The sequence below is a fragment of the Acomys russatus genome, chromosome 11, assembly GCF_903995435.1.
Source record: "Acomys russatus chromosome 11, mAcoRus1.1, whole genome shotgun sequence".
NCBI lineage: Eukaryota > Metazoa > Chordata > Mammalia > Rodentia > Muridae > Acomys > Acomys russatus.
Window position 1 is genome coordinate 48,451,475 of NC_067147.1, and position 72,089 is coordinate 48,523,563.

General features: G+C 41.7%; 1 pseudogene; it reads right to left on the bottom strand.

Annotated features, from left to right (window-relative positions):
* Window positions 1-6,156: 6,156 nt before the first annotated feature.
* Window positions 6,157-58,720, bottom strand: LOC127195051 (WD40 repeat-containing protein SMU1-like; annotated as a pseudogene).
* Between the last annotated feature and the right edge of the window lie 13,369 nt (window positions 58,721-72,089).

Below are 72,089 nucleotides of genomic sequence, written 5' to 3' on the forward strand. Positions count from 1 at the left end.
ATTCTCCTGCCCCTGGCTAGAAACTTTGAAAATAAGGGTTTTCAACACTTGTGTCTTAGAGAGACAAGTAAGTCTAGCTAGACAAGTGAAGTTTCACTGCAGAGAGTGAAAACGTGAGACAGAGGCTGTAGGAGTGATTCAGCTGTAGCTGTGAACTTGGTGTCATAAAGTCTCTTGATGTTTGGTACAGCTGAGAACTGAAGTGAGCCAAGGACATGACATGGTCCCTCGAATCCAGACCCAACCCCAGCACTGTGGATGCACTTATGTGAGCTGTACCACTGTAGGTGAACTTAAGAACAAGAATAGATCATGACTAAGCAATTGTGACTCAAGCCTGTGGGTCTAAAATATAAACTGTTAACCAGGAACATGACGTCATGAACCAAGAAAAGCAGAGACAAAACAAGGGAGCAAGGTGGGGCAAGGTTTTCTGGAGTCTGTGCAGTGAAGAATTTTAGGAGGTCACTAAGGCCCAGACAAAATGAAGCTCTTGGGGTCCAGCTGTGGCCCCCTTCATTGTTTGTTGGGATTATGATTGGGTGGCCAGTTTGGCTTGTGTGTGTGTGTGTGTGTGTGTGTGTGTGTGTGTGTGTGTGTGTGTGTGTATGTGTCAGACTGTTCTTTAAGCTTGAATTTTCTTTTCTCTCACCAACCATCTTCACCTAATACAGCCTGTACTCTCGCTCCACACCAACATTTTATTTCTCTATATTGCCTCTTGGCTCTATTTTTAAAATACAAATATCTCCTAGGAACTGCCTCGCCCAGTAGTTAAGCATTATATTAACGTTAAAAATATTCAATTACCCTTAATTTCTAGAATGTATCACCCCCTGGACCCCACAGTTTGGGCATTAGTTCTTTGTAATGTCAACCCCCTAAGTCTGGATATGTTCTTTTAAAAGACATTTATTTTTAAGGCCCTTCCAAATGTTCTATAATCACTGTTTTGGTGTGTGAATTTTCTTATTTATTGCACAGTTTGACTTTCTTCCCATTTTCTTGTTAATTTTGTGTGTGGGCTCATCTTCTGGGGGGATTTTTTTCCTTTGATAGCGTGGTAGGAGAAGTGTCTACACTAAGGTCTCCACTTGGGTTTTCCTTCCTTCGAGTGCGTAGAGAAAAGATGGTGATAATCTGGGGCTGCACTTGTGCTTTGTCTTCTCAGGGTTGGCTTCTCATCCCAAACCTTAGGAAGAGGTACTTTATGCTTCATATTTCGAGCAGTAGCTGATGGTTTTAGAGACTTGTTTGTGCAGTAGTTTCTTTCTGGCTTCAGGGTTTATGCAGGAAGCAGAGTCTAGCTCTCCATCAATGTTTCAAAACCAACCCTTAGGTAAAAATCAAATAAAAACAAATGACAAAATGGTCATCCTCAGGTTGGAGATAAAGTCCTGACTGGTCCATAGAGCATGTTATTGGCTGATATGGCATCAAAGACTGACTATTACGCTGTGTTTTTATTTCACTATTAACTTCTGTCATTTCCTTTCTCTTTCTTTAGAGTTTGCATGGATAGTTATTTAAGTTAGTCATTAAAAGCTCATTGATGGCTTTCAGTATGGATTTTTACCCATTTTCATCCCCATTCTCTATTTCTTTCCCTCTCACCTCCTCCTGAGGCAACCTTTCTTCCCAATAAGAATCCCTCCTACATTTATGTCTTTGTGTACATAACTCCCTGACTTTAGTTAGGGTTTTTACATGAGGATGGGTGGGCAGCATTATCCTGGAGCATAGGCTGTTGAGTGGCTAAATGATTTCCACAGCAACTACTAGCAGTCTCTCTCTCTCTTTCTCTCTCTCTCTCTCTCTGTCTCTCTCTCACCCTGTGTGTGTGTGTGTGTGTGTGTGTGTGTGTGTGTGTATGTGTGTATGATAGATGAAACCTTTTTCCTTCCATGAGGAAAGGTTGTGCAAGTAATGACAGCTATATTAAGTTTATGATTGAATGGATATTTATTTGTTTTTACACAAAATAGTGACACTTTATTTCAACATGTCTTTTATTTTTGGCAAGGAAATGTATTTGGTGGGTGAAGTGTACTATCCTGACTAGAAGTTTTGTATTTTTTATAGAAGGGATTGGAAAATAATCCAATACTACAAACCTGCAGGTACAAAATGAGTTGGCTGACTGGCAATATGTCGCTGTGGCTTCATATGTCCCTCAGATAAAGTAGAGTTTACAATTAGAAACTAGTGGCAGTCACATAGTTCATACTTTAGATGTTTAATTGACCTGTACAGCTAATTTTCTATAATATAGAGGCTCAGAGTGCCATTTTACTCGAGTATATTTATCAATATGATTAGTTTATTTTGGGTCACTTAAAGCCTATAATAGATCAGATATCAGTTATTATTTTTCTTCCATTGCTTTTTTATAGGTTTCAAATCTCAAATTTCAACCAAGTTTTAGCAGAATAACATTTATTGCTATTTTATCACCAAGGGAAAAGTCATGTAACATAAAATTAACCCCCTTTCTTATTAAGAAATTTTTTTGTAATCATGTATGAATATATGTGTGTGTGCACATAAGCATATGCGTGTGTGTAGGCCAGAGGTCCACATTTCTGCCGTCCACTGTTTTCCTTTACCTTGTATTTTGAGACAGAATCTCTCTCTCTCACTGGACCTGGAGCTCACCAATTCAACTAGACTGTCTAGGAATCTCTTACTAACTTATTTTTATGAGTCATTAGGGCACCTTCTGTGGTAGTTTGAGTAGAAATGACCCTCATAGGCTCATGTGTTTGAATGCTTGGCCATAGGGGGTGGCACTGTTAGGAGTGTGGCCTTGTTGAAATAAGTATGGTTTTGTTGGATGAGGTGTGTTACTAGGGGGTGAGCTTTGAGGTCTCAAAAGCTGAAGCCATGCCCAGTGTGGCATTCTGTTCCTGCTGCCTATGAATCCAGACGTAGAACTCTCAGCTTCTTCTCTGACACCATGGCTGCCTGTGTGCCACCATGCTTCTCACCATGATGACAATAAATTAAACCTCTGAAACTGTAAGCCAGCCCCAATTAAATGTTTTCCTTTATAAGTGTTGCTGTGGTCATGGTGTCTCTTCACAGCAATAGAACCCTAATGAAGACACCTTCAGAGATGTGCTATCTGCAGATGTCAAGAGGGCAGCTCAGAAAAATCTCATTTCAGGAGATGGCAGCACATTAATGCTCGAGTCCCTCTGTTACTAGAGGTCAACTCTGGGAGGAAGAGACTGACTCCGAAGGGCAATGCCCAACAGACACTCTCAAGTGAGGCTGAAAATACCAGTGATATAATGTTTTTGTTATTAGTAGAACTGTATGGGATATTAGTGAACCAACTTGATTGTGGTTTGTCTTGTGGAAAGAGCCAGCCCATTCTACCCAATGATGCCAGATGGAAGGTTTTTCAGTCCACAGACTTGGCTGTTAGATCAGAATCATTGCAGGATTAATTTTCTCAATATTGGAAAAGCTTGGCAGGAAGGTGAGATAATGACAGAATACCTTCTCCCCCCTTCACTCTCAATTCACTCCAGGAAGAGAGAAATATGTCTGTGTGAGGAGAAAATATTCCTACACCAAGATGTTCTTCTTGTAAAAAAAATCTCTCAAGAGTGATAGATCACAGTAATTCACAGTTCTGTTAATCAAGAATTATTAATTAGCACAGCGACTCCTTAGCTGCGCGTCTTTTCTGAATTAAAATTACACCTGACCTGCTAAGACTGAAGACTCCAATATTTAATTTATTGATAAAAATCAACAAAAATGAATGATTATAATTTAATCTCAGGTAATAAATTAATCTAACTTGGATGAGGTACTGATGGGCTTTTAATGACCGTAAAGGACAGATTGTGGTTTGGAGGGTGAAATTGATGAAGCAGATACTTTCTAAGTTATTCTTGAATATTAAAATCACATTATAACATCAATGATACTGTTTATTTCACTTCTTCTTGGCATAAATGCAAAGCTAATTTTTGCTATGTATCTCCTGAGAAACTCTATTTGGACACCTAAAAGTTCTTAATAATTCACTTACCATAATTGCTGAATAAAAGTTGACTCTGTAATACTCCTCATTTTTTTGTGTCTCTGTGTGTGCGGGTCCACACAGAAGACAGAGAAAGCCTCCTGGTCCACCCCCTCACCCACCACCCACCACCCTCTCAGGCATCCTCCAAGAGCACAGCTTATCATGGGACCTGGGCTAGTGAATAAGGCTCAGGTGCCTGGGCAGTGGGCAGCAGGGCTTCATCATGTCTTACCTCCCAGCCCTACCAGCACAGGACACTACTGCGCCTGGTATTTCAGGTGGGCACTTGGCTTTGCTCGCTGGTCCTCCTGCTTTCAAAGCAAGCACTTCATTGACTGAGCCGTCCTTTAGCCCCTCTCCCCATTCTTACAGGTAATAGAAATAGGTAATATAATTTCTTGCTCTCACTGCCAAGGAAAGACAATGTATACAACCACACATTAGATAGCTGAAGACTTTAGTAGATCGATAGTTATTAATACTAATTTTGGAAGTATTCAGGTTCTGACTGTTACTGTAGGACAGCACCTCCTACACCAAGGGCAAATTCTTACAACAAAGCTGGATTAGATTTAAGAAACTGGAGAAAAGGTGCCCCCTGTTTCGCCATGAAGACCAGAAAAGGGCACAGTATTTGCAGAAACTGGAGTTACAGATGATGGTAAAGTGCCATGTGGGTGCTGGGAACACAACCTGGATTCTTTGCAAGATCAGCCAGGGCTCTTAACTGCTGATCATTTGCCTTCAGTTCTCAGTTCTTAAAAACAGAAGCAACTTGTGTAGGACTTTACAGTTGTTTTTTTCCAGAAATGTAGAGGTTTATTAAAATCTTAAAACAACAGCAGCAGCAGCAGCAGCAACAACAACAACCCAAAGCTACTGAATATGGTGTAATGACTTGCCTACAAGTTTTATTCTAGGAGTGAGGTTTTAATTAGCATTTTGAATAAATGAGGTTTTCTTCTAGAAACATCAGTATTTCAAGTCTTTTGGTAGAAGACTAATGGACACATTACATGACTGCCTCAGCTAATGGCAGATAAACTGATGCCTTTAAAATACTTCGAATGATAACTGCTTCTTACACGTGACTTTTCCCAACATTACCATCGTGGCTCATCCAGACTTGCTTACAAAGGCATACATCAGAAAGTAAAAGTAACACATGAATGTGCCTCCACTTAAGTGAATGAAGAAAAGAAATAAAAAGGAAATGACATGACTGTGTGATGGAGGAGAAAGGTTATTGTAGATAAAATGCAGAGTATAGCTAGAGGCAGAAACATATGGGAGAGTCTGGAGTGGGCAAGACCAGACTGAGCAGGTGTGGGAGATGGGGTGGAGTAACAGGTGCAGCAGCCAAGAGGGCAAACGTACAAGAAGGGGCAGGTGGCCAAAATGGCTGGATTATATAGGGAAGAGCCTCTGGGGGAAGGGCAGCTCAGCTTGTGGGCTGCAGAGTTCAAGGTGGAGGGTTGGGTATGCCAACCATACCCTGTAAGAAGTAGGGACTGATATAACTGTTTGGTGTAGCAGTACCCTGCCTTGCTAGGACCAGCAGTCTCTCGTTTCCATTTCAATAATGACTTCAGTTACCTGGGTTAGGGTTGGGTCTGGTCCTAGGATGCTGTGGCTGCGTAGTGAAGGCTACTTCCTAAAAGAACTTCCTTTTAGCGTTTTGCCTCTTTGTTTTCTTTTGGCATTTGCTACGACCAGTTCCCCTTTCTCTCTTCTGAGCTCAAAGAATCCTAGATCTTCCTGTCATTGAGGAAACAGGACAGTAGTCTAGTCCTATGGGATGCTTAGTGAGCACATGCTGTTTCCTAAGACTTGTTGACAGCCAGAGGCAGAATACGTCTCTTACCGTTTCTTTTCACGTCCCTACAACAGTGCCTGGCACACTGCTGCTGCTCCTGCGTCGTGACATTTACTGAATAAATGTAGTACCGGTGCCAAAAAAAAAAAAAAGAAGAAGAAGAAGTAGGGACTGAAGGATGCTGGGAGAACCGAGGATAGGGTCTGCTTTGATCTGTTAAATGGGCACCTCAACCTTTGGCCCCAGGCTTTGAGATTTAACATTAGTTACCTGCTCCCTTGGCTGCGGCGCAGAGGCCGACTTAGTGTTTCCAGAGCTCCAGGAGTCCTCTTCACTGTAGGTGGCGATCAGGTTCTGATGTGGGTGGTGTATGATTCCGATTGCATCCTTCTCCTGAGCTGTCAGAGTTCTCCCCAGCTTGCCAGGGACTGTGCTGAAGGATTGGAGCCAGCACAGAGTTCGCCCCGCCCCGACATAGCAGATCCACTCATAATGCGGGGTGGGGAGGACACACAGCAAACAAAGTCCCCACCCTTCTCTTTTACTAGCAGTGAATCTTCTGACAATCTGCCTGTGCACGTTAGTGATGACCACCTTGTTTGACTGGTTGCACACCACCAAGCGCTCTGGGATTTTAGGAAGCAGAATTACGCTGTTGGCTGTCATACCTGTCCCTGCAGTTCTGCTGAGGGATGTAAATGTATTTGAACCTTCTGTGGCCTTCGTATTCCAGACCTTCACCGTGTCACCAGAAGACGCACTGCTAATGTAATGTCCATCTTGTATAAATGTTCCCTCATTAACAAAGTGGGAGTGGCTTCAGAATTCCTTCGGTGTTTTTTCCAGATTTTCAACCATGAATTTTTACTATCTGGTCAAAAGAGGCACTAAGATCTGGCTACTCCCCTTGAAAAGCTCAGACAAGTGACCCTTTTACTACTTGCCCTTTCAAGTAATTAAACACTGTCCTCTTGGAAACTTCCACACCTTGATCTTTCTGTACTGGGTCCCAGCTGCTAATATTTTGGTATCTCTGCTGAAATACACACAGAGGACAGACAGCATCAGCCATTGCCATGAAATTGTCCTGGGCCTGGTCATTGGGATTCTTCCGGATTTTCCCGTAGTAAAGTTCCAGACTTCAATAAATCCATCAACAGATCCAGTGACCAGATACTGAAACCGATCATCTGGAGAAAACAGAGTCCACTCCATGTAGGATTTCTAACCAAGCTTAATATGTCTGCTCAGTTGTGTGGGAAACTTTTTTATTTTTCTGATTTTTGTTTTCAAGACAAAGTTTCTCTGTGTAGCTCTGGCTGTCTAGGAACTTGCTCTGGAGACCAGTTTGGCCTTAACTTCAGAGATCTGCCTGCCTCTGCCTCCTAAATTCTGGCATTAAAGGTGTGTGTCACCACTGCTCCTATGGCTGGGGAGCTTTTCTTCTTCTATATCTTTGACAAATCTATGGTCATACCCGGCACTGCTGGCACTTCAGTGCCTGTTCCAGCAAGGCCGTAAGAAGAGATGGAGGCACCACACTGACTTCCCTAGTTAATGGCTAGGTCTGTCTGTCTCAGAAGCAACTGGTAGCACCTTATTTATGAAGTTCTGACGATTCCAGACCATCCTGTTCCCAGAGGTCAATAAGGGTTTTGTCTGGCAATTTCAGAGACGGTATTCTCTGTAAATCAGTATCCCAATGCCACTGTTAATATCAGCCACGAAACTTTGAATGCTGTCCACAGTATTCAGAAAGCAGTCTCTCCTGTAAGGTGGCCAATGCCCGATGTAAACTGTTCTTTAAGGACTGCACAAGACAAGTCACATCGGAAGACTCCGTTGACTTCCCTTGACATTGGTATCACTTCTGGCCAGACTGTACTCAGTACAGACTGGGTCACGTAACATCTCACAACATGTGGCCTTTACAATTTTAATAGCGAATCATCAAATACAAATTTTTATAATTTTGAAAAAAAATAGCATTATTTATTATAGTTGGTCACGTGTTCCTCATATTAACAGTTGTTTGATCACTTAGCTTAGACCTATACATTCTGGTCATATTTGTATAATTAAATTATAATTGTATTATTAGGAATCTTGACAAAACAAACAAACAAAAGACTCTTATGAGATACATTTAGTCAGCTCTCTTTCAAAAGTTAGGAAGTGGTATTAAGGCAAACAAAAGTTTTAATGAAGTTTAGAGGGAGAGGAGGGCAGGTGAAGGAAGCTACCTAACCTAACTGTGTGCTCAGCGAGACCCACCCACCCACCAGACCCACTGAGCATCAAAGTGCTTACCCAGAAAGGCTCCTAATTTGCATCTAAGGAAGATTTTTATCCAGTTTTATCACAGTCAGAGGCAAAAAACCACGGGAGTTGAAAAAACAGCTCATCATCGAAGGTCAGGCCCCTCACTGAGCCTTAATTAGCGTGTTGGCCATCTTGAATTTGAAAAAGCTATGCCAAGGGAATGCTGCTTCCTTTTCAAAGTGCCCCCCCCCTTAAATTTGGAGCCAGTTTGCTCATGTGGTTCAGAGAGAACATTAAGTATCTTGTGTGTGAAATATAACTAAGAGAAACCAAAAAACCAACTAAACCCCACTATCCTTCTCCTTTTGTGTGTGTGTGTGTGTGTGTGTGTGTGTGTGTGTGTGCATTTTCCCACACCAATGAGTTCACTGGTCTCATAACACTGAGTTCCTGCAATTTAATTTTGACATTTATTACCAGGACTCCATTGGTTAAAGGCTCAGGGACTCAGCCTCAGAGTGGCTTGTCTCCGTACTCCCACTTCAGATGCCCAAGTCCCCTTCTTCTTCTTCTTCTTCTTCTTCTTCTTCTTCTTCTTCTTCTTCTTCTTCTTCTTCTTCTTTTTCTTCTTCTTCTTCTTTTTAAAGGTTCAGTTCCTTGTTTTAATCATGTCATGTATGTGTGTCTGTATGTTGCTGTTGTATGTGCGTCAGATCTCCCCTGGAGCTGAGTGCCAGGCAGTTGTGAGCAGACGTGGACGCTGTAAGTCAAGTGAATCCTCTACAGGAACAGCACATACCCGTAATTACCGAGCCATCTCCCAGCCCCAAGCCCCATGTTCTTGCCTTTATTTATGTAACCAGAGCTTTTGGGAAAATACTGCAGCATAGCCTGGCAGCCCTGTTAGTCTAGGCTTTGCCACCCATGGCAATGCCCAAGTTAAAAGGGGGGTGGGTAATGGTGAGAGGCAGAGAGCGGGGATTCCATCACTGGGCACTAGGAAGAGAAATGGATAAAGTGGGCACAAAGAAGATAAAGTAGAGTCACATTGATCTTTCTCTGGGGCACTGACATGACTGAGCCTCAGGTTTCAATAGAGAAGTTGGGGCAAGCAGCAAATGGCGAGCGTAATTAAGCCATGAAGGGTCAGGGTGTGGCTTCTTTCATTGTATTTCTCCAGCTCCACGTCTGCAAGGTGGTCCCCGAAGAAGTCACTGTTTCTGTCACTGGGTGTGGAGATCAACCTGGTTCCTAGAAACTGATTAATCCTGTCCCAGTCATGTGGCATCTGGGTTGGGTTGGAGGGCGAGTGTCTGTCCTAGGCTGTTGTGTTTTGGGATTCCTAAGGGGCTGGTGGCATAGGGCACTGACTCCTTGCACTTTTAGCCTTGAAGGGAGATGAGGTTAGCCCTGTCAGACAGGCTCCTTGAGTGACTAATATATCTACTCAGAGTTGAGCAGGACTCTTATCCCAAGAAAGCAGAAGAGTGTTGGCAGAAGAATGCAGCTCTCACTTCAAAGATTCCCTTTGAGAGATAGTTTATGCTGGAGCCAAATACACAAGACCACGGACACAGACTGAGGTTTCCCCGAATTCCACATTCCAACCTGGAAGCAGTTGCATGTTTTTTTTTTTACAGTAGCTGAACAAAGGAAGACATAAATCAAGATGCTTTTAAAATACACAGGTGGCCACATCAGGCAGGTGGGTTGCAGCAAAGCAGGGAAAACTCTGTCAGCCTCACATGTTGCCTAATGCTATTTGTAGCCACTTCTGGTTGGTTGGAAATGAGTTCTCAGTATATTCTGGAGGATTTACTTAATGGTCAGAGAGACATGAGGCCAGCTACAGAGGGTTAATAAATGGCTATTAAGGGGGCTAATTGTACCCCAAGATAATTTGTCTCTGGGTTTGCAACATTCCAAACTCTTCATAGTCACTGAGGTTTCTAATCAGGTAATTGGCCTTGGTGCACGGTAAGGTGTTGATTCTTTCTAGAAACTTCTGTACACAGGTGCCAGGCTTTCACCTGATTTTAGTTACCTCATGGGTACAAATGAGCCACAGCTTTATTTTTTAAAATAGCAAAAAGAGCTTCTATGGGCCCATTTTACTTCAGACACACGTTCTATACACCAAGGTTTCCAGGGCTCCCACGATACCCTTACTAGGCTTGATAGTTTTTTCTGATGAGTCATAAGCCTCAGTGAAGCAGTCACCATATTTCTATTTACTGGCTCCTTAGAAAGGATGTTATGAAGATGCAGATAGACAATAGCAGAGGAAGCTGTGCAGCAGGGAGGTCTGGGAGGCAGGGGGTTCTGCCCGTGTGGTGTGGGACTGCACCAGCCTCCTGGTGTGTGAATTTTAAAAAACTAATCTAAGAATTTATCAAATTTTTTTTTTTTTTTTTTTTTTTTTTGCTTTAACTCCCATTCCATCCCTTTCTCTCCTGTTGTTTCTGCTCAGGAGTCTCTAAAGCAGTGGTTCTCAACCTGTGGGTCATGATGCCTTTGGCGGGGGGGGGGGGGGGGGGGGCTCAAATGGCCCTGTCACAGGGGTCACCTAAGACCATCAGAAAACAGATTTTTACATTATGATTCATAACAGTTGCAAAATTACAGTTATGAAGCAACAATAAAATAATGGGGAACTGTATTGAAGGGCTGCAGCATACAGAAGGTTCGGAACCACTGCTCAGAGGGAACAGAACTGGTAGAGGGAATATATATTACAACGGAGGACTCGCTAGATTAGAGCCGAGAAGTTTAACAACAGCCAGCCACAGGCTGGAGAGCTTGAGAACCCGGTATCTGCCAAGTCCCCAAGGCTGCATGCCCCAATCTAGTGCTGAAGTGTTCCTTGAAGAACTTCTGCTTTTCAACCCACGTTGGAAGGCCAAAGAAGCTGGGTCCTAATGTCAATAAAGGATAATAGCAGCAGCAGCAGCAGCAGCAGCGCCACAAGAAGGAGCTGACACTCCAGGGGAGTTAATCCCCCTGTCCTAATTCCTCCTGGAACCAGCCATGCAGAGGCTTCTCCCATTATTGATTCTAGATCCAAATGCATTAAAACCCAAAATTTGCCATCACACCCTTCCTCCGCAGGGCTGGTGGTTGGGGCTGTAATCCCACCCTGTGTGTTGGGTTTTCCTTATCCATCTGCAGCTTCCTAGGGAGCCTGTTCTAAGTCACTGCATTGACACAAACTCAGGAGTAATCACATACCCCTGTCACTTAGGAAACTGCAATGGCTCCGTGTAAAGAGACAAGGGCAAGAATATTTTTATTATGGCACGGAAACTCACATTCATTTTCTATAACATTCAGACAATTTTTGGGCTTGTTTTTCCTGCCGTCTCAATTGTGTCATGGCAGGAAGGAGGACAAGAGAAACCAAGGCTCAGCAACTTGACAAAGGCTGTTTCAGAAGCAGCTGGCTTTTCCTCAAAGCAACTATATTCAGAAATTAAATTCAGGAAACATGAGGAAATATGTGTGTTGATAGGAACATACAGGTTTTTTAAAAAAATCATAAATTACATTCAAACATATTGGAGACTGCAAGGAGGTATTTTGAATGTTTTGAATTTCTGAAAGCTTTTGTAATAGTGATTGAATTTTTTTTTTTTGGGGGGATGCTCTTTGTTTGCCCAAGGTTGGCTTTGAGTTATGGCTGTTATTTTAATGGAGAAAGCATTTTATACTGGAAACTCAGTTCAGCACAGGTTTGCTGCACTATAGTGATGATGGAGATGACTGAGTGCCCGAGGCTTCAACTCTCAGTCTCCAATTATTAAATTGGTGACCTTGCGTTTCTTCTCAGATGTTTGCAGATAGGAGGGCCCTTGTGGTCCCGCTAATAGCTACCTGTTTGATATCAGATCAACCACTTAACCTCCCTGGCTTTCATTCTTTCCACAAATAAAATAAATAGATTAGGCTTAACATTCCCTCGGATCCTTTCAACTAAAAAAAAAAAAAAAAAATCTATTGATCTTGGAGTTTTAAAGTTTTTTATTGAGCGTGTCTTATTGAACTTTCTAATTTTTTCATACATCAATTCTGGATAAAACTACTTACCAGTTGCAGTTTAATTCACAGCCGGAGAAGTTAATGGTGAATGTGTAACACACGAGACACAGTAAATAAATATCCTTGTAGCTTATCAGCATACTACTTTTTTCTCGGTTCTGATTACTCACATGTTTTTCAAGGAGGTGATTCTGACTCCTAGTGTGTTCTGGCCTTTTTTTACCAAGGCTGAGGTTCACAGACCGAGGGCTTTGCAGGCCATGTGTAGCTAGTTCATTCTGTTTGTTCCATGATCTATTTTGTTTTATTTATTTAAAAGAGTCATTTTAATTATATATATGTATACACACACACACACACACACACACACACACACACACACACACACACATATATATACATCTAAGCACACACATATGTGTGTGTGAATGTGCATATGAATCCATATGACAGAGGAGGAGGAGGCCATAAGAAAGCATCAGATCGCCTGGAGCTGGAGTCACAGGTGCTTGTGAGCTGCCCAGTGTGGGTGCTGGGAGTTGAACTTGAGTCCTCCACAAAGGCAGCAAGTGCATAACTCTTAACTGCTGAGCATCTTCTCAGCCCCTTTATAATGTACTAGAAAAACTCAATCATGACATGTGTTCTCTCATCTCCAGCTTGCTGGGCTTTCGCAAATTGAAACTGGAAAGCAGCAGAAAGCACAGGTGGGTGTACTTAGAACACTATACTTGGTACGCTTTGAACACCAACCATGTCAAGAGACAAGGGATGTCAATGTGTACTGAACACACACACACACACACACACACACACACACACACACACACACACACACACGATAACCCCTAAAAATGTAAATCCATAATTGATAGGTCCAAAGAAAAAGTTTAGGCATCAACACAGTTTTAGTTGGACGCATTAGTGCTCCGTCTTCATCAATGGGCAAACCATTGTAGAAGCATCAGAGTCAAGTTGCACCCTGGACCAAATGGACCTAATGTGAAAATTTCATTAAAGAATGTGGAGGGTAGTTTCTCATCAGTACATGGAACATTCCCCAGGGAAAATATCAACGAATTAAAAAATGTTGAAATTATACAAATATCCTTTCTTTTCTTGCATGTGTATGCATATGTACAATATATATATAAATATATCCTAAGGAAGTCTTGAAACAACTGAAAATGGAGACACAAAATCACAAAAGCAACAGGATACAGGAAGTTCGGCACTAAGAGGGAAATTTGTAGCAATCAATATCTACATTTGAAAAACAGAAATATCTTTAATAAATAATCTACCGTTGCGTCTCAGTGAGCTAGAGAAACAAGAACTAACCTAGAGCTAGCCAAAGTGAAGACATAATAAAGACCAGAACGGCACATGAACAACAAACAACACATGAAATGGAGACAAAAGATAAAATAGTCAAATTTATGGCTAGACTAAGAAAAAAGAGAAGATTCAAATAAGTAAAAATCATAGGAGAAATGGGAGCTGTTATGACTGACACTACAGAAATAGGAGAGATCCGATGAGATCATTACGATTTCTTTGTACCAATACATTTTCTTATCCACACTACATGGACAAATTCCTAGACACATCTATTTTACTGAGCTCGAGTCATGAAGAAAGAAAGAAAAAAAAAAAAAAAAACCCAAGGACAAAAATAGCTAATGGGATTGAATTTCCAGTGAGGAGAAGCCCAGCACCAAATGGATGGCTCCATTCCTAAATTCTACCAACACTCAACAAACTAATATCAATTCCCCTTAAGTTATTTCAAGGATGAGAAGAAGGAGAAAATTCTTCTAAACACTTCCAGTGAGGTCAGCATCACCCTGGCCCTCAGAGCAGAAGAGGATACAAGACCTAAAGTGAACTACAGGCTGATATCCTTGATGGATTTAGGTGCAAAAGTTCTCAGCAAAATGTGAACAGACCAAATGCAAAAGCGCACTGGAGATACGATTCACCACAGTCGGGTACGCTGCATATCAGGAATGGAAAGGTCATTTGACATACTCAGATCAGTAAACATGTCACACCCTAGAGCAGAAGAAGGACAAAACCTGCATGTTCATCTCAACAACTGCAGAAAAGGAACCTGGTAAACTTCACCATAGAAATGCTGAGCTAACTAAGAGTAGAAGGACCATACCCCAGGGTAACACATGCCGTTTATGATACCAGCTGCTGACGTGCTACTGAATGGGGAAAAGCTGAGTGTTTCCTGAGATCTGAAGCAAGACGAGGATAGTGCCAGAAAACCTAGCTCGCTGGGAAAAGATGTCATATTGACACTGCTGGTAGATGCTATTTAGAGAGAAACCCCCATATGATGTGAAAAGCATAATCATAAACAGTGTGTGTTTTCCTATCCTTCATCCTCTTGATAAGATTACCCTATACCCCCATCCATCTCTCCAGACTAGAATTTTGGTTATGCAGTGAGTGACATCAGCTTAGTGAGACAAGATGATTCAGCTTCTCTGGGGATGGTATCCACTTCAGAGTCTTTGCAATGTTTGATGGAGTTTAGAGTCACAATGTTTAGAGTCGTGTCTGGAGCTCAGTAACTGTTGTTGCTAATTTTCCATTTTGTTTTTGTACACACACACACACACACACACACACACACGGGGGGGGGGGGAGTCAGTTAAAATCATGAACTTCAAAGCCTTACCCTATTCACTTGCCTTAATCTAATCCTTTGAAATTTAGTAGTTGTCAAAGCAGGCATCCAGGGTGAGGTGCACACGAAGTGTAAAACACACTTGCCAACCAGTCATTTCAGACACAAACATGCAACAAAAATCTCAGGACAGAAGCAAAGCCCCAGTCACAATCACAGGCATGCTTGTGTTTGAAAGGAGCCCCTCTGGCAAAGAACAAATCCACTGTGAATTTAACTGGCGACTCTTCGGCTTTGAGTAAATACTCCTTTCACAGAGAGTAGCTTGTCCTCTTGCTAAGGAATCAGGCATAAGCCTCATTCCAAGCATTGCTCAACATGATGTTCCTCTCTTTTGAAACCAAAATATACTATTTGTACCAAGTGTTTGTTTACTCTATGAGCCCTTTCCAGAATTGTCTGTCATATTAAAGCTCACTGTGTGTAAGCTATCAACTTCATATACTGTCAATTTCTCTTGTGAAAATGGGGACTGACAGACTGAAATACCTACAAGGATCAGGACAGTTTGATAAACAGTGTAAATGCATAATTTGAGGCACAGGACAGCAATGGATAACACAGCCTTCAGCTCAGTATGCAGGGCACATGAAACACCCACGGGCTTGGGATGGCTAAATGTTGTCAACTTGATGGGAGCTAAAATCGAGCGAGGGATATGCTTTTAGGTGGGTCTGTGGGGACTTCTAGAAAGAGTACTTGAATTGAGAGGTCCATCCTCAGAGTGGGCAGCACTTTGCTGTAGTGGCCCAGAAATGAGGAAGTCCCAGGAAAAGAGCTATGCTAATTTGCTTTTCTGCCTTCAGTTTTTTTCCCCTTGAGTGCATCTCTCTTGAGGTTGATGCAGCGGCCATCCTTTCCTGACATCCAACCCGGTTTATTCAGCCTTTCCATATGGGATGGAGACTCATAGCTCCTTAGCAATTCTCTGGACCCTCAACACCAGATTGGAACAGCTAACCTGCAAGCCTTGGGGAATGAGCAACTACAGGGTTCTAAGTCTAAGACAGCATGCAGACTGTCATTGTTGGACTCCCCACCCCTTATCCTATAAACCAGTGGCTCACAGAGTGTGTGTTGAGACCCCTTTAGGTGTCAAATGGCCTTTACAGGGGTAGCAGATCAGATATCCTCCGTATCAGACACTTACATTATGATTCATAACAGTAGCAAAATTATAGTTATGAAGTAGCAATGAAAATAATTTTATGGTAGGGGTCACCACAACATGAGGAGGTATATTAATGGATTGCAGCATTAGGGAGGTTGAGAACCACTACTGTAAACCAAATCTAACAACCCCCCCTTTAATCTATAGCAATTCTATCAGTTCTGTTCCTTTAGCGAACCCTTATACAGGGATCTACTCATCAACTCCAGTTATTTGATGTGTAGGAAATAGGCACAATGATGCCAAAAATTCTGGATTTTTAAAAAAGGAACTATAGTTCCTGAAAATTAGTGTAAGCAATTTGTAAATTAGCATGACTTTAAGTCCCAACAAGTGAATCCAATGTAAAACCCTTTGTAGGAAAACTATATAAATAAAATAGTACACACCTATTGGGAAACTCAACATTTGCACTAGCAGTCACAACCTTTGCTGTGGGTCCCTTGCAGGCTCTAGGGCATAATATGTCTATGGATCCATTTTTTCTTGTTTATTTGGTATTAGGACAAATATGTGACTTACATAGGGCAAGGTGTGTCAGATCTTGGGTGGAGTTTGGCACAGATAAGACAGGATCCCTTTTTCTTGCAGAGCGATTTTTACAGTTTATTAATATTAAAGCACTAAGTGATAGATTCAGAGATGCCCTAGATACCACACAAAGGAAGTTTCAGGAATAACTGGAGGTTTCCCACAAATCACAGGGTCGGTTCTCCCTCTGACCTTGAGCATGGTTTCTTGTTCCCATGACGACTAATTTTCTATTTGAGGAACCTGATTAACAGAGAATGGCATTTCCCAAAGGCAAGATGCATCAGCTATAGAAAATTAATAAGTGAGAACCTGCATTAAACAATGCTAAGTAGTTTACTTGCTGAAGTTTTTTTTTCCCCTGAACCTGTGGATGTTGCTGCTACCACCTTCCCACTGTTACTCCTGAGAAACTGACATCTAGGATGACAAGCACATCTGTAGCTTGCCAGATGCCAGGTGGGGGTCTAAGTTTTTCTTTTTGTGTGCATCTGCTAGCTCAGTCCTCTCAAGTCTGTGTGGTAGGTTATTTCTCTGGCACATTATTTTGCATGTGCAGGAACAAATAGGTTATTTGCTCATGGTAGTCTACCTGGATTCGGAGGAAAGGCTGTTTCTCAAGCTCTCTTCACCTTCTTCCAGGCTCTTCCACCCATGGCAGGCCGTGGGATTACTTTCCCACCAGACATAGTTTTGAAAAATGCTGGGATAGACAGAGGATGAGACGGGGGAGAAGGGAGAAGGGCATCTGTAGAATGACTCACAGGGGAACACCATCACAGTAGCCATGAGTACGGGGAGAATCTGCCCTTAACTGGGCTATCAAATGTCCCATGCTCATGGCTAGGATTCAGAACTTTAAAACATCTGTAATCTTCTCCCATAGCTAGTAAGATGTATGTACACACAGCATTTAAAACATTTCAAATATGGGAGCATTTCTGACACACAGCATACACAGTGCACACGTGACAGTCCCTACCTTTAGAAGTGTCTTACCTCACGGTGTACAACCATTTTCTACATCTAACCGTGAGCATCTCAGATTTAATTTGAACAGGATATATATTGTATACTGGTTGTTTTTTTTTTAACCGCATAAATAGGAGAAATAGATAGATGTTCAACATATGAAAAAAAACACTCACCCTTAATTAAAGAAATGGAAACGAGAACATTAATCAATACTCTTTTTTTCCTACCTTACAAATTGGCACTCTGAATAGGTCATCATATATATGGGGGTTGGAAAGCTCTTTTCACGCACTGTTGGAGGGAGCGAAAGCTGTTACATCTTTGGAAAGCCTTTTAGAAGTCTCAGACAAAAATCAATATGAAAATTGATGTACAGTAGCACACTCCCAGAAAAACGCTGCCACCTTCATGAGGTCAGCTACGCCTCCTTGCAATAGTTTCTTACAAGCTGGCGTGGCAGCTGTCGACTTTCCCAGAGAAGGAGACATGGGAGAAGGTCAGAGGACCCTTACCTGAGGATCTGGCCACTCCTCCCAGATTAGTAGCCAGTGATACCCAAATTGCATGTGGCCTGGAGACTAGGGGACAAACTAGAGCGTGTGGGTCTGGCAACACTAGCTGAATGGGATTCTGTTTACGAGGCTATGGTGCAGCCAGCAACTGTACTGGGCAAAGACCTTTCAGTGTGACTCGGGTCACCTGTGCTCCTTTCACCCCAGGTCTGAGTGAGTTAAACTAGTTCATTTCCCATGGTTAATTGTGGTGAAATTGTATTTCTGTTGTCATCAGGACCGTAGGAGGAGAGGGATAGACAGACATTTTCCCCAGGGAAAGAATTTTTATGGACAAAATACCCTAGAATCATAGGGTTTGACTGTTTCTGTTCTCTTGTTCTCGGAGTCATCCAATTTTCTTCTTTCTGCCAAGCCCTAGTCCATACGGCTGTGCGTGTGTGGTGAACTTACATATATGTAGATTTGGGTGTGTGAGCAGAGGCCAGAGGATGTCTGATGTTTTCCTTTATCATTGTCTTTTTTTTTTTTGAGGCAAGATCTCTCTCTGAACCTAGAATTTGCACTTTCTTTTTAGTATAGAAGCCAGCAAACCCCAGTAGCATTCCTGTCGCCCACCACTCCATATTTGTGCGGTAGGATACATGCCTGGCTTATAACATGGGTGTTGGGGTCCTAACTCTCATGTTCCTGCTTGCACAGCAAATACTCTTAACAGCCGAGTCACTTCTTCAGCTCTCATACATACTTTAAAAATGATGGTGGTGGTGGTGGCGGTGGCAGTGGCAGTGGTGGGGGTGATGGGGGTGATTGTGTGTGTGTGTGTGTGTGTTCGTGTGTTCATGCCTATGCACATGTGGAGGTCAGTGAACAACTTTATAGGATTTGTTTTCTCCTTCCACCTTTATGTATGTTCTGGGGATTGAGCTCAGCTTGTCAGGCTTACACAAAAAGCTCCTTTTGAACACTAAGCCATTGCCTGTTCCTGTGCGTCATCTTTGGAGAAACTCCTCAGAGTACACTTGTGTTGCTATGTTTTATTAATATGATTTTGCTGTGCTGTTTGCTACCTTCGTTCTTAAAGGGTTATGCCTTCTTACTGGTTCTTACGTAACTTCCAGCTCTTCTTACTTTAGGGAAAGCACACTTGCCATCTCATGAATGGTTGGCTTGGCATGAAGGCTTGTTCTGGACAATGGGTGTGAATCTGACATATGCCTGGACCATGAAGAAGTTTGGAGAGCTATGTGTAGACATTGTTTCTCAGTTCTCTCTGGGTCAACAGATCCAAACTTTTGTTGGTTTGTTTTTGTAGCCTCGGTCCTGGTGTGCAGACCACACTGAGCAGAGCTGAATTGCACTCATCTCTCTGTGAGTGAGAGATGGGTGTTTGGCAAGCCGGTAGGATTTCTGGTTATCTGCAAGCTTCAGTGTAGACCTATCATGACATAGATCAAAGTCCACTTCTTCCACCGAGCCTTCCTTGTCTACTCTAGTCTACTTTTCCTATGTCATAGTTGACAAAGAATGTCTTGTCCATAATATAAGTCTTTGAACATGTGCCTTTTCTAAAGCTGATTTCTGATTATAGAGAAATGTCTTTTTTTGCTCTCTCAGATGTGTTGCGAATTCCGTGAAGCCCATGCCAACATATTATTACTTTCACATGATTTTCTCTAGTCTTAGAAATGTAGTAGGTAATGAATCAACACTCTTTGCTTTATTCATGTTTAATTAACGCTGCTATATTTGATTGGTGCTGCTAATACACCAACAACCATAGAGGATGTTCAGTGTGCAAACCAGAGTTGCTTTATCACAAGCTAACATGATAACCAGGGATGCCTGGGTTGGTGAGAAGTGTCCACTTCCTTAGAAAGAGGTGTTTGGTTCCAGAAGGATTCACTTGCTAGGAGATTATTTCCCAGAGGACCTCACCATGTCTTACTTCTACATGGCTCATGTTTTCACTCATGAAACGCTCAGAAAATTTTCCAGAAGAGCATATAGCTCACAGTGGCCACATTGCTGCTAAGGATGAAGAAACCATCACCAGCAGCAAGTATATTAGTCCTCAGGCTAAACTAAAGAGAAAGCATGTGGTTCAGGTCTGTCATGAAGAGCTTACTATTTAGGGGCCACTTGTCTTAAGTGAAGAGAACAGAGGTAAGAAGGCAGAAATACAAGGGCCAGTTTCCTTTCTTCGAGGTGGCTGCTGTTGCCTTGGAGTGTCCGTTGGTGGCTGGCCTGGTAGCTCAGAAACAAGGCTTTGTTTACAGCTTCATGTAACTGTTGTATGCAGAGTTCATTATTAAACCTATTTAAATCGCCTGCTCACTTGGGCTCCAGAGCGTATGCTGTATTTTTGTGTGGCAAGTCAAACTGATACTCCTCTGTTACCTTGAAGGAAAGGAACTCCTCCATTCCATAAACAGCTCCGGGTGACTCCTCACCAGGAAGCCCCTCTGGCCTGCGATGCGACTTGAGTGAGCCTTAGTAAGGGAGGAGAGGGACCCATGGCAGCAAGATTGAATGGTGTTAATCTGAGAACCACAGGACTCTGGGATAAATATTTCACACTGGGCAAGCAAAGCGACGGAGCCATACATCTTTTAGTTTTTGCTGAACAGCTCTAACAACTGTGACGTCTGTATTCTTTTCTGAGCTATAATCTCATAATATTTTGATCCTTAGATAAACATCATTGAATCATCCCACAGTTAACCTTGTGTGGTTTTCTGAAGCTAACAAGCCAAGACGGTGTGGATTGATGGGTGGCGGCAGCCAAGTTTGAACAGCTATTATCAGTCAGTGGTTCATGGAGTGTTTTAATATCTGGCAAGAGGCGGGAGCTTTGCCTTCCTAGAGGGAAGGCGCAGAAGTGGCTTATCTTCCTGATTCTAAAGGGGACCATGAACGGCAGTGGGAAGATATCACCCTCTCTTTATGCATCAGAATTTGTGCTTTGACTGATGAACAAGTGGGGCATTTTTTTTTAATCCTGTAAATTTTCACTCTCTAGGAGACAATCTCTAGCAAATTGTGAGTACTTTGTGTTTCAAGGGTTGCAAGGGGACTCTAAGCTTTTTGGTCCAGCCAGTTATTTGTAATAGGCAATCTGGGCCATTAAGCGAATTAAATTTACAGGAGGTATAAAAACTGTGGCTAAAATATTTAAACTTAGTTTAGGTGAAGGAGCTTTGGAAAAAGAAAAAAAAGTCAAGTACCCAGTTTGTGTTGAGGTGACTGTTGAGAATCTCTGGGATGGCGGCAGACACGGGCTCATGGCAGCAGAGCCCTTCGTAGAAGAGAAGGGCAGTATTCCATGTTGGAGAGTTAAACACATGCATAGATACTGACAGACTTGAAGGAGATACAGAATGGGGAGATAGCCAGTGTCCCAAGGGCCACAGTTTCCATCCTGTGAGCCCTGATTTCACCTTCTGCACTGAACTACCTCCCCAGTCTTCGATGTAGCTGATTTTGATGTCTGCAAGTATGAGTGGAATGGACACGTGATCTGCACAATGACATAACTAAGACTCAAAATCATCTACCCTCAGGGCTTGGGGGATAGCTCAACGGGTAGAGCAGTTGCCTTTTAAGCATGAGGATCTGAGTTTGCTACATAGAACCCATGTGAAAATGTCAGCTGTGGTGTTTTGTAATCCCAGTGTTAGCGAAGTGGAGACAGGCAGACACCTGTGGGCTCCCTGAGAACTCAGTCTAGCCTAATTGGTGAGTACCAGGCCAGGGAGAGACCTGTTTCTAAAGGAAGGTGGGCTTCACCCTAGGAACAGCACTTGAGGTTGACTGCTGTTCAAATATGGCTCTAATTTGCTTAGTGTGATAAAGGCCATAGGCAAAAGCAACTTGGGGAGGAGAGTGTTCATTTCAGCCTACTGTTTGTAGTCCATCTATCTCTGAGGGAAGACAGGGCAGTAACTCAAGGCAGGAACCTGGAGGCAGGAACTGAAGCAGAGACCCTGAAAGAATGCTGCTTCCTTGTTCTTCATGGTTTGCTTCAGCCTGCTTCCTTATACCTCCCAGGACTACCTGCTTAGGGATGGTACCATGTAAGGCTGAGGACCTCTCACATCGATAATTAACCAAGAAAATGCCCCACAGATCTGCCCACAGGCCAATCTAATGGAGACATTTTCTCAGTTTAAGTTCTCTCTTCCCAGATGATTAGCTTGTGTGTACCTTGTGTCAAGTTGACAAAACCCAACTAGTACAACTTTTTTAAATCATCAAAATATCATATTTTCTCATGTTGCTGTGAATCTCTGAAATTGGCAGGAGTGACTCTCAGAAGAAGAGATGAAAAATGAAAGCACTGTTTTCTGAATTTGCTAAGTTCAGTGCCTCTGGAGGGCATACCCCTTGTCCACATCACAAAATTCATATGTGGTTTTGAGAAGTTTGTAGACACAGCTCAGGGGCACATAAAATAGAGGTAAGCAATAGGAGGGCAAACAAATACTTGCTGTGGAGACTGTGCATTAAATCATTTGAAGAAATTAAGGATGCTTAATTTAGAAAATAGAAACTCTCAGGAGACGTGAGACTATCATCACCTAGTGTATCTAGTTATGTTTTTCTGGAATTTTGCATTTGGAAAGCTGCTATTAAAGCCTTCTTGAAGTAGAGGAATCCAGGAATACAATTCTGACCAGTGCACCAAAGGAACAGAGTGTGTGTCACTGGGAAGCACTATTATAAAAAAATTACTGTGTGATCAACATTTATATATTTATATTTTTATTGTGTGTATCAATTATACATGGTATTATATTATATAAAGATATGTTCATATAAGTATGTGATATGTTGAATACTTCCTCCCATAATCTCCTTATATATATGTTTATATATCCATGAAAAAGCCAGGGATCATAAATGAGAGAAAGCGAGTGGTTTTTGTCTTTCAAATACTGCCTTTAATTCTGTTAGTAGGTTCATGTCCAGCCTGGGATATAGTATTTTATTCCTGATCTAAGGTTTTCCAATACCACCACCCCTTGAATGAGGTTTGGATTATATTTTTAATTAAAAATAAAGTTTCATACTGCATATTATGATCATAGTCTTCCCTATGTTGTCTTCTCCCAAACCTTCCCCATCTCCCCATCCCCTCATCCCCATGCTTGCTTTTTCTCTCTTCTTAGAAAACAAACATGCCAACAAACAAACAAACAAACAGAATAAAACAAAGTAAACAGACAAATAGAGAAAAACAAAAACAAAGAAAAAGCATGAGAAACATATACACACAAAGAGATACATACATATACACACAAAATTGGAAACCGTAATAGGTAAGTGAAAGATAAGTCAGGTAACAACAACAACAAAAAAAAGCTCAAAGCATGATTAGAGAAAACATCCTGAAAATGCCATTGAGTTTGCTTTGTGGTGGCCGTCTACTGCTGGGCACAGGGTCCTCCTTAAGTGTGGTTTGTATACCCAGAGAAACTCCTTTGGAGAAAATTACATTTTCCTTCATGAGTGTTTTCAACTGGAGATAGTTTCAGGGTTAAGAATGGGGCCTATGTCCACTTCCCCTCTCAGTGCTGGGAGCCCTGGCCAAGCCCTTTGCATGCTGCCATGGTTTCTGTGAGTTCATATGTGCATCAGTCCTGTTGTATGCAAGACACTGTTTTCTTGGTGTTTTCCATCCCCCTGACTCTTAACAATCTTTCTGCTTCTTCTTCCACAGAGTTCCCTGAGGGGAGGGTTTGATGGGAATACCTCATGATGGGTTGAGTGTTCCAATGCCTCTCACTCTATACACGTTTTTCAGTTGTGGTTCTCTGTATTCGCTCTCGTTACCTAGGTGGGATGCTCCTAAATCCTAAAGTAGCATGCATCTCTACTGCTAGCTGAGTGAGACACTCATCTATGGGTATATAAGGATGCTATTAGGAAAAAAAAAAAAAAAAAAGAATGCTATTAGGAGTCCTTTGATTGCTATGCTTCTTTAGCAGAACAATAGTATTGGTTTTTTCCCCCTAGGCCTGTGGCCTATCCAGTCTTAGATTCTTGCCCACCCTAACAGTTTCAGGCATCATGGAGTGGCCCTTAAATCCAATCATATAGTGTTTGGTTACTCCCACAGCCTTTGTGCCACTATTGTACCAGTGTATCATGCCAGCAGGTCACCATTGTAGATCAAAGCATGTGTAGCTGGGCTAGTGTTTACCTTTCTCCCCTGGTAGCATGCAGAGTACCTTCCAGCACTATGAACACTAGTCAGTAGGGGTGAAGCTCTAGGAAGGCACCAACGTCACCTTTCCATGTTCAATGAGATATGTAGATGTTGTCTTCAGTGATAGGGTGTTACCATCAGCTTATGGAGAACAACCAATAACCTTGGCAAAAATGTGAGTTGTTTGAAGGTTTCCATGGGGGCTTTTTTGGCCAACAATTCAATTAGATGTAACCCATTCCTGGCATTGGTGGAAACAGTGGTCTAGTTGGGGCTTTGTATCCTATATCACCTGGTGATTCCATTTAGAGTTCTTTCATCTATACCATCTATCTCTGTCTCTGTCTCTATATACCATCTTCCCTACTCCTCTCTACTTAATTCTCCCATTCCAGTCCCCACATATCTCCATAACTATGTGTTCTATTTCCCCTATCCTAGACGCTCCTCTCTCTTGCCTAGTCCCTTACTTTATAGCTAACCTCTGTGGTTATATGCGTAGTAGCATGTCCACTGAAGGCTTAAAGAACAACCGAATTATAATTTTTGGGCAGTTCAGCAGTGATTATTTTATCTGTCTGGGCTTCTTTGTGACTGTCTGAGGCCAGTATCCCACCAGCTTGGGTTGCTGGTGAACAGGAGACATTTGGGATTGGGTGGGTTGCTGGGAGAGTGTGTGGAACATGCTGAACTTTTGCTGTTCTCTCAAGGTAGGGGCTCATAATAACAGGAGGCACAGCCCCGTCTGGGAATCTAAACCCTAAATATGTTAGTTTCTGTTGTCTTTTGCCCTGACCAAATGCTTGAGAGACACAGTTTAAAGGAAGGACACTTTTTGTTGGCCTGATGGTCCAGAGCCAAAGCTCCCTATGTTAGGGAATGCATGGTGGTCGGGCCTCTGTCCTTGGTGGTGGAAACTTGTGGTAGGGGACACCTTGCTACATCCTAGACATAGACCGGAAGTAGAGCTGAGCCAGGAACTGGGTCTTGTGTCTATCCTTCAGGTCCTGTCCTGGTGTGTACTTCCTCCCGCAGAGGGGTCGCTAGTCTGCACTCAACAGCAGCGCCATCTAGGAACCAAGTTCAAACACATGAACCCACAGAGGATCTTTTTCATTTGAGCCACAACTGTGAGTTTCTACTCCTCGGCAGGAGAGTGAATGTGCAGTGCATGTGATTTCTGTGAAAGGGGGTTTACGCAAGGGTTCTGCACATTGCAGGTCTCTCTTGGTTTTTTTTCACATATATGTTGTGTCCTCTATGAAAGGCACATATGGGATTTTTAGGTCTTAGCAAAGGTAATGACCATTGGATGCTTCCCACTTATGTGGTACAGGTGATCATGGCCGTCAAAGGAAATTTCTTATACAGTAAGGGCATGCTTTTCTAATCATTAGGATGAGATTTCAGATGAGATGCAACTCTCCTGGGAGCCAGAAGTGGTTAAATATTGATCACTTAGAAAAGATTTGAGTACTTATCAGGTGCAGTCACATGCTGGAAATCTTCAATTATGTCCTAAACCCACGCAGCCACTTTTATGGTTTTAGACATTTAAACAAAAATCATAATTAAAACTATCAGAGAATTTTTGTGTAATTGTGTGTGATGAACTCTAGAATACTGTATATTATTAATCTGTAACACACTTTTCTTTGTGTGTGTGTATGTGCATGCCAAAGTCCAGATTTCAAGGCTAAAAATAAACCCCTGGCTTGATACATATGGAATTTATAGATGTCAAGATTACTCATGAAAGAGCCAGGGAGTATGAAGAAGACTTTTATTAGGATGTAAGATTTATACAGAATCTGCCACCAGATGCCATCTTTCTATGTCCCAGCTACTCGACTGTTTCTTAATATTCCCTGTAGCAAATCCTTGTGAATCATTTGATTTAAGCGTTCCCTCTCCCCCTTCCCTCCTGGTCCTCCAGAGTTCTCCTATCCTTCCTTGCATGGCCCTCCTGAGGCTTGTCTTACGTGAGCCTTAAATATGAAGTGGAATTCCTATGAAGACAGATTTGATATTGCCAGATGTTGACTGTTTCCATTTGTATGACATATATAAAAAGTAAGAATTGTGGCTTCTGCTTGCAGCTGATGTGATGACCCGTTACATCAGGTGAGACTGCTGTGGATCTTTGCCTGGAAATACAGAATAACAGATTCACAGGCAAGGCAGATCTCCTTAGGGTGATTTACTTCAGTCGAAATTTCCCGATGCTTGCTACCAGCAGGAATCACAAAGAAAGCAAGCCATGAGGGCATGCTACATTGGAAAATCTGTGTACATACTTAGAATAAGGTACAATAAGTTTTACCAGCAGGTATGCCGGTCACTGTAGCTACAGAGAGGTGGAGACTGAACGAGTGCCTCAGGAAAAGCGTAGCCCCGATGATATGGAGCCCGTGCCTCTCAGACAGCAGGGAGTGAGTGCTACTCTTTAGCACGTGATCTGAGGCCCATTATTTATTTCAAATTTCAGTCTTCAAAGTATGGGTAGTAGTCTGATTGGCACTGCATTTACGTTGTTAAGATTAAATGAGAAAAGATAGAACGAATGTGTCAGTAATAAGATACAGCCATTGCTTGGCCTGTGTCAGTCCTGCTTCTGTGATTAGGGGTCCACTTTTGGCCAGTCCAGTGGGAATCAGCATGGCGTTAGACAGAAACTGACCGGGTCAGCAGGCCAGGCCTTTCTTGCTCCTTGGTGAGGTGCTCTGTGCCTGTCAGCTAATCAAGTGTCTTCTTGGGACCCATGTTAAATATTGTCCTAGTTGTTGTCTTTAGGAAGAATGAAACACACGAAAGTGAAAATTCTCTAATTCTTTTCCAATGTAATCCAGTACTATGCTGTAAAAGACAAGTAGGTACACAGATTAAAATATCAACAATAGCACACTTTGATATAAGCCACGTAACAATCAAAGCAGCTAGAATAGGGTTCCTTGCACTTAACACACATTTGGCTCTGCTGGGGAATTCTGGGGAATTGTTACCAAGTGGGTCCTGATTGAATCAGCCCTGGGTGCTTGGAGTCTGGTATTCTGTGTTTCTATCCAGCTCCCTGCTCCTGTGTGAATGAAGAAGGGATATGTGTCTTCCCAGTTTGACCTCTTTGCTTGGTGGTGAGGACCCCGGAGTCTCTTTTCTCTTTATATACACAAAGGGAATGAAATTGTCACCTTGTAAAGATACTTTCAACCACCTTGATTGCAGTGTTATTTGCCACAGCCAAGATGTAAAAGCAGCTATAAACCCGTCAGTGGGTATGTCTTTGTCACTGTTCTTTTGCTGTGAAGAAGCTCCATTACCAAGGCAACTCTTATGAAAGAAAGCATTTAATTGGGCTGACTCATAGTTTTAGAGGTGTAGTCTATTATCATCCTGGTGGGGAGCATGGTGGCATGCAGGCAGGCACTGGAGCAGTAGCTAAGAGCTATATCCTGATCTGTAGGCAGAAAGAGACAGGCTGGCTCTGACATGATCTTTTGAAACCTCAAAGCCCACCCTCCAATGACACATTTCCTCCAATGAAGCCACACCTCCTAATCCTTCTGATCCTTTCAAACAGTTCCACTCCTTGGTGACTAAGCATTCATATAATGTGAGCCTATGGAGTCTATTCATATTCAAAACTACAGCAGGGCCAGTGGACCAAAAAAAAAAAAATTGTGACTACATACAATGGATTCTATTCAGCCTTTGAGTAAAGGAGACTCTGCTGTTTGTGAAAATGTGCATGAACTTCAGAGGACATTATAGTAAATGAAAACACCAGACACGGAACAACAAATGCTGTGTGACCTGGTCATCAGGACAAAATGTGTGTCTTCAGAAACAGAGAGGGAACAGCAGCAGCCATGTAAGGAGCTGGAGGGAGAGCAACACGGACTGATGGAGCAGGAGTGAAAGAAATCCAAAGATGTGGATCAAAGGGCACAAGGTTACAGCTGGAGGGATCTAGAGATCTAATGCACAATGCAAGAGTTTAGCACACAGTTGGGATTGGGAAGATGGCTTTGTCAATAATGTGTTGATCATAAATGCATAAAGAACTGAGTCTTTGGTCAATTCCAAGTACCCCTAAAGAAGGCCAGGCACAGGGGTGCATGCTGGGAAGATGGAAAAACACGATGATCCCTGGGGTTTGCTGTCCAGCCAGCATAACCTACTTAGTGAGTAGGAAAAGAAAAATGGTGGGTAACACCTGAGGAACAATAGCCAAGATTGTTCTCTGGCTTCCCTATGCATTCACACACACACACACACACACACACACACACACACACACACACACACACACACACCCCTTTCTCCCTACTCATCTATCTCTCTGAAAGTAGCTCTGTTTATCTCTCTCTGTCTCTGAGAGTAGATCTTAGCTACCTGTAAAACACAAGCACAAACACAACACACACACATATGCATACACACCACACACACACACACACACACACACACACACCTTTCTCTCTACTCATCTATCTCTCTGAAAGTAGCTCTGTTTATCTCTCTCTCTCTCTCTCTCTCTCTCTCTGAGAGTAGATCTTAGCTACCTGTAAAACACAAGCACAAACACAACACACATACATATGCATACACAACACACACACACACACACACACACACACACACAGAGGCACCTATGTGAGACAGCACACTGCTAACTTGACTGAACTAGGAGTCTTTTCCCCATGTATGTGGACACTGAAACACTTTGCTGTACCTTCCAAATAACACAATTAAAAATGTCTACAGCATATGAATTTCAATGTGAACTCTCCCCTATTCACATCAATTTGGTCAAGACAGCCTAAAGTAAAATAAAGGGCAAATAAATTAAATAATCCAAAAGGGCAGGAGTATAGTTCAAATTCCTTACAGGTGTTCAAGAGCAAAACAGCAGCTTAACCTGAGACTTTCAAAACTGAAGCCCAGCAGAGTCTGATGGAAACATACCAGAACCCAGGGCTCAGGTGTCTCCTTTGTGGGTCTTGACCAATATATCTATGTGCCAGACAGAAATAGTCACTCTAAATGTACAGGACACTAGAGCTACACCGCACTAGATCTACTGGGACAATTGACATCTGACGCATCCCTCACTGAGAATAGTTCCAGCTGCCAGTTCAATCTCAGCAAATTGCTTGATCAGACTTTGTCATAAAATTCACTTTTTAGTTAAGAACCATAGATAATTTTGCCCTAGAAAGGATTTTGCATAGAACCTATTCTCTTTAAACTGTCAGCATGAGTCACGGAGAAGAAAAGGGCTCAGGGATCAAAGAAAATGAAACTGCTGATAACTCCCCCTGTCAAATTTCAAGGGAGCACGGTGGGGACACAGCCTGAGATGGATGGGAAGACTGTGACTTCACATGATGCCTGAGCAGGAGACAGGTGTCCATCTCTTTCAGGTCAGGGAGTTCTCTGGATGCCTCTGGGGTTTAGGCATATTTGATGATGGGCGTGGAGAATGCGTGTTGGCCTGTAGAAGTGAGAATTGCTTCCATTCATTTTCGGTCTTCAGTCTCCACTTTGAAGTCTCAGAGGGAGGAACGAATGTAAAAGCCAGAATAGAGAAAGATGCTTGTGTTTGCTGTCAGCCATGCCCTATGGATTGAGAACTGCCTTGATTCTTTTTTCTTTTCCCCTCAGACATAGGAAACTTTCAAGTGAAAACTTAAGCAAGAAAACACAAGTGGGAAATTTTGTTCTCTTTATTATTCTAACAGTCCTTAGCAATGCAATGTTTGTAGGGAAAACAGGAGAAAACTTTATCAGGAGAAAAGTCCTGAGGCAGGCTATAGGAAATAGCTATATAAATATACTTATAGAATACATGTAAAAATTTATATATATGTGCTTTATACATTATATCATATATTAATAGAAAAAGAAAGTATTCCTTAAATATAAGCGATTTGGTTTCATTTTGCATACAAAATTTTGTTGTAAAAAGCAATCTCTTTTTTCATTTTTATGTTGCTAAGAATTCTTTCATGACACAAATATTCAACTGGCAGTGGGATTGGATATTTTGATATTTACTTTCCTTAACTAATTTTTTTTTCTCTTTGGGAATTTGGTTACTTACTGCTGCTGGGACAGTGATCGAAGTTAGTTCTCTATGTTGGAGGTCTAACGTCATGTTTTGCAAAGGCCATTACTCAGCTTTAGTGTTAAAAACCCATAGATTACAGAGTTACATGTACCTAGCTAACACACTGGTTTTTACACTATAATATTTCAGAATTTAGCAGCCAATATCTTTTAAATGTAGCTTATTTTATATTATATGGGTGTTTTTTTCATCTATGTTTGTGTACCACATGCATGCCTGGTGCCTGTGGAGATCAGAGGAGGTGTCTGATCACGTGGAGCTGGAGTTACAGATGCTTGTGAACCTCCATGTGGCTGCTGGGAATCTAACTTGGGTTCTCTGGAAGAACAGCCCATGCTTTTAATCACAGAACCATCTCTCCAGCCTCAGTGGCTACTATTTTAATGGGAAAAGACTAGCTTTTCTTTTTCTGTTCCTTTCCTCCCTTCCCTCCCTCCATTCCCTCTTCCTAACTTGTTGGTATACTGTTGAATGCCCAGTTGTAAGTCAAAGGAGAATTTCCATTTATTTCAAGTTCACCACAGAATGCATCATTTTGGAAATATTCATGGTGTCTTAAGGATTTTCCTAACATCTCATCTGGCTCCAGAATCCTCTCCGGTTCTGTTGGAAGGTAGCATGGGATCACTAGTAAAAGAAAGTAGTCCTACCTTCCACACTCCAGTTTGGCAGATGATCTAGTTACCCTACATGGCTTCTCTACCAGATGCCATGCTACATGTCGTGGACGTCAAGATGGATCAGGCTTGGTTCTCTCCCACTAGCAAAAAGACTTTCTACTGGTACGTGTGTGTGTGTGTACATGTGTGTATGTGTGTGTATTTTAATTTGAGCATTTTAACATCATATCTAATGCTTAAATTAGTGGTTTCTCACATTTCTTCTTCATATAGATAAATTGGGCTTACACTGTGCAATTAATCAGTTTTTGAGGACAGTGTTACTCAACTCTTACCCTTGTCTTCCAGTTCAATCCTACCAGTTAAAAGGTCAAAAGAACCATACTTAGTGATTCTGTCCCTTTAAAAAATGCCATAACTCAATTAACAGCCTATGTGCTGAATAGAGAGAGCAGACAACTTTTTGGGGAAGTGGGGCTACATTTTACTTTGCACACACCTGAATTCATGTGAAAAGATTGCAATAAATCCAACTGAAGGTGAAAGAAGCCCAAGTCTGTAAATGTGAGTGGTGAGCTGCAGGGCCCTGAACTGTACCTCAAGGCACCATTGCAGTCTATTCCCATTGTCCTTCAAAATCCAAGCCACATGGGAATCCGTGGCTTCTCACCTTGGTGCCATTACTGGGAGTTGAGTGGCAGCTGCTGTTGGAGTTCAGCCCCAGTTCCTTCACTCAGCTGGTCATAGTAACCATCCCGGCAGAAGCCTGGGGCCAGTGATTCTTCAGTGGCCAAAAGTTCTTAGTTAAGAGCAGTCTTGTCGGGATGGTATCACTCACTTTCCTGTTGCTCTGATGAGGCACCATGGCCAGAAGTGGCTTCTAGAAGAAAGGTTTAACTGGGCTTACAGTTCCAGAAGGAGAGCCCAAAATGGCTGCAGAAGCATGGTAGACAGTGGTCAAAGTAGGAAGCTGAGAGCTCCTATCTCATCCATGTGCAGGGAGCCAAGGATGTAGACTGAAAGTGGGGCTAGTCTTTGAAAGCCTATCCCAGTGACATACTTCCTCCAGCAAGGCTGTACCACTTCCCTAAACATTGCCACTGATTGGGGACAAGGTATCCAAAGACCTGAGCCTGTTGGGGGACTTTTCTCACTCAATCCACCGCAGTGATCCTCTCAGGTATGGGAGCAGGGGCACTGAAATGCAGGGAGTGACATATTATGGGATCTCTGTGGCCCTTGTAGGGAAGAGCATATTATTGCATTCTACCTGTAGGAGCATGTCATGTCATATGAACACGAAGCGATGGAGACACAGAAGTCTTCCCCGTCTTCTGGATCTGTTGCTTGATCTTTCCCATCTGTGGCTGACCTCTCCGGCAGAGTGTTGCTGCCTAGGCTGCTGGGTCCCTTCTGGATCAGGATTGCACATGTGATCACATGCCATAGGGATGTCCCTTTGATACCTCAGAAGCAGATGAAGCCCCTTAGTAAGTTATGTCCCAAACTTTGTCCCCTTAGAACTTTAGAGTCTCAAGAGAAGAGGAGAGATCTCTGCTGGTAAATATTTGAGCGATCTGGTTCTACCTCTTTCCTTTGGCAATCCTCAGAAGGCTTATTTAAGTATCTTGTTTCTAAAATAGCACTGGCTTGGAAAGTACACCCTGGCATCTCAGCCTCTGCACACGGGGTTACATACTTAGTGAGTGCCTGGAGGCTCATGGCATGCGCTCAGGATGCTAATTGTCTAATGTTCTAGCTATCGGCTGATGGGTAGTAGGAGGCAGTTGGGATTAAAGGCAAGGGTTGGACGGCAGACTTACTATCATTTATGGTGCTTTTAAAGGTTAAAGTTACAGAGAGAAAAATCTTGTTTGAAGTGGGCTTTTCATTCCCTGGGGTAGGATGAGAAGTCCATGTAGATGTGCAAGCTAGCAGGAACTGGCTCATTTCTCAAGTGGCCACCTTGGTAGTCAAAGGCTTTCTTGAGTTCTTTGAAGATGGAAGGACCTGTCTTCTCAGACTTCAGTGCTTCTGTGAGTGACCTAGTTTTCTGTACAGAGGCCATTCAAGGGAAGCATTTCATTGGGAATTAGTTTGTCTGTTTCAGTAGAGGAAGGAGAAAGGAAAAAAAAAAAACCCACAGTGAGAGAGTTCGAATTTCTTGGGAGGAGAGTGGTTCTTGGAGTCCTGTGCACTGTTTTCTGTAGGTGTGCATCCCAAGATCTAGCTGGCTAAGAACAGAAGTGGTTATTTTTCTTTGTGGAAAACTCCCAAACCCCTCAAGAAACAATAGAAATTTGGCTTGTAATTACTCACTTAGTCTTGTTGGTACATTTCCTTGATACATTCGTTGATACATGTTCAGTATGCAAAGTAAGGTAATGTGAGTTCAGGCCCAGCTTTCTCCACTTAATGTTATCTGGGTAGCAGGTCTCTACTAATATAAACCCACCACAAAAGTGCTGGAAAGATGCTCAGTGGGTAAGAATGTTTTCTATGCAAGCATTAGGACCTGAGTTCAAATCCCTACCATTCACAGAAAAGGGTGTGCATCTGTAACCCCAGAGCTATCTGAGATAGAGACAGGAGAATGGCTGGTAGGGCTTGTTGGCTGCTAGCCTAGCTCCCAGTTCAGTGAGAAACCTTTTCTCAAGGTAATAAACGAGGAGAGTGATGGAGCAGGACACTCAGAGGATATCCTCTGGCGTCTGCTTGTATGTAGGCATGTGTGTCTACATATGTACACATGCACACTTGTACATACCTCTTCATAAACACTTTTAGAGGCTATGTCATATTCCATATTCTAGATCTACTATAATTTTGGAAACTGTCACTTGTGTTATTAAGTTAAAATACCCATATGAATTCTGGCACTAATTCATTCTTTGTTTCTGTCCCAAGGTCTAAGCAGTGCCCTGCTTAGGTTCCCAACCCACCTGGAACAGAGTCTGATGCCTGGCCAGTGGGTCAGTGCTTGCCACCTCCAGCCTCTGTTGTTCATACCCAGGAGGGTTTCTGGAGAGACTGTCATTTGAGGGTTATTGATCTTATGGACAATTTAGCCTGCAGCCAGGGCAGTCACAGTGAGAAAATTGCTGTCAAAATGGAGCATGTCCCCGGAGCACTGTCTTGTCTGTGAGTCCTCAGGGACTCACAGAGGGCACAGGGAGGGAGGTCACATTGCTGTCCTCTCAGTAGAAAACAAAAGGGGAGCAAATGGCCCTGGAGAAATTACCACTCTTAATTGCCGCAAAATGGACAAAGTCCTTTTTTTCTCGCAGGGTGATCAACAACTGAAAACCATCCATTTAGTTCATAAACGAAGCAAAGGAAGATGGACATTCCATTTCTCAGGCAATAAGCTCAGTGCTAGGATTGTTTTCAGAGGGTGGGGCATAGGAGGGGCAGCGGAAGAGGGGCCTTGTGCCTCTGCAGTGGTGAGCTCTCCTCTCTTACCAGCATTACCTGTCCCTCCTTCCAAATTGATCTCAGTCCTGAAAGACATAGTTTTGGAAGCCGAAAGAATACAAGTCAAAGTAAATGCTTACTGTTTCCAACATATTCCTATATGTTTGTTTTTTCTCTTCTTTCAGCGGAAAATTAAAGATTCTGACACCACATCTGGGCCTTTTGGTTAAGATCAAATGTAAAGATCTTTACAAAATTATCTGAACCATCTATAGTGGCAGGTTTATTTATTTTCTTCTTTTCTCTTCTTCCCTCCCTCCCTTCTTCTCTCCCCCCCTTCCCTTTCTTTCTTTCCCAAGACAGGGTTTTTCTGTGTAGCCATGGCTCTCTTGGAACTTGCTCTGTAGACCAGGCTCACCTTGAACTCACAGAGATTCCTCCCTCATCTCTTCTCTTGAGTGCTGTAACTAAAGGCATGTGCCACCAACACCAGGGAGATTTGGTCCCTCACTGATGTTTTGAATATTGAATTATTTCCCCATTGGTCTCAGGATGATAAGGTCATATTTAAAAGTTCTATGTTATTCTGTAATAAAATTCACATTTACCTTAGAGAGCACCATAACTGTTTACTTTCTGGCCTGCAAAGATGGCTCAGTGGCTAAGAGCAGTTTCTGCTCCTGGAGAGGACCTGAATTCATTTCACAGAACTTGGAATTGGTGGCTCAAAATCCCTTATAATTCCATCTCTGGGAGACCCAACATTCACATGAACACACTCACCCCCAGGACACACACTGAGACACAGACCCCCAACCCCAACCTGCACATTAAAAGAGAGACCAGCTTTCTTCATGTCTTTAAAAACCAGATATAGAAACACAGTTTATGCATTAAATAACACCATAATAGACTAATATGATATAGTTTTAAACTTTTGCTGCCATTATTTATTGGTTTATGTGTATGGGTGTTTTGCCTGCTTGTATGTATGTGTACCACATGCACGCAGTGCCTGCAGAGGTCAGAAGAGGAATCAGATCTAGAAGTAGAACCAGAGTTACAGAAGGCTGTGAGCCATCATGCGGGTGCTGGGAATCGAACCCAGGTCCCCTGGGAAAGCAGCCAGTGCTCCTAATCACTTAGACGTCTCTCCTTTAAATGTCTTAAAAGGACTTCTGTTGACAATGCTGACCGAAGCACCTAGCACCACAACAAATATCTCACATCACCCCGACTTTGAGCACTGCACCATCGCTGCCACAGGAGAGCCCTTTGTCTTTTACAGATAGACAAAATAGAGGCACAGAGAAGTCAAGTAGCTTCCCTAAGATCACACAGTTAGTAAATTTGAAAAACCCTAAAGCCATTCACTTTCTTTGCTATGGATTCTGTCTTCAAGTCAGGTGATCATACACCCCTCTCTTCTGTTATCTCAAGGTCTGTTTGCCCAGGAGGAGGTTAATAGTGCCAGTGTCAGTGGGTCCCAAGAGTGACTTTTCTTTTGAGCTAAGCCGTCACTGGGGGAAGGGTGTCATGGTGCGTGGCTCATTGAAGGCATTTCCCTTAGATCAAGGTAATTGCATAAAGCACCAGAAAAGTATTTCAATTGCATTGTTCTTCCTGGTACTCACTGCTGTGGAACAAATTTGAATATAATGCTGATTATAGTGTTGTTGTTATTATTATTATTATTATTATTATTATTATTATTATTATTATTATTATTATTTTAGGGTAAAATATCTGTTGCTGCTCAAGGCTCATGCACAAGACACAGTAGAGAAAACCATAAGGGATAATTGGTTTGATAGAGAACGCATCCTGGTTTGTTACATTAATGCACATTTCAGTATGTGTTTTCAATTTGGAGTTATTTTTTGGGTTTTGATTTTTATCCCTAGGTATTTGTGATACATTTTCCTGAAAATTGGTGCTAAATTAGGAAGAAATAACAAGTCAATTATAGAGGCAGTGTTTAGAGAGATTTCAATCCAGTAACACGGCTATTCTGGCTGAAATACAGACATAACCTTATTACATACCTTTAATCCCAAACAAGGAAGGTAAAGTTACTTTGTAAAAGTAACACAGCCATGTTTGACAGTGACATTTAGTTGAGAGGCAGACAGAGTGATGAATCAGAGAAAGATTTGGCAGAGTAAGTCAGAATAGGATGTGCCCAACTCTCACTGGAGGAGAGGGAAGAGGACTTAGGAGAGCAGCACAGAGGGAGACAGGGTGCAGGCAGTTTTAGTGGGAGAGTTTTACAGCAACAGGTTGGAGAGAGAGAGAGAGAGAGAGAGAGAGAGAGAGAGAGAGAGAGAGAGAGAGAGAGAATACTAGACACAGATGAAGACAGAACAAGGCAGAGAATGAGAAAGAAACAGAAGATTAGAATATATTGCTAAAGTTAGTCTGAGGCCAAGCAGAGCAATTCAGTCAGAAACTGAGAGAAGTCTGTTTGAATCAGTCAGCTTGAAGAGGACTTTGAGCCAGAATAGCGGAGTTGAACCAGCCAGTCAAGAGTTCAGAAAGAACTAGAAAGGATGAACTAATTCAGCAGTAAGTCTTGGAGGCTGAAAACATTCTAGGCCTAGGTTAGATTGTATGAAGGCTAGAAGCTTCCAGGACTAGGCCTAGCTTAGTGGAAGTAGGCAGTAAAGGAAGACAATAAAATCAGGCGAATATAAGTTAGTTTAACAGCAGCTCTCAATGAAGTTCTATAAACATCACTGGCTGTCATCGACAAAGCAGGAGATCACTAGAGAAAATCAGAGCCATCAGCTCTGTCCTGGGAAACCACGGAAGCTTGATGCTGTACAGGAGTGAATGGTGGACCAGGGGCTGCTCCTGCTGTGCCACAGTGTGACCTTCCACAGACCCTTTCCCACTCTCTCAACACTTAGGTGACAGGTAGTTTTTAAGTGGGATTGACTATTCCACAGAGCATCATCATCATCATCATCATCATCATCATCATCATCATCATCATCATCATCATTTGTACTGTCTTTGGAAGTCTGTGCAGAGGCATTTCTCTGTGAACAAGGATGTTTGGTATTCTGCATATTTAGGTTTCCCTTTGACAATGAAAAGGAAAATGGCGTCGTTTGAATGTAAATAGTACTATCCTTTTAAAAAAATCCAAACTTGTTTGTGGATTGAATCTGTTCTCTCCATACTGCACGTGTGATCTCTGTGCTTTCTTACCTGTGCGTACAGGCAAGGTGGGAAAGCTGGAGCTGTCAGAGGACGCAGGCATTATAACCAAACAGTAGGGACTTAGCCCTTGAGGACTTCTAATTTCTAATAAGCCACATGCATAAGCCCGTTGAGGTGGGTCAGTGGCCAGGCCCAGCCCCTGAGGACCTCTAACCACCAGGCTCTGCCCATAGGACATTCCCCTCTTGATGAAGGCGGCAAAGCTCCATCCTACAGAGTAATAAGCTCAAGATCAGGCCTTAAAATCCCATCTACCCCAGGCAACCCTGGAAAGCTCTGCTTTCCCCTCCCCCAACAAACCCTACATCAAGCCTATTTCCTGCTCAGTTCTTGGCTGCTGCTCTCCTGAGCAGAGGCAGCCCTCCTCCTGTGTTTTTCCTAATACATCTCTTGTGTGAGGTTTGTTGTGTGGTGTGACTTTGTGGTCTTCCTTCCCTCAGAGCTGTAACACAGCATGCATAGCAGCTCATTTTACAGGGACCTCAAGACCTTTCTCAATTAACGGCGGCATCTCTTTTCATAATTGAGTGTACCCTGTATGTGCATCCAGAACACAGCCCCCTGGACCTTACAGTTAAGGGCAGGTGGACCGGCATAGCTTTGCTTCTCTCCTAGTTTGAAAGCCTTCCTACCAACTCTGTTTCTGGATAACAGAAGCCAGAGTGCCCAGGAGACACACCCCTGGGAGGAGATTACCCTGCTCCAAGGGTTGATGGAAGCTGTTGTACAAAGACCCCAGCTCTCCCAACCCTTACACAGTCCTGTTCCTGTGCTTTGTGACTATCACTCTGATATCAACTGATCATTTCTAACTTCTGTGTCTCTTCCCTACTCACCAACTGGTGTTTTTGTTTTTTTTTTGAGTATTAACTCAAGCACATAAATGATTTGCAAGCCTCAGGTTTCTTTCCTCCAGGGTAGGCATCCTGGCTCACTGAGGAGCCAGCAAAGGAACACACACACACACACACACACACACACACACACACACACACACACACACACTTCATTTCCGTACTCTCATCTTGTGTGTGAGTGACGACACAGCATCTCGAGATCCCCAGGAGACTGCAAGGAACCTCAGTTCTCAACACATTTCTTAGTGTCCATTCTGGGTTGTAAATCATACTGGCTGAGCAATAGGTTTAGAACCTGTTTCTTGCCCTGTGAAGAGCGGAGAAAATGGGACAAGTGAACACAAAACAGAAAGTCAACAGATGAACAGCCTTGGCACTGAGGAGGTTTTGATAATGATTTAAAAAAAAAAAAAACGGGAAAATTGTTTGTTAGTATCTAGTATCACAGCCTTTTGAGTATGATTAGCTGAAATACAAAATTTCTTATTATCCCTTATTCCAGTGTTTTGATGTTTAGGAGTCACAGCAGCACTAGCATGACTTACAGGAACAGGAAGCCTTTCTAATCACATTCTGAGCACTCCCATAAGGGACAGTAAGAGAGACATAGATTAGAACTGTTGGAGTCACACTCAGCTTGACACCCTGAGTGCCCTCAGGTGAGGATCTGACCTAGGACCACTCCCACAGCTGCTTAGGGGGCTTTCACTTGATCCCTTATGACAGATGATGTGTCCTAGTGCCCCTTTTCCTTTAGCACATTTCACTTATGTTTCCTGTGATGGAAGAGGGAATGGGAAGACCTTGAGAGCTAGAGGATGTGGCAGGGTCTTTTGGACACAGCAGGGCTACTGAACTCAGGAGCCTGGAGCAGCTGTGGCTGCCTGGGATGAGCCCTGCCCATGATCAAGCTAGCCAATATTGCAGCATGCAGTGGGCGGGGCTCATGGTTCCACTCCCAGGTGAGGAGCTATTGGAAGTAGATGGCTGCTCGGGAAGGGAGAGTCGTTTTTTGTTTTTTGTTTTTTGTTTTTTTCTCATTAGTGCACCTTTCTGTAAGTTAAGTATGTTCTAGTTAATGGCACACACCCATGTATTAGATTTAGTAAATTATTTTTAAAAATGAGGACATAAGGTTGGTCGGGAGATGTGGGGGGAAGGGGTCTTGGAGGAGGAGGAGGTGGGGGAGTGAAGGGTGGATGTGGTCAGAGTACATTGGATACAGTATAAAATTTCTCAAAGAATAAACAAGGAAAAACAAACAAACAAAGGCAAGCATCTTTTTTTTTTTTTTTTCCCTTATTTTTTTTTTTTTTATTAATTTATTCTTGTTACATCTCAATGTTTATCCCATCCCTTGTATCCTCCCATTCCTCCCCCCCCCCCATTTTCCCATTATTCCCCTCCCCTATGACTGTTCCTGAGGGGGATTACGTCCCCCTATATATTCTCATAGGGTATCAAGTCTCTTCTTGGCTACTTGCTGTCCTTTCTCTGAGTGCCACCAGGTCTCCCCCTCCAGGGGACATGGTCAAATGTGAGGCACCAGAGTACGTGAGAAAGTCGTATCACACTCTCCACTCAACTGTGGAGAATATCTGACCATTGGCTAGATCTGGGAAGGGGTTTAAAGTTACCTCCTGTATTGTCTTTGGCTGGTGCCTTAGTTTGAGCGGGACCCCTGGGCCCAAATCTGCCTATCATATTGTTCTACTTGTAGATTTCTAGGACCCTCTGGATCCTTTTATTTTGCTGTTCTCCCATGCGTCTCTCATTTAGAGTCCCAATAGGATGCCTTCCCCTCTGTCCCAGTTTCCCTGGTACGTAAGGCTTTCGGGGGACATGCCCCTGGGCTAGTATTGCAGATATAAGTGAGTATATACCATCTTGATTCTTCTCTTCTGGGTTTAACTCACTCATTATGATATTTCTAGCTCAATCCATTTATCCACAAATTTCGGGAATCTTGTTTTTAATAGCTGAGTAGTATTCCATAGTGTATATGTACCACAGTTCTTTATCCACTCTTCTACTGAGGGACACTTAGGCTGTTTCATGTTCTGGCTATATGAATAAGGTGCTATGAACATGGTTGAGCAAATTTTCTTGTTGTGTGCTGGAGCATCTTCTGGGTATATCCAAGGAGTGGAATAGCTGGGTCTTGAGGAAGCCCTATTCCATTTTTCTGAGATAGCACCAGATAGATTTCCAAAGTGGCTGTACTAGTTTGCATTCCCACCAGCAATGAAGGGAGTGTTCCTCTCTCCCCACATCCTGCCCAGCATGTGGTGTCGCTTGAATTTTTGATCTTAGCCATTCTGCTGGGTGGAAGATGGAATCTCAGAGTTGTTTTGATTTGCATTTCCCTGATGACTAAGGAGGTTGAGCATTTCTTTAAGTGTTCTCAGCCATTTGATACTCCTCTGTTGAGAATTCTCTGTTTAGTTCACAAGCCCCATTTCTCAATGGGGTTATTCGGTTTGGTGGTGTTTAATTTCTTGAGTTCTTTATATATTTTGGATTATTAGACTTTGTCAGATGTAGGGTGGTGAAGATTTTTTCCCAGTCTGTAGGCTGTCGCTTTGTTCTCTGACAGTGTTCTCCTGCCTTACAGAGCTTCTCAGCCTCATGAGGTCCCATTTATTAATGGTTGACATAAGGCCTGGGGCCGTTGGTGTTCTGTTCAGGAAAGTTGTCTCCTGTGCAAATATGTTCAAGGCTCTTTCCCACTTTTTCTTCTAAGTGAGTTAGTGTCTCTGGTTTTATGTTGAGGTCTTTAATCCACTTGTATTTGAGTTTTGTGCAAGGTGACAAATATGGGTCCAGTTTCATTTTTTTACACATAGACCTCCAGTTAGACCAGCACCATTTGTTGAAGATGCTATCCTTTTTCATTGAATGGATTTGGCTTCTTTGTCAAAAATCACAGTGACCATATGTGTGTGGATTCATATCTGGGTCTTCGATTTCGATTCCACTGATCAACCCGCCTGTTGCTGTGCCAGTACCATGCTGTTTTAAGTACTATTGCTTTATAGTACAGTTTGAGATCAGGTATGGAGATTCCTCCGGAGCATCTTTTAGTGTACAAGATGTTTTAGCTATTCTGGTTTTTTGTTTTCCATATGAAGTCAGAATTGGAACTTTCAATGTCTTAAAAAATTGGTGTAGTTATTTTGATAGGGATTGCATTGAATCTGTAGATTGCTTTTGGTAGGATGGCCATTTTTACTATGTTAATTCTCCCGATCCATGAGCAAGGAAGATCACGCCATCTTCTCAGGTCATCTTCAATCTCTTTCTTCAGAGTTTTTGAAATTTTTTTCATACAAGTCCTTCACTTGCTTAGTTAGGGTAACTCCTAGATATTTTATATTGCTTGTGGCTAATGTGAAGGGTGTGGTTTTCCTAATTTCTTCCTCTGTAAGCTTGTCATTTGTGTATAGGAAGGCTACAGACTTTTTTGAGTTAATTTTGTATCCAGCCAATTTGCTGAAGGTGTTTATCAGCTTTAGGAGTTCTCTGGTGGAGTTTTGAGGGTCACTTATGTACACTATCATATCATCTGCAAAGAGGGATAATTTGACTTCCTCCTTTCCCATTTGGATCCCTTGATCTCCTTTTGTTGTCTTATTGCTCTGGCTAGAACTTCGAGTACTATATTGAAGAGATATGGAGAGAGTGGGCAGCCTTGCCTTGTTCCTGATTTGAGAGGAATTTCCTTGAGTATCTCACCATTTACTTTGATTTTGGCTATTGGCTTGCTGTATATAGCCTTTATTATGTTGAGGAAAGTGCCTTGTATCCCCGATCTCTCTAAAACTTTAAACATGAATGGGTGTTGAATTTTATCAAATGCTTTCTCTGCATCCAAGGAGATAATCATGTGGTTTTTTATTTTCAGTTTGTTTATATGATGGATTACATTGATGGATTTCCGTATATTAAACCATCCCTGCATGCCTGGAATGAAGCCTACTTGGTCATGATGAATGATATCTTTGATGTGCTCCTGTATTCGTTTTGCAAGTATTTTATTTCGTATTTTTGCATCTATGTTCATAAGAGAAATTGGTCTGAAATTCTCTTTCTTTGTTGAGTCTTTGTGAGGTTTAGGTATCAATGAGACTATGGCCTCATAGAATGAATTTGGTAATTTTCCATCCATTTCTATCTTTTGGAGTAGCTTGAAGAGTATCGGTATTAGCTCGAAAGGCAAGCATCTTGACAACAATGCTCCTTTTGATTTTTGAGGACACTCAAAAAGAAAACAAAGGCAATGGTTTTCAATACTGCTTCAGAAAGCAAAGGATTTTCTCAACATTTAAATGAAAATTTAACCACATTGTTTAAAACAGTTCAGTCCTAACCAATATTTTTAGTACTTTATTAGCCTGGAAATTGAACTAAGAAATCTGATAAATTGATATTTTTGTTGAACTAATTCATCATTTAGTTCCTGTAGGCCAATTTAAAAAAAAAAAACTTAAATAACTCAGATTAGTCAGGACATTAAAAGTCACCAGCCATCTTTTCTGAAGTGTTTCATCCTCTTGCCTGGAAGGCAAACATCACCAAAGCTACAGGAAGTAAAATGGAAAAGAAACTAAGTTTTTCCATGAAGGGTAAGAGCATGAAGGAAAATTTCTATTCTGGGGCTGTGGTGAGTCTTTGAAGGATTTTAGTGTGAGAGCAACTTGTTCTGAATTGTAGGAAATTAATTTGACACTGTTGTCTGGAATGCATTGGATGAGAGAAACAGCTGCTCGACATTTATTGTGTGGTCCAGGTGAGCATCATCAGGGAGTATATGAACAGTAATGGTGGGAGTGAGAAAGGAAAGCAGTCAGTGTGACAAGAAACATATCTTGCCTGATGGAGTGAGTGGTGCTAGCTGGCTACCTAGATGTCTTTATCATTTTCTTCCCTTTCTTTCTTCCTTCCTTCCTTCCTTCCTTCCTTCCTTCCTTCCTTTCTTTCTCTTTCTCTTTCATATTTTTTTTTTTTTTTTTTTTTTTTGAGATAAGGTCTCTGTAGAACCCAGAGCTTGCCAAGTTGGTTAGGCTGGCTTGGCCAGTATAGGGTTTAGAATATGAATGCTCCCCATAGGCTACTATATTTGAATGCTTAGTTACCAGGTAATGACACCATTTGAAAGGATTAGAAAGATTAAGAGGTGTGGCCTTGTTGGAGGAAGTGTGTCATTGGAGGTAGGCTTTGAGGTTTTAATAGTCCAGTCTAGGTTCAGTAGGTCTCTCTCTGCCGATGGATCATGATGGAGCTCTCATCTACTGCCCTGACACTTGCCTGCATGCCACCAAGATCCCGGCTGTGATGACAATCGACTAAACCTCTAAAACTTTAAGCAATTAAATGCTTTCCTTTGTAAGAGTTGCTGCTGTCATGGTGTCTCATGACAGTAATACGATGACTAAGGCAACCAGTAAATCCTAAGGATCTTTATGTCTCTGCTCGCCCAGAACTGGAATTACAGGAGCATGCCATAGCACCAGGCTTTTATGTGGGTACTGGCGATCTGAATTCATTCCTTGAGGTCGGAAGGCAGGTCATTTCCTAATTGAGTCATCTTCCTGGCCCCAAAAGATGAAATACTTTAACCACACAGAGAAGTACAGAAAGTACATAGACTTAATTTGTTTAAGTTTTCTTTAAAGGAATCTTGTTTCTTTTACAAATGGTTGGAGAATTGTTTCATGACTCTCATTTTATTGACAAGACACAGATTAAGCAACGTGCTCAAACATTTAAAGACAGTCCCAGAGTGGATGTTTGTCCAGCCCTTATAGCACACCAGACAGTTTCAGATAAAAACAAAAGTCTAGAAATGGACAAATTATTTCAAATTTCAAAACTGGAAAAAATTTGTAACTGTAGAAACCAAAACTATAAACATGATGTAGATCTAGACACTCAAATTGATTATTAAATAGTTTCTGAATACTTATAAAAGAAGTCAATATAAGTTGACATCGCCTTGCAAGTCTAAATTTTTCAGAGCTCTGGTTCTCCAGAACCTGCCTGGTGTCACTTTATGCTTAGGATTGCCACACAGAATGCATGGCTGCTTTCTCAGCTCTACCCTTAAATCTCATTGTTCTCCTGGATGGATGCAGAGACCAATCTGCTGGATGGGCACCGACACCAGTCTGCTGGACAGGCACCGACACCAGTCTGCTGGACGGGCACTGACACAGGTCCACTGGATGGGCACCAACACCAGTCTGCTGGACAGGCACCGAGGAGCTGTTCAGTTTACTCTTGCAGAAATGAATGTCATATAGAAGTCCACATTCTTGTTAATCTTCCTGCTAACCTGGCACAGGACCCTGGGATAGCTCACGGATTGGCCAATACTCATCTGTAATGTGGGTGAAGTCAGGAGTCGAAGGTGCATGTGTGTTTGCATCTGAAGGTAACAGAAGATACTTTTGTCAGTGAGATGAACTAATCAGGACAGTGTCTCAGTGCTTAAATGTGGCTGCCCTCAAGCCTGACAACCTGGGTTCAATCCCCAGGGATCCACATGGTCGAAGGAGAGAACTGACTCCTGGAAAGTTGTCCTCTGACCTCCACTGGATGCTGTGAAGTGCATACCTTCCCCCACCAAAAATAAGTAAATAAACACAATAGAAAATGTAAACAAAAAGAACAAATCATGAATTATAAGAAAACACACATGCATGCAAATGTGCATACTAGACACAAACGTAATTTAGATACTAAATGGGAAAGACGTTGATTGATCACAAGTTCTATGACAAAGTCTGTTTAAAGACAGTGTGGTTTCTGCTGTTGGCAGTGTAATTCCTCAATCAAGTGACAATCAGCTCCCATCTGTCTTGATAGGCCTCATCCTGGCCACAAGCTTTATTTGAAATTTCAGCAAGCTGAAGTTTGCCAGACGAAAGAGCCAGCATTCAGAAGGAGATGGAAAACCAGACGGGTTGACAATGGCTAAAGGATCTGGAGCAATGTGGGCAGAATAAGTAAGGGGAGACCAACGAGGGAGGAGGTTGGAGTTCCAGAGTAAGTCTGTGCAGAGGACACAGCCTGATAGCTGCAAATGCAAGCCGCGTGTGAACCCGCGTGTGACTTAAGTGTTCTAGCAGCCACACCAAACAAAGTTTTGAAAAAGGCCAAATAATGCAACCTGTTCAGTTTAATATGTGTAAAACATTTCGTTTTGTAAACACCGAAACATGAGTGAGGCACTTTGCAACCTCCGTGGTTGTAAAACCACTCTAGTTCTTGTGTTTATAGACCCTGGTGCCACAATCCTGACAGCTACATTCTACGTTCTCAGCAGCTGGTTTCTGCTCTACTGGAAAGTGACATTGGCTGTTGTCACACAGAAAGAAAATTTGTCTTTCTCTGAAGATCTGTCATAGAAGACATGACATTGAAGGATTGAAGTGGAGGGGTTTCAAAACAGATCTGAGTTTAATTTTCCACGTGTTTACTCAGGGTGAGAAGCAAATGGCTCAGAACGCGACTCTCAGTTTTATTGGGCTGGGTTTACTGAAGTGAAGACTGAATGATCCTTGCTTAAGGAAGTGGCGATTCCTGTGGTGGGCAGAGTATTAGGAAAGATGAACTTAAAATATGAGCTTCCTAGATTATGAAACGAACATAGACAAAACAGTAGCTCATTCACTGGGGAGGGAGCTTGTTAGAGTAATAACCAGTTCAAAAGAGAACTCAAAAGGCCACATTGTTCATCACCCCATTAGGAATGTTGAAATCAATTCACCAATGGATGTAGGGTTGGCCAATGCCCAAGAAGTGAAAATGGCAACGTGGTGGCACAGCAAAAGCTGCTTATTCTTAGGTTTCTGTTGGTTTCCTTCCACAGAGATGTAAAGCAGCCAAGCTTACAAAGGAAGGTGAGAACCTAGACCAAACAGTTACTCATAGCAATCATTAGCTCCCACAATTTTTTTGTATAAGCAGTGTGGGGTGATAGTGGGCTGTGTGGGGTGATGTCAGGGTGCAACATGACCTACCTATGCCTGCACTGTGGTGGCTCAGCAGGGATTTAGCAGGGGTGCCTGGAGAAGCCATAGCCTCATGCAGATGAAGAGTCCCTGTGACTCTGAGCTCTCCCAGGTCACAAGGTGAAGCAGGTGGAGAGAGACTAGCAACGCAGTCTTTCTAAAGCACAGGCCAGCATAGAGAACCAGTTAGGGGAGTCTGAGTAAAAACCGGCCATTCTAGTTGCTGTTTGGATATGGTGAGGATACATTTTGACTCCTCTTTAACCAGTTACAGTAGAGCAGATGTAGAAACACATAGGATCTCACTAACAATACTCATGTAGAAATCATTGCTGTGGTAGCCTTATTAGGTAGGGTGTCAGGAAATTCATTTGTAAACATGTTTACCCCAAGGAATGTTTTTCCCATTCCTTCCTTCCTTCCTTCCTTCCTTCCTTCCTTCCTTCCTTCCTTCCTCCCTCCCTCCCTCCCTCCATCCCTTCCTTCCTTCCTTTCTTTTTTGGTTTTTTGAGACAGTTTCTCTGTGTAGCCTTGGCTATTCTTCTGAACTTGCTTTCATAGACTAGACTGGCCTCGAACTCACAGAGATCTGCCTCCCTGAGTGCTGAGATTAAAGGTGTCCACCACTGTGCCTGTGTACCCCAGGAACTGTAGTACCACTGGGTGCCCTGGTTTTGTATTCAATCTCCTTTGTTGAGACTCACTTTGCTTTAACTTTACTGAAAGTTTTTAAGGGAAGATAGCACTTCTGCAGACATCCAGGGACAAGGACTGCACATTCCTCATTGGTTTTTAAATTGTGTGTCTTAATGAGATTTAAAAAGCACCCAGGAAAGCCATTTTAAAGAAAGATTTGGTTTCTTTATCTTACCCTTATATTTGGAATCTTGCCATGGAGCAAGAGAAAGGGCTGAACTATGTGTCTAATTAGGATCATTAGGGCTTTTACTTCTACCTTCATAGCATGATGCCATGAATGATGGGACAAATGGTACCACCCTGTGCTCTCTCTCATGTGGGGACAAAGGAACCACCTTGCGCTCTCTCTCATGTGGGGACAAAGGTACCACCCTGTGCTCTCTCTTACATGGGGACAAATGGTACCACCCCGTGCTCTCTCTCTCACATGGGAATACGTCCCCTAAAAATGTTTACGACATTGATACCCTCAGAGAATAACTGTGTGTACCCTGAGAAGTGCTGCTGGCCTTCTTAGCAGGTCCAGGGTATTTATTCAGCTCCTGCCCCAAGCTCCCCATCTCTGCTTGTACTTACTGAAATTTGCACTTTCCACTTTCAATTTTATTTTGCTGTTCACTGTTCAGTTTGATGTGTGGTTCTTCTCCTCTTAAGTGAGCTAACTGGCTCTTTAGGAGGCGGTCACTCTGCACCTTGTTAGCTACATGGTACCTGCAATGTCTCATTTCTGCTTAAAAGCACTGATGACTTTGTTGCATTGGATTTGCAGTGAAAGCCAGACTCCTTTCGGAAAGCAAGCTATTTCACCTTTCTCTTTGCCTTCCTATGCTCCAGTCATGCACCCTCATTTGGGTCTCCTAAAGTAAGTGCTTTTTTTAACTTAGCAATTTTGTACTAGAATATTCTTCCTTCTTCTTTGAATGTCTGGTTCTTTGTGTTTCTGTCTTAGTCTGAAATGCACATTGTCCAGGGACAAGTGCCTGACTCACCCACCTGGTGTGACCTATTTATGTTCTATCCTGTCTCTACTCAGCCCTATATGAATGTATCTTTTCTATTGTTTCTTTTCTATTTTATGAATAAATCATCTATATCCATCTAGAGTTTTTAAGCTTTATTCCTACCCTACAATTGGAGTTAATGGGATCAAATTATGTCTATTTGGTTCCCTGCTCTATTGATTAATGCCCAGGAAGATCCTGGGGCACAGTAGATTCTTCAGAAATGTATTGTAGGATTAAGTTTGATTTCATATAGGCTCAGAGTAAGTTCTTAGCTCTTGTAGTGGTATGATATGAGGGGGTGCTGGGGCCAGAGTGCGGAGCCTCATCAGAACTGCCTTGGTTTTATTAAAGAAGGCACTCATACTGTCCATCTTGGAGGGCAGGAGGTAAGGAGAATCCAGCAAAGTGCTCAGCCCACTGCCTCTTACAAACATAAACACCCATCTACACAAATTCACATGCACATATACTCACATGCAGACACTCATATACACACTCACATATACACACTCACATATACACACTCACATATACACACTCAAATGCACACATACAAACATACTCATATATGCAGATTCACACTCCCACACACATTTACACACATATAGGCCCTACCCACTTGCATATGCACACTCACATGTACACACATACTCAAGATGTATGTCCCCCAAATTCAGACACATGCACATTCACACACGATCACATTTGCACACCCCACAACCCCACACCGAGGAAATCATAGCTGTGGATTTGACCCTTATTACCCACTTCGTATCCCACTCTGTTCCAGTAGCAACTACTGCCTTGAGATGCCAGACTTAGCTCAGAGCAGTGAAGATACAAGCAGCATGTAGGATAAAGAGAGTTTTAAAGTAGTCTTTATTTTTCTTGAAAGAACAAAGGTTCACAATAAAGTTGAGAGGAAATCAGAGGGATTTCCGACGTATCTTTCTGCTCTGCACCAGCAACTTCCTAGTCTATCAGTGTCTCCCACCAGATTGGTTCATTTGTGACAGTTAATGAACCTGCATTTGCCATGCCATTATCATCCTAGTGTGCATTAACGGCTCACTTTTGGTGTGCATCCTGTGGATTCTGGCAAATGTTCAATGACATGTGTCAATCATTATAGAACCACAGAGAATAATTCCATTGCCCTAAAACTTCTCCAAGTCTTTTCTGTATTCTGAAAGGGAAAATTTAAAACTTCTACAAGTGATTGACCATTTCAATTAGTGTCAGCAAGTAATTGAGTGAACGAATGAATATGTGACTCTTAGCTCCCGTATAATGTGCTTTGCACAGACCAGGCTTGTTCTGTAATGTGTAGGTACTGAGACAGTTTTTGGGACTTAGCTTTTGAATGATGTGTTCTTGGAAAGTCTACATATGAGGAGGTGTCCACTGTGTGAGCAGATTCGCTTTCCATCATGGTGTGTACGGTTCTGAGATGATCCCTGCCTTCTTCTCATGTGATGCAGCCTCTTCTTTTCAAGGCAGTGTGCCTGCTGTCTGGTCTAGATACATAACAGTGTGGCTAGAAGGAGGAAGGTCATCCATTGCGGAGTGGCCATACAGCATAGAGAATGAATGGGTTTTAGTGCAAAGATCATGGAGACAATCCCTCCTCTTTAAAATTCAAATATTTTAGTCAAGTTAACTGAAGCATATTAAAATATGTCAATAGAGCACTGATCTGTCACACTCGTGCCAGTTGTAAGAGACTCGAGAACAAATAAAAGAATCTTCTGTAATGACACCCTGGCTTAATGGAACGATAGGCACACATGTAGTAAATAGTTAGATCGTGTATAAAAGAATGCGTCGTCTAGTGACTATGTGGAAAAACACCACGATGAAATGGCCCAAGAAGTTCCAGGTGCAGGCAGACTCTTCCTAAGAATGTGTATGTAGTTCCCAAGATCTCCATTAATTTAGAATAGAGAGATTCCCTGCCCATGAGTAAAGTTTAGTAGGACTGCCATTCCCTTTGTCTGGATACTCGACGTTTGTGAGAACACAAATACGCATTGGCTCTCCAGGTACGTAGTTATCTAAGAAGAGTGTTAAAATGGCTGATGGTTAAAAAAATGGCTGATCTTCGAGCGGAAACCCCGAGAAACCACACAAAGCAATCGAGTCATTAGAACAGATGTCAGACAGAAGAAGTGAAGTCATCGTCTGTGGTGATGAAGTGTTACAGATGAAATGAAGCGAGCAAGAAATAAGAAGACATGAAAGATTACAGCGACAGAGGCACCAGCTAGAAACATCTTTGACCAAAGAAACAACATGAAATAGGAAAAGCCTCCCATAGTTGGAGCAATGCAGTGAGTTCTATGTGCTTTTCAGGATGAAGTAACTGTTGGGCTGACATGTCCCTAATAGCTAAAAGATGACAATGTTAAATAGTATTTTTTCCCACCACTTACTATCAAGCTATGGGTATAGAAGTTCTGACTAGATGGTATATACTCTCATGGATTTGTATTTAATCATAAAAAATATGTTTTCGTAGTGTTTGCTGAATCTGTTTACTGAGAAATGAATAAATAACATTTACATAGTTTATTTAGGAACATTATGTTACTTCAAGTATAGGTACAGACATTTCTATTAATTATTTGAAAAAAAGAAGTAGTCTACTTTTTTCAGTTTATAGATTATGAAATTATAATGTAGATACTGAACCTAAAGGTTAATTTGTGTCAAGTTAATGTGACACATGTGATTAGAGGCCGAAATTGATTGATTAATTATGGCTTGAGTTATGATAGTAATAATTAAGAGAAACAATGAGGATTTGGAGCCTCTACAGTACAATTTTTTTCAGACAATTTCTATTTAAATTTATATGATTGCTGCCTGTGAATTCTCACAGATTCACACTTAAGATGTGCTCTCTCTAGCTCTAACCCATTTAGACACTCAGGTATGCCTTTCATCATTCATTAGGCTTCGCTTAGTTCTTGTGTTAGCCTTGGCAATACTACGCTGGCTTAAAAAAACACACCACAGGCTGGAGAGATGGCTCAGAGGTTAAGAGGACTGGCTGTTCTTCCAAAGATCCTGAGTTCAATTCCCAGCAACCACATTAAAAACTATCTATAGTGACATCTGTTGCCCTTTTCTGGCTGGCAGGCACACATGCAGGCAGCACACTGTATAAATAATAAGAAAATCTTAAAAACAAAACAAAACACGATTGAACAAAGGAAAGTCATAGTGGCTTGAGGCAGAGGGTGCCACTCTTCTCGGAACCTGGTCAACAGGAGCTCCACTGATAGCCCACCGTGGGCATGGGGCATGGGTATTTCCATTTATATGGAGCTACATGACCATACCAAAGTTTAGCAGGCCAGAGAAATGCATCCTTCTCATGAATATGAAAGACAGAGAGACAGAATAGGCAGACGAATCCAGCTGTTCTTGTGAGATCTGCTGGGCCATGGCTGTAAGGCTGTACAGGTTTGTCATTGGTAAGAAAAAATGTCTCATTTATGTAGAGTGACAAAGCTATATCATCTATATCTATCCTTTAATATTGTGAGATGTTCCAGGCAAGCCATCAGGAGATAGCGATACTGTTATTCTTCATTGTAGGAAGCAGAGAGATAGCCCTAGAGCGAGGCCAGAGTCACAGGCTAGTACACACAACTGCCAGGTGCTTTGGTGGTTAATACAGAATCAAGATAGGATTGGTAAGGTGGGGTGGGGTTGAGGGAAGACATTATCTCACGGATGCAAGATGTAATTAAATTTGATTTAAACTCCTAAAGTTGTTGCTTCGAACACTCCAAAAGCTTTGTAAACAGCCAGAAAAAGTAATTTTCCTAGTCAGTGTAGGGCATTGTGCAGCCTGCCCTTTAAAATGGTTTCTTTGCCATAGTTGGTTTATCTGATTACACTGCAAAAGCAAGCAAACCTGGTGTAGATGCACATTCATTCCCAGGCTTTATGTAGGAGCACCCAGGAAAGGGTTTATTGTTGCTTTCTAACTTTCCATGGTTAAAACTATGTAACCAATTTGCCATTTTTTAAAAAAACAGGCGCAAAGATCTGACTGGCATCTGGGGAGAGAGGATGACACTGGTTAGGGGCTTCACAGTCAGGCGAGAGCAATAGCACACCAATTTCACAAGTAAAGGGTGACGGAAGCTGCCCTGTTATTGCCCTCGTAGGATCTGTGAAATGGACACTTTAATTCTGGAGACATCTTCCAGGTTTCTCACTCATTAAGCACTCTGTTTCCCAGAAGACAGGAGATGTTCAGTTCCTAAGAATTGTGCCTACAGGAGACACTGCATCTGTTGCCTTTAGTGGACAGATGCATTAGGGAGTCTTATGTGTTGTGCAGACTCTTATTTTAACATGGAGCTTGCTTGATAAGAGTATTGACTTGGCATTAAATTTAACTAACCAGTAAGTTATAACTAACACATATTCATGTTTTGCTTTCCTCCCTGCCTTCTGTCATCTTTGTTGAGCAGTACCTTCCTTTTTCTGCATGATTGGTGAATGTCTTCTTGTTGGGCTCTGGGTAGATAGTCCTTGGTTGAGCTCCTTGACACATTGCTAATTCCTTTTTTTCTCAGAACTGTTGTATATGGTGACCCATTGTATGCAATCATTTTCTTTATATCAGTTCTGTACAGTGTTTAGGGATGATAGTGGTACCTGGGATTGAATTCAGCAACTTGGGCATCCTAAGCATATATTTTACCACTAAGTTACAGACCCCATGAATTTAAAATATGTACTCCATGATATATATTTTGATATAATATCATCTTCCCTTTTAAAAAAATTTTAAGTTGGCTTAAAGTTTTATGATAATATTTTTTAACACATGCTGAATGTGTTATTTTTTATTGTCCTACATGGAGCATGAATAACTTTAATAGTTATTTAAACATTTAATAAAATACAACAAGCCAAGACATCTATAATTGCAGTTTTTGGAAGGCCAGTGGTTCGTGAAGCAATTTGCACTTCAGCCATCAATCAGGAAGAGTCCTCATTTGACTCTAGGGACAGGAGAAGCAGACGACGGCTTGACCCCGAGCCTACACTGCAGCCCCCTTGTCTCTTCCATCTACATACATGATTAAAAGCCTCATCAGTCTTCAAGGCGTTGCAGAGAAGAGTTTTAAAACCACAGTACCTCATGCATGAAATACTTGAATATTTTCAGCATCATATATTTCCATTTTGCAGAGAATATTAATGTGACGGTTACAAAGGAATTTTAAATTGGAAGGAAAATGGAAGTCTTTCCAGCAATTTTTACTTGTGTTGTAGTTCCTTGTGCTTATAAAGTTTTAGTTTTTTTCCCCTGGTTGATATCAGTATTGTCTTGCTACTTGGGACAGGAATTGGTGTGTGGGGAGGGTCTGAAGGGACTGGGATGGGATGTTGAGCTGAGACTTTCCTCGTAGTTCAGGCATGACGTAGCGCTCTCTTATTCCAACCCTCTTTCCATTTCTATATCATACAGGCTTTAGGAATTAACTTTGGACAGTGCTTCAGCAGGTCTTCTGGAACATTCAAGTCTGGTTGACTGTTTGCAATTCCATTAAACCATTAAAACAAAATGCTTTTTAGCTGCTCCCAATCTCTCGCAGTTCATCTCACTTAGATTTTAATGGCTTACTTTCTTGATGTATGCTTCCTTAGGCAGGAATAGCATCCTACTTGCCAGTGCCAGGTCCTGGGTTGTTGTGAAGATTTCTTGGTGAAGAATGACTTGTTCATCTTAGAAGAACTGACTGGCTCTATGTGCTGGGCAGCAGTGCATTTTCGGTGCTGCAACCATCGGAAGTGCTGCATGCACCAAGGAAAGGAAATGTGGCCAGAGAGCCAAATGAGAACATTTGGAAAGGAGCTGGTCCTCGTTGAGACTCCATATTTTAGAGCAATGGAAAATATTCTTAACTAGAAGCCAGCATTTCTGACGTCCAGTTCTCCTTGCTAATGGCTTCTGTGTCTGTGTGATAGATGATGGACAAGCTTCCTAGTCACTTTGACCAACAGTTTCCATTTTTGTTAAAAGCAAGCCCTGCATTCGATTTCCAGCTTTTCTTAGGGTGATTCCTCCTCCTCCTCTTCCTCTTCCTCTTCCTCCTCCTCCTCTTCTTCTTCTTCTACGATAAAAAGCAACTGTGATAAGCCTGGGTTTTGATCTGGAGGAACCTTCTACAGATGTGGGAATGTGTGTCGATTTACTGAGTGACAGCAAACACCATTGGAAGAAGAGCACTCTGGGAACTCTGTGAATTGTGGCTAAACTAAAAAGCGTTGTTCATCCCATGCTGTTGGCAGAGATATAGAAACAGAAGCAGTATGATTGGCTCTGCAGCATTGCTCTTACAAGACCTCACGTAGGAGAAACTACATAGGCTCTGAATTTCACACTAAAAGGACTGGAGTTACGACTGACTGAAGACAAACCACTGCTGGAGAAAGGGAAGGTACATTAGGTGGAGCAGGTGCTGTAATGGGAGCCTTGATGATACAATAGCCTCAAGAACAAAGGTGAGACTGTGTCTCTCACATCTGCTGTGGAAGTATATAGGCACCGTCTCCCTCCACCCAGCCAGACTACCTACTTGTTCATCACAGAAGACAAATGTCATGCATTCTCTCTTATGGGATGCTCCTAGCTCCAAATCTTCAGATATGAGTACATATCCTGTAGTAACTACAGAAACCAGCGAAGTAAAATGGGACTAACATAGCCGTGTTGGGTAGCAAAACAGATGAGCAGTTAATATCAGAGTACAAGTGATCTGATCTGGGAAATGGGGAAAGGATGGCTTCCTTAGAGGGGAAGAGAAGTAAAGATAGAAGAAGGTTGGGGGAGGGTAGAGGGAAATAGCATAACACAAGTTATCTGATAGGAGAAATGAGGAAAGAGGGGCTTCCTTAGGGAAAGGAGAGAGGTAAGTACACAAGACATAGGGAGATGGGTAAAATTACAATGAGGATGCCCGAAAAAGCCACAAGAAACAACACTACTGTTTACCTAAAAAAAGAACCTTATAATTTATGTAATTCAGTACATATGTACCTTCAGTGAACTTTTCTCACCTGGGCTGATTGTGCTTTCTCTTTTCTGCGAAGACCATCTCTGTCCACGTCAGGCTTAAAACTAATAGATGAGGTCTACACACCACAATCTCAGCACAAAAATAACAAGATGGGTGACCCAGCCAGTATCTCCTCTCCAAAATTTACCAGTCCAGTAGAAAGGGTTGCAAATGAGAATTATGTAGATAAACCCTGAGACACAGAATTTAAAAGGACAGTTGTGCACCCCACCAAAGGCTTCAGGAAGTTTAAAACGGACATAAACATCTCAGTGAAATTAAGGAGAAAGACTTTAGAATAAATGCCTGAGGTATGCTCAAGAAAACAAGAGAGCTGACGGAAATGATGAAGACAATCCAGGACTAAAGAACAGAATCCAGTGAGGAGATGGAAACAGTAAAGAGGACTCAAGGTGAAGAAGTAAAGGTAGAACTGTGACCCCAACTACAAACAAAGGAAGTCCTTAGAAGTTAAATGAATCAAGTAATAGAATATCAGGACTTGAAGATGTAGAGGGCGTAGATCGAATAAGCAAGGAATATGAGAAAAACATAGGAAAGAAATACATAGAAAATGTGAGACACGATTTGTGGTGGTTTGAATAAGAATGGTCCCCCTAGGCTCATGTATTTGAATGCTTAGTTACCAGAGTGGTGCTATTTGAGAGTGATTAGGAGGTGTGGTTTTGTTGGAAGAAGTGTGTCACTGGGAGTGGGCTTTGAGGTTTCAAAAGCCCATGCCAGGCCCAGTGAATCTCCTTTTCTGCCGACAGATCAGGATGCAGATCTTGGCTGTTACTCTAGCATCTGATGCATGCTGCTGTGTTCACTGGCATGATGATAATGCATTAAACTTCTGAAGCTATAAGCAAAACCCTAGTTAAATGCTTTTTTCCATAAGGGCTATTTTGGTCATGGTGTCTTTTCACAGTAGTAGAACAGTGACCTCATGAAAAACCAAACCTTTGAATTATAGGCACACATGAGGAAGAAGAACACCAAGTCAGTGACGTAGATCATATCTTCAACAGGATACTAGAGGGAAATTTCTGCAAACTACATTAAGACACACCCATACAAATACAAGAAACACACAGAATACCAAGTAGGAAAGAGCATAAAATAAAAGTCCTATGGCATATCATAGTTAAAACATTAAGTATGTATAACAAATAAAAATTTTTGAAGGATTGAAGAGAAATATGCAAGTCTCATATAAAAGAGAACACATCAGAATAACAGCCGATTTCTCAATGGAAACATTGAAAGCTATAAAAGCCTAGAACAATGCATTCCAAGCCCTAAAAGGCTATAATACTCAGCTTAGACTAATATACATAGCAGAACTGTCCATGAAACACCAAAGAAATAAAACTATTATAAGGGAATAACAATAATAAATAGTAGTCTATTAAGATGGAAAACCTAAAAGAAGTGGATGACTTTTTAAACTCAATTGCAGAACCAAAATTAAACCAAGAGGTCAGAAACCTAAACAGACTCACAACAAATGTAGAAAATAGATAGTCATAAAACACCTTCTATTTTAAAACAAGCAAGCAAGCAAGCAAACAAACAAATATACAAAAAAACCCCAAACAAACACTTTCCCCAACACTCTGAAAACAGAGGACAGATGGATTCAGAGCAGAATTCTACCAGACATCCAGAGATTTATAGCCAAGGCTTTGTTGTTGTTGTTTGTTTGTTTGTTTTTTTTAGCTGCTAGCCTTCTTTTTTATTTAATTAATTTATCCAGATTACAGCTCAATTGTTTTCTCCTTACTTCTATCCTCCTATTCTCCCTCCCTCCCACTTTCACCCTATTCCCCTCTCCTAAGGGGACCTCTTCCCCCACCTTGTTTTTGCTTTTAGAGACAGTGTTTCTCTGTGTAGCTCAACTTTCCTTGAACTTACTCTTAGACCAGGCTGGACTCGAACTCAGAGATTTTCCTGCTTCTGCCTCCTGAGTGCTAGGATTAATGGCGTGCACCACCTGGTTATTACTTCTTAATGTATTCAAATGAATCAAAACAGAAGGAAAACTTATAAACTCCTACAAAGCTAGTATCATTCTAATACCCAAGCCATGTAAAACCACAGCAATGATATCAAATGAAAGCTACAAGCCAATATCCCTGACGAAGATAGATGCAAAAATACCCAATAACATACTCGCAAACAGAATACAGATATACATCTCTATTGGGGGAGCAATAGATAGGGAAATAGTGGGCACAAATGGTCTGATCAGGAAAATGGGAAAAAACAGGCTCTAATTAGTGGGGAGAGATGTAAGTATAGAAGAAGAAAGGAAGAGGGTAAAATAACAATAGAGATATTTGAAAAACTCATTAGAATCCTAGTAGTAACTGTTTATCTAAAAAAAAACCCCCCACTATGGTACATGTAAGTCTGTGTATAAAATATACATATACACCGAACATGCCTGTGGGTTGGCTCTCCGCCAGAGTGTGCCTTAAAGGGGCAGTGTAGGCTGACACTGGCTGGCTGCCTACATTTAATAAAGTGCCTAGCTATCTGTGCCCTGACTGCAAATAGACACATGCTCAAGTGCTGCATAGGGTGTGCGTTGCAAGAGGGGTAGTCTTATATGGCGAGTATATTCCAAATGCTATATTTTAGCTGGAGAAGTTGGGGGTCGTCTTATATGCCCATTTGTCTTTTTTATTTCATTAATTTATTCAGATTACAACTCAGTTGTTATTCCATCACTTGTATCTTCCTGCTCCCCCCTCCCTCCCGCTTTCACCCTATTCCCCTTTCCCTAGGTCTATGACCGAGGGAGACCTTCTCACCCCCTATATGGTCATAGGTTATCAAGTCTCATCTTGGTAGCCTGCTTATTCTTTCTTTGAGTGCCATCAGGCCTCCCCACCAAGGGGAGGTGGTCAAATATGTGGCACCAGAGTTCATGTCAGAGTCAGTCCCTGCTTTCCACATAACTGTGGAGAACGTCCTATCCATTGGGTAGATCAGAGTAGGGGTTTGACGTTTACTACTTGTATTGTCCTTGGTTAGTGAAATAGTTTGAGCAGACCCTCCTGTATGCCCATTTGTCTTATATGCTGGAAAATATGGTGTAGTTTAATGAAAATTTCTTATCTGAGTTGATGGTGTTCCCTCCAAGAGTCAAAACCAAGCTAACAAAAACCCTAAAACCAGACACCAGGAGTCTTCTATTGAATTGTTTTTCAGGGTGCCCAAGAGTATCCCAAAGTGTTATAGGCTATTGCTATTGCCTTGGTTGTCCCCAACACTCAAGATGTAAGGGAGGTCTCCATTGCTCAAGATACCTTAGACTTCAGAAACAGAGCCCAGCGACCCCTGAGCTGGAACTCACCTGAATGTCTTCACACTGAGGACTAGCTTTCGTGGTCCCAGAAGATGCCATGCTAGCTTCCACAGAAGGGAAACAGCCAACAGTCCTACCCAGCTGTGATGCCTATGAACCACACCAACAACCAGCATAGCAGACATCCTTTGATGGCAGCCAACAGCTCCCTAATTAGACTTAAGACCAACCCAACAAGAGGAGTACTGTGCCTAGTACTGGAAATCTGGCCAACTACCCAGTGCTAGTGATGTCATGTATATTTGAGGAGAACTTGTAATCACTACGTTACTAAGCCAGCTCATCCCTAACTATACTCTAAATATCTACCCTTGTACCCACAGATATAATGTCGTCCTCACTCATAATCAACCTAAGCATCTCTTTACAACAAAGGGAGACCATCCCAGAAAACCACAACCAATCTAAACGCAGAGCTTTGAAGCTTAGTCTCAATGGGTACATCTGCAAAGCAACCCCCACATCTAAGGCTCAGGGAATATTTTGGAAGTGTGGGCAGAAAGATTTTAAGAGCCAGAGGACCGAGTTTTCTGTGAGTCTCTGTCTCTTAGTGATGCAGAAGCTGCACTCAACAACACGGCAGTGATGACACCAATGGATGTGATGAAATGGACAATGGAAAGACCACGAGTCCTCAACCCTACACAGAGAACTACAGGCGACTAAGGAATGCTGAAAGTTGGAAAAATACCCCAAGGAAGAGTAATGCCTATTGGTTATCAAATACTAAATGGTCAGCCCTAAAATGATACATCCAAGTAACATTACACAGACTAGGCAGGTTATATTTAGAAATATAATATATATGCAGTATATATACATATATGCATATATATATGCATACAACAATTAATGAAAAGGAGGCTATAAATTTGAAAGAGTGTAGGTATGGTACATAATAGTGTTTGAAGGGAGAAAGGAGAATGGAGAAATGATGTAATTAAAATATCAAAAATAAAATGATGAAATATATTCAGGATATAATTTGAACCATTATTGTGTGTCTCTTCGATTTATCACGTTGTATTCATGAAGTTCTGTGTCTAAATACAACATCCTCAGATAAGAGAAAGCTTCATGAGCTTTAGTTTGTTTCTGTGGATGGACAGACAATAAATAAAACAGGAATAAGTGCACAGAGTTCACTTTAGCAAATTAGAGAAATGTTATGAAGTACAATAATCTTTATAAAAATATCATTTGGTTAAGTAAAGGCAAAAGTTTACAAAGTCAGTTAAGTAGGTTAGTGTCCTTTATGTTTCCCAGTGTCATCTAGGTGATATATCTATTTTGGTTTTATTTTTCATTTTCATGTCTGTATTTTCTAAGTTCTCATGTTTGCTGGGGTGATAAGCAGAAGTCAATACCTGTTTATACTTAACAAGGTGGTTTCTATCGATGAAGTTGTTAAATTTGTCCTTATTCAACTTCGGCTACTGATTCTGGGAGTAGGAAAAAAAATCTCTCAATAAATTTGTAGTTTTGCAAAGATGGCATGACAGAAGACTTGGGATATTAAAAAAGGGGCCACTGTGCCTAGTGTCCCTCCTCCTCTGGGTCAGGGGGTGTGTCAGAGGTAAAGCATGCACACTGCAGCATGTGCATGCGAGGCTGTGTCTAACTTCTTCCAACCAGTCAAACACAGTGTCCAAGATGAGGACACAATATGAAAGATGAGCCCGCCCTCTCCCTGCTGGAATATCCCAGGTGATTGAAAATTCAGCCATTTATTATTTGTCTTCTCTGAGTTTGAGTTTCTTGTGACTTTTGGTAATAACTGAATTCAATAAAGGAGCGGACTTTTTCTCACAGGCCATTTGCAGCTTTTTTCTTTTTTCTGGGAGTAGGAAAAAAAATCTCTCAATAAATTTGTAGTTTTGCAAAGATGACGTGACGGAAGACTTAGGGTATTAAAGAAGGGGCCGCTGTGCCTAGTGTTCCTCCTCCTCTGGGTCAGAGGGCTGTGGAAAATCTGTGTCCTTCCAGGTAGGTGTTCTAAAGATTATTGGCGAGTAATCACTGTAACTGATTTTTTTTTTTTTTTTTTTTTTTTACTTTACAATATATCATAATGTTCACTTTAGCATATGGACAGAAAGCAAAACAGGCTGATGGTGAAGCCAGGATATTTCTACTTGTGTTCTCTTTTTTTTTTCACACCAAGTATGGATATGTCTACTAGAAATACGGTGAATATATAGACGTGTCTACTAAAAATGTGCACATGAAAGTGTAGGTAGAGCTACTAGAAATGCGCATATGAATGTGTAGATCTGTCTGTTGGAAATGCACATATAAATGTATTGATATATGTACAAGTGCATGCATGGATGTATGCCTATTATAAGGCCACGTTGAACACACACACCACACACATACACACACACATATGTATGCCTATTATAAATGTGAGTATGATTGAGTGTTTTAACCACCGTGGTTAATGATTTGCATTGTGGTCCCCCACCCCCTTGCTGACTGTTCTGTGTTCTCATGACTAGAAGTAGTGTTTTCTACCTCTTGAGTGTAACTAAGGCTATGATGTGTGTGTTCTTGTCTTGTACTCCTTGGCCTGTTCTTGACTGCAGTGTCCAGCCGTTGTAGTGATCCTTTATGCCATAAGCAAGGGTCTAGTCTTTGCCACAGTTAAAGGATGGTTAGAGAAAAGGGTGACTTTTTCTATTTACCTTCTGATTGCTTTAGTCTCATGGAATCCCTTTTGGGATGTGGTGAGTGAGTTTCCCCTTTAGTCCTGTGTTACAGTTTTCAAATATTGTTATATGGATTGCCTGTGGCTTAGCTTTCAAGAAGCCAAATGCCCTCTTTCAATGGGCATTGCAGTGCCTTCTATTGTCACTGCTGATACAGTGTTGGCACATGCATATGGAGCATTCAGAGACTTTTATTTATTCAGTCAATTTACTTATGTATCCCCAAAGCAAGGACAATAAGGCAGAGCGCACTTCAGAAATTTGAGTTGTATCTGAAGAAGAAAGCAAACAATTCTTTTCATTATTATTCACTTACAAATAAACTGTTTGACTTGCAAGAAACTCTGGATCTGTTTTGCCATGTTCAAAGAATGTAGAATACTATTGACTGCCAAGGTTGGCAAGCCCATCAACGTGAGTTGCACCCCCAGAACCCCACAATGGAGGGAGAGAACTGACTCCTGACTCCTGCATGTTGTTCACATATGTGTCATGGCACGAATCTTCCCCCCATGCACAGCACCCAAATAAATTAAATGCAAACTGAAACAATTTTATGTGTTGTCTCTACACTTGAACACATATGTAAAGTAAATTGGGTAGATCCTACTTTAGAATTCCAGCTTTTATACTGTAGAGTTTATTCCAGATTTGATACAGGACTTGGAGTTAGGCCGACTGCAGTGTGAGGAAGGAGTCTCTCTCTGCCATGGCTCTCTCCCCTAACGATAGCTACACTGGGGACTGTCAGAGCCCTTCCCATCTGGCTAGCAATCTGGGGATTAACAGAAGCAACTGCAGCTTTGATGATTCACTAGAATGGCTCAGGGATGGGGGAAGTGCAGATGTTAAAGTCTGGCTTAGTATAGGGAGAGAACATAGACTAAAAAAGGCTTGGCCACAAGTCTGGCAGAGTTCTGCATATGAGGCAGGACCATTAATTTTTGTTATGCTAATTTTGACATGGCTATTAAACCTAGAATGCTGCATATGCATCTCATTTAAAGGGAGCAATTTCAGCAAGAGATAAGCAAACGGCAATTACTTTGCACCTCTGCACATTTTCACACTCATCTCATGGGCAGTATGAACATGTGTCAGTCTGCTGTTTACATGAGGCAGCCTCCTGCCACCGACCCCTGACTGACAATAAGTTAGTCACTTAGCCCTTTTAGTTCTCAGTGTCTTCCTCCTTATATTGAACATATGAACTATAATAACTGTCACAGGACCATTATCAGAATGACATGAATGAAGTTATGTGCAGACATCTTAGGACAGGGGTCAGCTAATAGGCCGGTGTGTTTTGAGTGATACTATTGTCACTGCTCTGTTAAAAGCTATCCCATTAAAACCCCAAACCAACCTCAGAATGTTGCAGTCTTGCAACTTTGCACAAATAAATATCACCTAGTTTTCCAGAAAACCCTCGCTTTATCACTTTTATCTATGTATGTGCCTTCCCAGTTTAATTTCCATAGGAAAAAAAAAGCTGTTTGACATGAGCGAAGCCGTTGTACCACAAAAATCATCAAAGAGTTTCAAATACATCTAAATAAATTTCCAGTAAACTTTGATTCTCATTCCTGTAGCTCTGTGAATTCCTTCTTTGAAAAGGGACATTGGGAGGATCAAGGATGAGATAAGGAGGAATGTGACATTGCTTTGGTCTGTTTTTTCACAAGGAAGGCACGCCTTGAGACCTGAGTCTGTTCTCTCCAATTTAGGCTTAATAGACAGAGTGACACACTCGAGTCCTTGTGGATTTCAGACTTTCCCCCCAGGAATAAAGGCTTGACGATTCCCAAGTTGTATGCTGGGCTACTCTGTGTGAAAAAGGAGAAGACAACAGGGTTGAGCTTCATGGCCCTCTGCCATCAATCCAGTAACAGTTATTTTTATCTTTATAAGTTCTGCTTGAAAACAATGTTCTTGAGCTCCAAAATGGTTCAAAAACCATTAAAGGGAACATTTCAGCAACCACATTATACCCATGACTCCTGTGATTTAGGCACCACTGGGATTGAAGGATAAATGTGCTGAGGAGGGTTATGGGGTCCGACAAAGAGACCTACCATTGCATCAGAAGAGCTTTGCTGAGGCATGATAGCACAACCGGCATGCTTCCATTGTAGATCCACACCAGCAGTGTGGAGGTTTTGAGACAGGCAATACTGCTTGCTTTTAAACTGGGAAAATAAAATGAGACCATTTCTAGGATAGGAGGTTGGGGAGCATTAGAGATGGGAATAGCTGGGTACAAGCAATCCGATCAGGGAAATGTGAAAGGGGGGCTCCTTAGAGAGGGAGAGGGATGCTGATGCTGAAGAAGACTGAGGAAGGTAAAGGGGATGGCAGGATACACGTGATCTAATAGGGAAAGTGGGGGCTCCTAGGGAAAGGGGGAGGGGGTAGATATAGGAGGAGGGAGGTGGGTAAAATAATAATAAGCTGGTCTGAAAAAGCCACAAGGAATCATGGAACCATACTACTATTTACCCCCAAACAAATGAACACACAACCAAACAACCCAGTAACCATCCTATAATGCAGGCAGGCTATGCATATACATATACTGTTTTAATTAACTCCTTCCCTCCCTCCCTCCCTCCTCCCTCCCCCTCCCCCTCTCTCTTTTCTGAGACAGGGTTTCTCTGTGTAGCCTTGGCTGTCCTAGAATTACTCTGTAGACCAGGTTAGCCTTGAACGCACAGAGATCTGCCTGCATCTGCCTCCCTGAGTGATGGGATTACAGGCATGCACCACTGTTCTCTGCTGAGATCACCCTTCTTAAAGGCAAATGCTCCAATGAATATTTGGAGAAAATAATTTAGGGATCAAATTTAGGTCCCTCCTAATCCTTTTATGACTTTGTGGCTTAACTGCTTTGTTTTTATTTGTCCTCTTTCTGTCCCGAGACTCCATTCTTCATGCTGTAATCGAAGTCTTACATATGGAGTTTGCAGATGAACACACTGTCAGGGTGCAAGTGGCAAAGACAGAGCCACCCTGCCTCATTCTGCTTGTGACAATCAGGAATTACTTTACTGTGGCTCATTGTTTCTTTTTGTCACTTGAGGGTCAGTGTCCTAAGAGCAGGCCCCCCTACTCTTGTTCTTTCCATGTCCTCAGAATCTACAAGACAACCACTGCTTCTTAAATGCTCAATAAATCGAGGAGAAACTCTTAGAAGACATTCATTAGAGGAAGAGCAATTTTTGACATGTTCCAATCAACATGCTATAAATAGGAGAATTATGGCTGCAACTGGAACAAAATTCATATCAAGTACAATGAGAACTACAATGTTTTTCTAGTTCTTACAAAATGATAGATCTTGGCCAAGTCCGCCAACTTTGCTAATATTATAAAGACCATGAGGTGATTTGATATGGCTCTCCTGGTGTATTTACATATCTGCCTACCAGGTGTTCTTGCCCCAGATTTAACGTGACTCAAATAAGCTTCCAAGTTTAGCCAGAAGTTTGTAGGCAACATGCCACACAACAAGCTAACACAGCAATATAGCAAATTTTTAATTAGTTAATTTGTTTTTACATATACATTTACATTATTACACAAATATACAATAAGCTACATACAGCAAGAATAATGACAAAATAACAAGGAATTATATAAATGTTACATTCTTAGTGTTTTCGCTATTTGCATTTGGCATCCTTGAAGAAAACATCTTTTTTGTCTTGGTAAGTCTAAAATTCTGAATGTAAATCAATATCTATCATATCTAATCTCTATCAACTTAAAACATCTATTAGACCTAAAATCTTCTTAATCCTTATATAACAAAGCTTAATTGTAAAACTAAAGTATCTGATCTTCAGCCCCATCAGAGACTTGAGAAGGAATAAAATTAATTACCATAGTAAACAGGAAGTGCAGGTTGGCAGCTTCTAAAATGAAAAAAACAAATGAGACAGTTTGCTGCCTGAACGGTCACCCAAAAGTCTCTATAACATTGGAACATAATCTTCAGCCATCTGGCCCAGTGTATATGACAGAGATATTTGTGAGGCAGGAACTATTGAGGACTTGCTTACCCTCGCTTGGCAGTTTGGCCATCAACTCAGCCTGCATCAAAGTTTACCCACTTTTAGGTAGAATTCTGTCTGTGGCAGAAATGAGGACCTTTTGCCCAGTGAAGCCATCTCCATAAGAATATTCTTTGATGCTCATCATCTTCTTTGAGGTAGGCTAGGTATTGCCAGGAGTTAACCTGTTTAATTGTCAAAGAATCTTTAAAACCATAACAACATCTTTAAATGCCATAGTCAATAGGTCTCTGAGGTTTTTGAAGATCTTATCTATCTATTTTACCTTATCTAACTATAGAAACATAACTATTTGTTAAACCTAGGATATATATTCTTATAACAAAAATAGACTAGTAATTGACATGACCATGATATGACCAACTAACAATTAGCTTGTATTACTTAATTATCCTAAGCAGCCTGCAATAGCACTTTCAAAGTATTGGAAGTAAACCTTGTATTATAGTTGAGTTGTATGGGCACAATACCACATACTAGAGTAGAAATATATATAGTGTGTGAAGAATAATCTTAAATTTGAACTCTATACCAGTGTATCCAGATTAAACTTATTTTGCATCACTATACAAAATTCTATACCAATGAATTAAAAATAATCTTGTAAGCAACAATTAAGGCCTTAAGTTGAAGAGTGGATTTAATAATCTACGTTTTGTCTTATCATTCCTATATATTTCTATATTCCTTCTTCTTTATTTTCAACCCCTATCTCCATACCTAAGAAAGAAAGGTAAAGGAAAAGAGAGACATCCCTGAGTCCAATCTTGTTTTCTTTCTGAATAAGATGAGTAATAACTTATAACCAACTCCCAATGAAAATAAACATCTATAATCCAAGACAGCAATGAAAAACCCACCCAACCTTCCTTAAGGGAAGTGGGGCACCATTCTCTTAAGGTTCCTTCTTGCTGAATTGGGATGAATAATACCTTTGAAGGGGCCCAAATAAAATTAGGGAGTATCGTTAAACAAGCTAGGAATAGCATTTGTGGTCCACATATTATATGTAATAATATACATGAATATGTAAAAATAAAAAAGAAATTGGTCTGAAATTCTCTTTTCTTTGTTACATCTTTGCTTGGCATGGGTATCAAAGGGGCTGTGGCCTCATAGAATGAATTTGACAATGTTCCTTCTGATTCTATTTTATGGAATAGTTTGGAGAGAATATGTGTTGGATCTTCTTTGAGGGTCTGGCAGAATTCTGGGCTGAATCCTTCTAGTCCTGGGCTTCTTTTTGGTTGGGAGATTTTTGATGACTGCCTCTATTTCCTTAGAAGGTATAGGACTATTTAAATTGTTTACCTGATCTTCATTCAATTTTGGCAATTGGTATCTATCAAGAAAATTGTCCATTTCATTTAGGTTTTTAAATTTTGTGGCATATAGAGTTTTGAAGTCAGCCTTAATCATTCTTCGGATTTTTTTGGTGTCTGTCATTATGTCTCCTTTTCCATTTCTGATTTTCTTGATTTGAATACTTTCCCTCTGCCTTTTAGTTAGTTTGGTTAAAGGTTTGTCTCTTACTGATTTTCTCAAAGAACCAGCTCTTGGTTTCGTTGTTTCTTTGAATTGTTCTCTTTGTTTCTAATTTATTGATTTCATCCCTGAGTTTGATGATTTCCAGTCATCTACTTGCTTTGGTGTGTCTGCTTCTTTTTGTTCTAGAGTTTTCAGGTGCACTTCTAAAATGCTAGTATAGGATTTCTCCAATTTCTTTATAAAGGCACTTAGTGCTGTGAACTTTCCTCTTAGTACAGCTTTCATTGTATCCCATAAATTTGGATCTGTTGTACCTTCATCATCATTGACGTCTAGGAAGTTTTTACTTTTTTGTTCCATCCCTTACCCAGATGTCATTTAGTAGGGAGTTGTTCAGTTTCCATGAGTTTGTAGGGTTTCTGCTGTTGTTGAGTTTCAGTTTAATCCATGGTGATCTGATAAGGGCTTTTTTTTGATCTTCTTCTATCTGTTGAGGTTTGCTTTGTGACCAAGTATGTGGTCAATTTTGGAAGAGGTTCCATGTGGTACAGAGAAAAAGGTGTATTCTTTTGTGTTTGGGTAAAATGTTCTGTAGATACTGTTTAGGTTCACTCAATTCATGATTTCTATTGGTTTCGTCATTTCTCCATTTAGTTTCTGTCTTGATGATATGTCTGTTGGGGAGAGTAGGGTATTGAAGTCTCCCAAAATTATTGTGAGGGGTTCAATGTGTGATTTATGCTTTAGTAATGTTTCTTTTACAAATGTGGGTGCTCCTGTATTTGAGGCATAGATGTTAAAAATTAAGACATCCTCTTGGTGTAATTTTCCTTTGATGAGTATGGAATGTCCTTCCCAATATCTTTTGATTAGTTTTGGTTGAAAGTCTGTTTACTAGATACTATAATGGCTACTCCAGCTTTTTTCTTGGGTCTGTTTGCTTGAAATACCAATTTCTATCCCTTTACAGTAATGTCTTTCTTTATTGCTGAGTATATTTCTTGTATGCAGCAAAATGATGGATCTTATTTTTGCATCTGTTCTGTCAACCTGTGTCTCTTTATTGGGGAGTTGAGGCCATTGATGTTGAGAGATATTAATGACCAGTGGTTATTGGTTCCTGTTTTTTTGGTGTTAGTGGTGGTAGAGTGAGTGTGTATGTTTTCTTTCTTTAGGTTTTGCAGATGTATGGTTATTTATTTCCTTTGTTTTCTGGGTAAAGTAGCCTCCTTGGGTTGGAGTTTTCCTTCTAGTATCTTTTGTAGGGCTGTATTTGTGGTTATGTATTGTTTAATCTTGATTTTGTCATAGAATATCTTTTTTTAATCCCTCTGTGGTGATCGAAAGTTTTGCCAGGCATAGTAGGCTGGGTTGGCATCCATAGACTCTTAGTGTCTTCATGACATCTGTTCAGACCCTTCTTTCCTTCATTTTCTCTGTTGAGAAATCTGGTGTGATTCTGATAGGTTTGCTTTTATATGTGACTTGGCCTTTTTCTCTTGCAGCATTTAATATTATTTCTCTCTTCTCTATGTTTAGTGTTTTAACTATTATGTGGCAGGATGATTTTCTTTTCTGATCCAATCTATTTGGAATTCTGTAGGCTTCTTGTATACTTATGGACATTTCTTTCTTTAGGTTGTGGAAGTTTTCTTCTAATTTTGTTGAAAATATTTTCTGGGACTTAGAGCTGGGAGTCTTCTTTTTCTTTTACACCTATTTTTCTTAGGTTTGGCCTTTTCATAGTGTTCCAGATCTCTTGGATGTTCTGAGTCAGGAGCTTTCTAGATTCAACATTTTCATTGACTGTTGTATCGATTTCTTCAGTCATATCTTCTATCCCTGAGGTTCTTTCTTCCATCTCTTGAATTCTGTTAGTGATGCTTGTGTCTGTAGAGCTTGTCCCTTTCTCTAGGTTTTCCATTTCTAGGACTGTCTCAGCTTGTGTCTTCTTTATTGCTTCTATCTCCTTTTTTTGGTCTTGGATCCTTCTATTCATTTCCTTCTCCCTGTTTGTAATTTCTTTAAGTGATTTGTTCACTTCTTTCATCTCTCTCTTTGTGTATTCCTGTTCTAGTTTGTGGGATTTATCTTCCTCCTTTAATGCCTCTGTTATTTTTGTAACTTCAGATTTGAAGCCTTCGCCTGTGCATCAGATGTAATAGTATCTCCAGGGTTTGTTGTGGTGGTGAAACTGCTGGTTTCTGATGCTATCAAGTGTTCCTAGGAGTTCTTGCATGTGTTCTTACACTGACCTCTTTCCATTGTGATGTGTCTGGTGTTAACTGATTTTGTCTTCTTTGTTGGTCAGAGTGTTTGGTGGTAGATATAGACAATGGGGCGTAGGTCCTGCACTCGCTTCTGCTGATGTCCCTGACTCTGATGGCTTCCTGTTGAGATCACTGTCTCTGTTGGCTCCCTGATTGTGAACTAGGTAAGCTAGGGAACAGGCAGAAAGCTATCTGAGCAGAGCTGCTCCAGTGGGCCTGCTGGCCTCCAGGGATCGGAGATGTTGGACCCTAGTGTTTTAGGCATCCACAACACTCTCTGGGCCCCCAGGTGTCAGCGATTGTGCTCCTGCCACGCAGTCTGCAGCCCACTCTGGAACACGAGTGTGCTTGCAGGGAGCGGGAAACTCTCTGGGAATTGGCCTCTTTTCTATGCTTTGGAGGTCTTCTGTGGTCAAGCAACACCAGATGCTGGAGTTCCAGCAGTTTGCAGCTCTCTCTGGGTCCTGGTGGCCAGAAGTTATACTTCTGCCAGGCTAGTTACAGCTAGACTCTGAAGCAAGCATGCCTGCAGGGGCTAGGGAACTTGCTGTGAATTGCCATGGGGATCTGAGGTCAGATCTGCTTGTTTTCTAGTCTATGGGGTCTTCTGTGGTTCAGCAACCCCAGATGCTAGAGTTACAGCAGTCTACAGCTGTCTCTGAGTCCTGGTAGTCAGAAGCTGCACTCCGGTAGGCACGGCCTGACCCGGGAGCATGCGCATGCTTGCTGGCAGGGACAAAAGAACTTTGTGCGAGTTGGCTGAGTTGCCCTGGGGACCTGAGGTCAGAATCACCTGTTTTCTAGGCAGTGGGTTCTTCTATGGTCCAGCAATCCCAGCTTCTGCAGTTCCATCAGTCTACCCACTCTCCCTGGGACCTGGTGGCCAGGCTAGTTGCAACCACACCCTGGAGCACGAGTGCGCATGCGGACTGGGACTGGGAATCTTTCTGAGGGTTAGCTGGGTGGCCTAAGGCTAGACATGCCTGTCCTCTGCAGTTTGCACATCTCTCACTTGGAGTACAGTAGCACTGGTGTTTTGTATTTCTCAGCTCAGTCCTTAGGCTGCTGTACAGTCACTGCTGTCCCTCTTGTGAAACCAGGCGCAGGTTCAGCTCTGCCGTCTTGGACTGCCCTGCATTATAGCAGTTTAATCAGCAAATATAGAAACAAGGGCAAATGATCATATCGTGTGTGTGTGTGTGTGTGTGTGTGTGTGTGTGTGTGTGTGTGTGTGTGTGTGCAGTTGAACACAGGCCAGAAGAGATTGCCAGGTGTTTTCTTGTGTTACTCTCAGCCTTCTTTGCTTGAAAGACGGTTTCTCACTGAAATTGGAGCTAGCTAGCTAGGCTGGCCAGACAATGCCAAGGATGCTCCTACCTTTGCATGTACTCCCTCCATCTGCTAAGTGTGGGATTACAGGTATGCATTGCAACCTGTACATAGGTAATGGGGACCCAAACTGATGCATTAAGTCCTTACACACTGGACCATCTCTCCAGCCCTCAGTTCTACATAATTAATAAATAAATTGAAATGGATCATAAAAAAGAAAAAGGCCATTGTATACTAGAGGAAGTTAGGAGGTACCAAGATTGACTACATTGTGGATTTTAGTCCCCATCAAAAAAAAAAGCTACTTACTATTTAGTGTTTTAAAAGTCTCTAATTTTGTTATCTATTTAATGGATACATAAGAATGTCAAATTTTTATAGATTGATAGGGTGTTTTTGATGTTGCCGTTGTTGTTTTTTGTTTTTTGTTTTTTTTAACAGGGTTTCCCTGGCTGTACCAGATTTCAGAGATTTACCTGCCTCTGCCTCCCGAATGCTGGGATTAAAGGCGTGTTCCACCACTGCCCAGCATAATGGGGTGTTTTCAAAATATCTTGACGTATTTGTTATTTATTGTGGGGGCACATGTATAATACAGCATTTAGGTGGAAATCAGAGGGCAACTAGTCAGAGTCAACTTTCTCATTCCATTATGTGGGTTTTAGGGATTGAGCTCAGGTCATTGAGCTTGGCAACAAGCTCCTTTCCTCACTGAACCATCTCAGTGGCCCATCATGGGGTGTTTTTGACCAACATATAAACTGTAGTATTTACACCAGATGATTTGTGTACATTTGAGTTCTCTAGTATTTATCATTTGTTATAGTCAAAAATCCTTTCTCCTCCTCCTCCTCCTCCTCCTCCTCCTCCTCCTTCTTCTTCTTCTTCTTCTCCTTCTTCTTCTTCTCCTCCTCCTCTTCCTCCTCCTCCTCTTCCTCCTCCGCCTCCTCCTCCTCTTCCTCCCCCTCCTTTTTAAGGGACAGAACTTTATTGCTATCCCTGATCATTTAACTGGATGACCACAGCATCATGATTCTGCTTGCAGGTACTTGTATCTTAGTTATGATTAGCCACCCTTTCTTTATCCCTCCCTCCCTGCTATTTTTCCTAGCCCCTTTTAATCACCATTCAACTGCTATGAGACCAACTTGTTTACATTTCCAGTGTACAGGAGAAGCAGCCAAGCTTGACAGCCTGTGCAAAGGTTGGCCTGTGCAAAATTTGTTTTAATAACTCATGACTTGCATTCTCACCCATATTGTAGCAAATGATTGGATACCCAGGCTTTTCTATGGAGTACAAGCCAATGGGTGGTGGGGAGTCATTTCAAATATGCCAGTTGAAGTAGACCTTTCAATCAGTGTTTGGAATAAGAAAGGCTGTGCTGTGAGAGTTCTAGTTTGTAAGCAGGCATCAAAGCAAGAAGCGAAGGAGTCTGAGCTTGGCTTTGAGTGAATGCAAAAATATAAATATTTTGTCATTGTGAAGTCTTTCTAAATCTTATTGTTACTTTACTTAGTTTACTCTGGGGTTT